This window comes from Lolium rigidum, chromosome 5 (genome assembly GCF_022539505.1).
Source record: "Lolium rigidum isolate FL_2022 chromosome 5, APGP_CSIRO_Lrig_0.1, whole genome shotgun sequence".
In the NCBI taxonomy this organism is placed as follows: Eukaryota; Viridiplantae; Streptophyta; class Magnoliopsida; order Poales; family Poaceae; genus Lolium; species Lolium rigidum.
Window position 1 is genome coordinate 258,816,242 of NC_061512.1, and position 71,871 is coordinate 258,888,112.

A 71,871-nucleotide genomic window follows, 5' to 3' on the forward strand; every position below is an offset into this window, starting at 1 on the left:
ACTGTCAAAGATGGCTAAGCAATCAAATACATTTTTTTCTTCCGGGCATTTTTCTTGGTAAACGTCACATGTCATAACTTCCTGAGTAGCCTGGCTTGTGAACTGGACCTTTAACACGCCTACGTAAGGCTTGTGAACTGGACCTTTAACACGCCTACGTAACATAAGATAGCTTAGTACTCAACTGTCATATGTTTTATCTATTATTGAAGAAACCAAATTAAGCCACTAATAATTTAGGAACTAGATGTATGACTTGTTTTCATTGTTTAGTACTCTGTAATAATCTTTTGATGCCAAAGCGGCGACGCTGGATCATGTCCTAGATTTGATCGTAGACACTTGGCGATCATGGATGGTAGCTCGTGGTAGACATGAGAGAGATATAACTTAGGCGTGAGTTTCTTCGACTAATGGTGTGCTTTGTATGTTGTAGGATGAAATATGCAGCTCATAGGACAGAGCAATGGAGAGAAGAAGAGTGCTCTTCTTTTGACAGTTGTTGAAGTGATTCTGATCAAGTTAGTTTCTCTAGTGTCGCCGTTTATCGTGTCCAGCGGCAAGGCCAAAGGTTCTTCTAGTGAGTCGAGCCATACTACCTATTTGGTTGTTTTTGAAGGCTGAGTTACTAGTTGGAAGGATCAATCAAGTTGCTGACTTGACAGAGTGTTTACATTCAGGTGCCTTCTTTTCTTAGTGCTAACACTAGTTATCTATCTATTCTATGTTCGAACTTACTTTTGATGTACTATGGATTAGAGTTCATTCACAGATGACTGGTGTGCTTGGTTGACACTGTTTAGTTGGAAAAAAGTTCTGAATTTAGCAACACCATGTATCTGCTGGAAAGGTAGCCTTAGAGTAATAATGTATCTTGTGTCCAGGCTGAATGAGGCATCATACGTAATGTGTAACTGTAGAGACAATTTTACATATAGTGTCTTGTCAGTAATACAACTCTACATGACTACATATGTAGCTTAAACCATGTCATATTTGGTTGCTGGTACTTCAATCCTCGATTTACATTATTTGGGACAAGTTTATTTAAATAGGTACTAGTTTTTTTTGTTTGGTTGCTGGTACTTCAATCCTCGATTTTCATCATCTGGGACAAGTTTATTTAAATAGGTACTAGTTCTTTTTGAATATAAATCCGACAATTTCTTGTCTGCAGCAGTTGAAAACATGTTACTGTCTTCTTTCTTACTAGCCTTTTATGTCTTATAGCATTGTTTTGCATGCTCTGCAGCTAGCCCTGATGTTGTTTTGTTTCTTGGATGTTCATCCTAACCAGGCAGCAGCATGTTTTGAAGGTGTCATTGGAGCTCGGCAACGTCCTATCCTTGCGCATGGTCTATTGTTGATGAGTGCTAGATGCTATGTGTACGATACTGTGCGTACGATAGTGCAGATCAAGCGTCCATGTATTAGACGGAAGCGGCAACAACCATTGGATTGCCTATTGTACACACATCGGAGAGAAACAGTCATCCGACAGGCTCTGGCGGTGCAGCTTGTCTCCGCTCGGTCGTGACTTTGGCATTCTCTGGCTCCGACGGTTGCTAGCGGCAGCCTATGTAGTAGTACTGTTCTACCTCTTGTAACTACTCAACAGTCAAATTGTGTCTCCAAATAAGTTGTAATTGTTTCCACGTGTTCTCTATTCTTAGTTTGCATTTATTGGCCTTTAGTTGAATCATCATATACTTGAAGAGATGTGGCTGATGCATTTACTAGTTCACTGTGTGCCGTGTGATCTGGATAAGAGGCATTGTCATGTCCAAATATATGGCACTTCTGCTAATGGATTTAGTTGATTGATTAGCATAAGTATTACTCTTTCCTTACCAGTTTAAAGGGCTAAATTAGCAAAAGTACTTCCATCTCCTCACCAGTTTAAAGGGCTAGATTAGCGGAAGTACTACTCTCTTTAGCAGTTTGAAGGGAAAATCTCTCAGAATCATGCTACCGCCATTAATTCTTAGTTAACCTTCGCGATAGGTAAGACTGGAAATGATCAAAGGAACCGGAAACTATCAAAGGAAATGTGGGAGAGAGATTTTAGCAGTCAAAGAGGCCCGGCTGCTAATTAAAACATCCTAATAAATGCTTAATTTGGCCCTTATTAGCCAATTAATCCGTAATATGTTTCCAATTCCACTATTAGCCTTTTAAACCAGTCTGAAAAGAACTCTAAAGAAAGAAAAAAAGGAGATCCATGCCATGATTTTAAAATCTTTTCTATTTAGTAGTCTAAATTTCTCAATGAGGATAATTAATTCGGTCGTTGTGGTTAAACTGTATTATGAATTTATGACCACATTCTCCATGGATCCCTCTTAGATCTTGTTTCTCTAATCTTGGATTAGGGAAGAAGTAGATATTCGCGACTACTGGCGTACTAGTACATTATTTTCTAAAATAATTTAATATTCTTAAATTTTGTTGGTATTTTCTTCTCGGTGTTGTACAATACTACAATACACGGGGAAATAAAGAAGTGAATCTATCAATCTGCTTCCCTAAAAGAAAAAGTAGAGATAGCTAGCCAAGCAGAGAAGAACAAAGCAGAGATAACTATTTTCGTAGTTGGAGCTGTGCTAAACAAATCAGAGAGATAGCTAGCCAAGCAGAGAAGACCAAGCTAGCAAGCTAATCTTCAAGCATCACGGCAAGTAGGCGTATACTATGAGCTGCAACTGACCGACGGAATTCGTATTCCGCACTCCATGCTACCCCTATGATCAACCGCCACAATTACGGGGCAATAATTTAGGATCGTAATCATGGCAGCTCAACCGATTGGCATTTGAACCGATCAGTTAGTTTGGTAGCTAGGCTCCTTGGGTTTCGGTGCGACGTGATTACTGGGCATGCATGCCGAATGCGACCTACCTTATTGTCACCGGTGACCACAAATTTTAGCTGTCAATCATGAAAACGAAAACACTAGCGGTAACCCAGTAGAAACCAAAAAATGGAGGCAAATTTTCGAGATTTGAACGAAAACATTGGCCTCATCCGGTCTATAAAGATGAGGAGAGGGTGTAGTCTACGCGTGCGTCGCGTGTGACTTAGACTTGGCCACGCGCTTGCCCTTCACCAGCGCAGCGGCGGCCGCGTCGTCCATGTTGGAGAGCTCCATGGAGTGGAGCACGCGCCCCCGGAACGCCTCTGGGCCGCCGTTGGCCGGGAACGACGACGGTATGTTGGGCACGCCGCTAACCCTGCCGATGCAGAGGATCAGAAAGTCGAACTCGTGCATCTCCATCTCCGGCTCCTTCTCGCTGGCGCCGTGTTGGCGCACGGTGAGGCGCCAGACGCCCGTGCCATCGCCGAACGCCTCGCCGTTGCCGGCCCACCGCTCCCACCCGTCCGCCGCGTCCTCCGGCTGGGCGCCGACGTACTCCGCGGAGACGACGGTGCTCCTGAACCTGACGCACTCGTCGATGCCGAAGCGGCGCGCGTAGGCGGCGAGGTAGTCAACAACCTGGTCGTGGCGCGGGAACACGTCGGCGGAGTCCGGCCACGGGAAGTCGGAGTAGCGGTACGCGACGGCGGGGGACTGGAGCCTGGTGGAGGCGAGCGTGCGCGTCCACAGCCCGCCCACGGACTCCCCGGCCTCGAACACCACCGGCCGGAAGCCGCGCGCCAGGAGGTGCTTGCACGCCGCCAGGCCGCTCGTGCCGGCGCCCACGACCGCCACCCGCTTCGCCCTGTGATCCATTGCTCAAATGATTATTTTCTGGCTGATTTGGAAATCTGTACACTGCTGTCTGCTAATGTAATGATTTTTATAATCTGACAGCTGGTAATACTGTATGCAATGGCGCGGAGCACGTGCAACATTTTATAATTGGAAATCAATTACAAGTGCAGTGCCGTTCGTTGGCTGCTTCTTGGTGACAAATGACTGATCAGAATGGAGACGGAGAGCTCTCCATGTTTTTCTGCTATAGTGCTTTATAAGTGTTAAAGTTTCTGTTAGAACGTCTTCAACCGGTGACGTAAAATACATCATCAAAACGTAGTTTTATATCACCTGCATTTATGTGTTTTTTTAGTTTTTACACCACCAAAACAAAAATTCAGCAACTCCAGGTGATATGCACTACCTGTGCAATTCTAGGTGATGCAAAATAATTTCATAAACAGTTATAATGTTTGGCACATTTGAGATGAAATCCAACGCCGGCCGGCACATAGTTTAACATTTCCATTTGGACATAGTACTACGACGCTTTCGTACATAGATAGTTCGATCTAGACAATACATAGATGCTTCGACACTAGATAGTCCTGCAACACGTCGCAACAATAGATATTTCAACTAACGTGACCTAGACGATCCGCACTGGCTAATTTGACCAACGCTACCTGCTTTGATGATTCTTTTCATATATCATACATAAATATATAAATTGACAACGAAATAAAGTAGCAAACATATGCCATTGCCCTTTAGGCATCGCCAACGAGTGGCAAGTTCCTTCCAAATATGCGAAATAAGACAATATCATACAATGTGTCCAAAAATTAGCTAGTTTCTCCCAGAAAGGTGGCAAGTTTTTTTTCCCAAATGGTAATCATCTATGCTATTTCCCTTCAAACATCGCAAGCTCGGATGATATTTTGGTTATTTTGGATCCAAACCCTTTGTTCGGGATCGGAAATGTTGTCCAAGTCGATAATCATGATCCGGTTCTCCTCGGCCATGACCTTGGCTTCAGCCTCTAATATCCTATACTTGGCATCAGCATCCATGAGCATAGCCTTGGCTTCACCTCGAGGAGCCTAAAACCTGGCATTGGCCTCTTCCACCTCAAGAGCTCTCATATGGAGATCAACAACTCTTTTGGTGGTGGCCTCTTTCACTTTACGCCACCTCTCTTCCCTCTCGGCAATGGCTTCTTCATTCTTGATCATCAACTTCCTCAAGGTGTCTTGGAACCACCGATGCAGCTTAGTTCAAGCTCTGAAGGATTCCTTTTTTGTGACAGCTTAGAAGAATTTTTTTGGTCTTTTGCCCTTCAAATACTCATATTTTGTATTTTGTCCCCCAATGTTTTCCCTCAAGCTCCGCCACTACTTGGAACACCAACGAGGAAGCTTGATGGTTGACGTTAGCCTTGGTGGCCTTGCCCCCTAACGTCCGGCGGGCACGGCCACCACCGTCTAGCTCGTCAGTTTGTACTGTCACCAAGGCATTGGCCATGGTAGTCAAGGTCTATGGCACCATCCGTTGACGCATTGACATTGCCCTTCTTCTTCCCATGCCCCCTAACCAATCAGCAGCTGATAAGTCTCGTGCACCTCAACTCCCATTTCCTACATCGCAAATTGTCCACGTGTTTAGTGACATGACATGCATTTGCCGGTATATATTTGCCAGCCAACAATCTCAATGGAACTACATTTCATAAGAGCACACATGCATTTTCCACTCTGCAATGCAGTCTGCAATCTAAGTAAGATGTGCCATTGTCATTTAGGTACATTGAAAAAGACGATAACATCTGCCCTTGATATACATTATCATCCTGCCTGCTGGCATCTCTTTGTTTTGCTACTCATTCACGCTCGGCCTGAAACTTCGCTGTGCTTGATTATGTTCATGGGCACTTTTGATCTGTTGGATTCAGAGCACAGTTATTGACAGTTAGAAAGACCTACAGATTACTGTGCAGATGCGATTGGCATTATCAGACATATTAGGTGTTTGCTGCTAAGCTGGGGAGTTGGCTTAGAAAAGTTATGTCAATTCTTTATGTTTCTTCTCGTGTATGTAGAAAACGTAAATAGAAAGCATTATCTGATTGCGTTCCTCATCTGCGCAGTACTGGTTATTAGGTGAATGATATGTCTGAGTTCTGTTTACTAATGAATAAAGAGAAATATGTTACGCTTCGGAATTCAACTGTCATGTGAGCATTTCTGGTGGGAAAAAATATATATAATCAAGCATAAAATTGCATATAGTTCAGAAAAGTTCTTTTTATTGGAATTGCTACATTGGATCCGAAATCTCTACTTTCCATATTGAGAAAACACGAACTACTCAAATTGCATCGTATGGTTAAACATTCTCGATTCTTTTTTCAGTCAATTACATCATTCTTCTCTTATATAAGATTAATGATGGGTGCTGCAGACGCACTTTCATGTCACACCAAAGTGATTTCATAATATTTTACAAACTCATTTACATAGACTAATTAAAAAAAATTGCGGCAGCCTCCATACAACCTTTTCACCTGCTGTAGTATATTTATGCAAAAGAAAAAGTAAGTGAAAACTTGATCGTACCAGAAAGTTTCAAATACCGCTAGCGTGTCAGGACCAACAGGAGCTACGTTGGCTCGTCTCTCTATTCCCAGTGGACGCACGCACAATTATCTCTGAATCGCTCCGGCGACAATGAGGTTTCAGGCAGAGAAAAAACGGAGGAGACACTGGGGTGGCCTTTCTTTTCCAGCCTAACTGAAGACTGCTACACAGCTACAGTTCTTGTTTTATAACACGGCCTCGACACAGCATCGTGCATCTCTACTGCCATGCCGCTACATGTTGCACGCGCGCACTCACACACTACCACAAAATCCAGTGCTCATACAGTTGCACCAGGGCTGGTCGACAGCTTGTAAAACACACATGAACACACGGCCGTCGTCAGTGTAGACTACAAGTGTAAGCGCAAGATAGCGCAGTAGCAGGTGGCGCGCGTGTTGTTGGTCGTCCGGTGGCGGCGGTCGAAGAAGGGGGAGCCTTGCTACTAGAATCACGCAGACGAGGACGACGGCGATGAGCAAAGAGACCGCCCCAACGACGGCCCAGAAGATGCTGTCGAATGTGGTGACGCGGGGGATGAGAACGGAGAAGACGAAGATGCCGAGGAAGCACGCCGCAAACCCAGCCGAAAGCCTGCCAACGCGCAAGTCGTCCTCCTCCACTACTTGCTCGGTCGTCGAGATCGTCGGCGACTCCATCTCTTCTTCGCCAAAATTGATCTGGAGGACTAGATAAACTTTGGAGCCGCCAGGCCATTTATCCATTAGACCGATCTGGATTATTATTATGGCGTATAAATTAAGCCCTAGCGGTTGGACGTACGCGGGCAGGCGCGGTAGTCGTTGGTGGTGGATGGATGAGTCCAGCCGGTCGTCCAACCAAAGACGCGGTCGCATCTACGCGCGCGGCGCGGGTAATCAGCCATGGCGCTAATCGAGCAGGCGCGGCTGTTGGACCAACAATGCTACACCTACGAGCTAGTTGTTACGGAATTTTACTTACGACGAGACGTGGAGAATCGTGGGAAAACTTCAGTTGCTAAAATTACGGGAGGGATAAAGATTGCACCAACCGGATTGCTCCAGCTCATCCCGTAAAACTTTTACGTAACAAAGTTCCCGTAAGAATAGTCACAATGGGAAGTATCATAGACTAGTATCATACATATGATACTAATTTATGATACAACATCTACAAGTCGAGTGCAAGATTTCCATCAGAACCAAATCTAAATCAAATAGTTAACGATATATGTATTACAAGAAACAAAATACTAAACAACTTTAGTCCCTCAATTGTGAAATTCGACCGTGGCCGCTTGCTCAAAATGCAACACCGAAAATGATCGGAAAGGGTCTAGCCTCTATCGTATTTCTAACACACTGGATGGTACAAAATCACAATAATGGCTAGACTTTTGATGGAAATTGGCCAAACATTAGGGGTGGGGGGGGGGGGCGGTGCCCCCCCTTGAATGCTCATAGTACTTGAACTCTCCCTTGCTCGTCCGTCAATACACACGGAAATTGGCTACCAAAATTTGGAATAAATATTTTTCGATATAGTTAATATGAATATTGAGTGACAATAGGTGTGTTGAGATGTTGTAGCAAGTACCAATATGAAGCTCAACGTCTCCATATTCGTTGCACGATATCGTGGGCAGTTACACAAGCGAATGTGAACAACTTTACATCTGGTTATGATTCATTTCCTCGATGTAACCTGTAAGTTTCCACTAGCACAAAACCCGTGCGTTGCTACGGAAATTCTCCAATGATGCAGTTGATGGCGGTGTGTATACGGTGTTTGCCCTGGTTGTGAGAGGACTCGCTGCGTGAGGTGGGACTATTTTCAATATTAAATTAAATCGATGTGTTTCTGCAGTCGTGGGTTTAATTCCGGTTCTTTTTATTCGTATGGTTTTGGTTAGTTTTATAGCCATGTTACTCGGACCATAAGAAAAGACATAGCCTCACGATTGAACGGACTGGAAACAACCCCAATCGTGATACGCAACAACACACATAACCGGTAGGGCTGGTATAGTGCGTTATATATCAACCTCCAAAACTATTTTATTAATTTCTTCAACTACAAAAAATCGGTATGTCTAGAAGATAAAAAAATCATTGATAATTCAAATATGTTGAATTTCTTCTTCTAGAGGTTGTAATCTTTAATATGTATTTTATTGTATTTCATATAATCAATTGTGATTTTGTTTTAATTAAATCTACTATTTTAGACTTGTTTGGAAAGATGTACTACTCTGTTTCGAGTACATCAATTTAAATCTACCCTTACATCTTTCAGCAAGGTCTTCTCCACTTATACTGGGGCTCATGTTTTATTTCGTCTTTCTTTTGGGGTCCTCTGATGTAATGTACACCTCCACTGTTTGGATTTTAATATAAGCTTCCAGGGCCTTCGGGGCTCTTCTTGTTCAATTTTTTTTTTAAAAAAATCTACCCCTATCTCCTGTTCTCACTCTGTATATCCCACTCACGTTATAGTTTTGCAGTCAAAAATATCTTTCTATCAAACGCAAACATCTGATAAGAGAAAAAACTCGATAGTTCATTTCAAAAACTTAGAACAGCACGCAATACCAAGAAAGCAACAGCTAAAAATGCCGTACCTGCTAGCAATTGGTAGCCATTTCAGCATCAGCATTCACAAATAGCACCTACCTCTGTATACGTATACCTCTGCTATGTCTGCTATCCAACGCCACGCAGTTAGTCGAAAAAAAAAACGAAGTAGCATGCATTTTTTTTTTCCCTCCTTCTTTTACTCGTCCAGAATTACTATGTCTACTATCTACAGCTAGCGATGAAACAAGCACACTCCGTCCCGGCCACAAAAACCATCCCCACTTTTGCCTCGTCCAGCACCGCCAGTCCAACTCCATCCCCCGCCGTCGCGGCGAGATATGTCACCGCGGACAAGGCTGGAACGCAAGTGCAGCTCGCCCTGAAGCCTCCATGCCACACGCGCACCTCGCTCGACCCCCGCCGCCGCCCATCCCGGCTCCAGCTCGCGTGCCTTGCCCACTCAACGCACGTCTCACGCGCGCGACCAAGCCGCAGAGCTCCTCTCGCGCCCCGACCCGCAGGTCAACGCCGCCGCATCCACTTGATCCGCAACACCAGCTCGCGGCTTGGCGAAGAACGTGGTCGGCTGTTCTCGATCCGCCCCACCAGCGCGCGGCTTGGCGACAAACGTGGTTCATTGGTAGCGGCTTCTCCACCGTTCGGCGAGGGCCTGGCCGGCGGCGGGAGACGCGCAGAAGAGTCGATGGCGCCTGGAGCCTGTCCAGAGGCGTTCTTCAAGGGCCTGGCCGGCGGCGGGAGTCGCGCAGCGGCGCAGGAGTAGAGCTAGCCGGCGGCGTGATGCACGCGGCGGGAGAGCAGTTCTTCTCTGCCTGGCTTCGGGCTTCGGCTAGACGAGTCAAAAGGGAAAAAATATCCAAAACGAACCGGTACCGTGGCACAGTGTGTTATATGTGATTTGGTGGGAGGGCAAAATCGTCCTAAAAAATGTTGAACGAAAAATCTGGCAGAAACCTTAGCTCCTTTATTATTAGGTATAGATTTAGCCCAACCAGGTAGACAAACTTTTGCCTCGGTTTAAAAAAAATGAAATACGTGATTAAATGTCAAAAGTTTCGATGGATAGGTAAGTAAGTGATGGTGTCAGCCAGACCACAGTTTCGTCCAGGCCATAAGTTCATGCTTGGTCGCGATAATGCATGACTGATCCTACGACATGGTCTACCAAGGAAGCCTTGTCCAAAGAAAGCAACGAAATCCAGCATCGGGAGCCAAACAAATAAATGACTAATCAAATATTGCAAATTTTCTACGGCTGTAGTATCTCAGCCATGAATTCAACCACGCATTAGAACGTAATATTCTACAGTTCTCATCTAAGCATATAGCAGTTGCACATTGCTCTTTAAAAAAAATGACCATATGCCTTTCCATCTTTGCCTCTTTGCCAGGCAAGAATTCCACTTTTTTTTTAGGGGGGGAAGATAAAGCATTCAGTTCGGAAATCCGTGAGCTGGCAGCAGCCAGCAGCAGCCAGCAGCCCAAATCCTTTGTTTCTGAGCCCAAAACGGCAAAGCCACAAGAAAAAGAGCCCACGTAGCAAAACAACCACGTATCCCAGCGAGTGTGTGCGCACAGCACCTCGCTGCACCTCGGCCAGAGTTAACGCCGAGCTCATTAGCAAGAGCTTGTAACCCGAGTGGGGGCATTATGGTGGTGTGGATGTTGCCTTGGCGCTTTGGACCCGGTCCGGGCAGTGCATCTGCTGGCCCGCCCGTTCCAAGTTGCGTAGTGGACCGCTGGGGCCTGTGCGAAAGCTTGGTCTCACGGCCCATAATGTGGCAAGCACAGCGTGAGGCTGGCTTCACAGAGCAGCGATTACTGTCCGCTTCCAACGGTGGAAGGATAACGGGCCGCTGCGCTACTGGGCCACTTGGGTCTCACAGCTCAGTCCAACGAACCATCACTTTTTTTTTACTTGCCCTCGAAAGAAAAAAAATCCCTTTTTAGAATTATAAAGATAGTTTTCTCTTTTCTGTCTACCTGTCTTTATGTACCCTTCTGGATTATATTTCCATTGTTCACTGATAAGTATATTTTGCAAAAAAATTACTTACATTTGAGAAAAGATTGATTTAATACATAAAAAAGTTTACTTAGGTCTATGGAAAATCTTGTTCCGTTTCCTAGCATACATCTTTGGAGGTTGGTATGTAGGAATGGGATGGGTGCACTATCCTAATAATTTCTATCGACGTGAGAGCTCCCCATTAGGGCTAGAATTAAAAACTTGAAATTCACAAGCTAAATACTACCTCCGGTCGATTTTAATCGACGCGGGAGTGTGCTACCAATATGCTATTGTTCCCTTTCCACTGCGTCAATTTTTGAGTCTAGCCAAACAAAATTATTTGCGCTTATTTATGGACAGAAAATCTTGTTAAACTTGTTCAAATTTGGATTCGGTAATTTTCCATAGATGACTCCTAAGCTATCAATATTTCTTGCACCCGTAGTGGCTACTATAGATCTTCTATCTTTTATGCACTCATTTACCCTCTTGAGTAGATGAAAAGAACATTATTATTCTAATTCTAAGTTATTACAAGAATTACTAGTTTTTCTTACATAGCTAATGTCACCACACATACAGAAGTTCATTTGTTCGATGAACATTTCTCTACTATATAAAAAGAAGGAACTGGTTCTGTTTCCTTCGGTCGAAATTTTCGTCCTACATATTTTTATCTGACTATTTTGCCCTCACTCAAATCACATAATGACATATCTTTCTGTTTCCATTTCCATGCATACAGTATCACGTAAGGAGAACCTTACCATATTCTTTCCAAATCTGTCCCTAATTATTTCGCTCCTTTCCTCCAATTAATTCTCCCATTGATAACCACCAGGCTCCTTGTTTCTAGCATCCCATGCACCCATGCACCGCAAATCTGAGAGAGCCTTTTGGGCAGGAGAATTGATTGCACGGTGGACTTAAAGGCCGAAGTTAAGGGGATGGAGGGGTGATTTTGGGAGAATATCAACAGAACTTAACCCCGCGCCTTCCTTTCGGGCTAAAAACCAGGAAAAAACCCGCGCCTTCCTTTCGGGCTAAAAACCAGGAAAAAAAATTACGCCTTAATTAAGGGAACGGAGGGAGTAATAGGCACAGATGCGTCGTGGAAATCGAGCAGACGAGCACAACACAAGCGCCTCCAGATTTTCACGCCCAGGGGAAGGGAGGGAGTCTAGGGGATTACCGATACCTCCAGGACGAGGCCACGCTGTGGTCTTCGATGAAGAGGTGCTCGACGCAGCGGGGGCGTAGCCGGCAGCGCTGGGAGCAACAGGTTTCCACTGGCCTCTGGTCTCCGCTCCCTCTAATGCCGCCTCCACCCACCACGCATGGAGGCACCCTCCTGGAGCAGCGACGTGACTTGCCGTCCGCCTCTGTCCCTCCAGCCCCGCCTCTCTAACGCCCCCTCCCCACACCTAATGGAGGCGAGGGCTTGGATGCCACCGAAGAAGAGGGATTTCCGCAAATTTCACTGCCCCCTCGATGACTTGGACCTACATGAGGGCACTCACCTCCATTACCAGGTAAAAATGGAAGGACTTCATATTCGAGTAGGCTCCTCACCATGCATTCTGTTTCCGTAGAAATTTTGTATCCAACTTCCCGGGATTAGTAGTATTTGTTGTTGGTTGAAGTTTTCTGGTATGACCGATCCATTAGAAAATCTACATCAGAATTCAAGCACTTACAGCTGAATGTGTGGTGCCTTAATTTGATCCCTTTTACAGTAATGAACTTTGATTTTGTTAAGAAACGGAAATGTTGGTGTGACTACTGAAGGTGTGGAGGTACCTTGCAGCCTTGTCGATGATGGATACAACTCAATATCGAGTTTCAAAATAGCTACACCTGAAGTACCAGGCTCCAAATGGTGGTATATGCAGAGGGTGGGACCTTGCCAGTTGAATAACCGCTTTAAGATTTGTCATTTCACATGATCCCTTCAATGTGATGTGGAGCTGAACGACTTGCACACATCACGCCATCTATGTTGTATTATCTGTAAATTTTGCGTAGGAGCTGAATTTGGAACTTGTTATTCCTGATGTATTATCGTAGTGTAAAGAAACATGGATTCCTGCGGTACATAAATGATTTCTGTAATTGAGGTCCACATACAATGCATGCACTTATAAAATTGATGTTTCATGCAGTTTATAAATTTCTCAGATGTTGGTTGTATCATACTTTCACGTTGTTGCTGAGATGGCTGCTGAGTGTAGTTCATTTGTGGAAGGATGAATTGATTTCGCGGTTGATCAGTTCAGAGCTATGCTCTGAGCATACCTCCATCTCGATTATGAGTTTCAGCTAATTAATGTTGACATCAACAGATTCATTCTCACATTGGATACTCATATGCCTCCAAATAGGCCAAGCCTCAGGCTGTATCACGCCAGGCATTAGAAATAATGTTGCAGCGGTAGAAATAATAATGGGGAAATTCACCATGCGCATGCTGCTCGTCGACCCGGACTTGCCCGAGCGTGTTGCCTATCACCTGCATCATCGCGCTGGTCCGGCGGTGCTCCACCTCTCTAGGTGTGGGTCCGCTAAGATGGCGGCGGTGACACCGACGATGAGCATGTCGACCAGGTGCTCATCGTGGGGATCAAGTTGCTGCACGGCCTTCTGGGGAAGCTGTTGGCCCCGGCGGCGGGGTGCTGGGTTTGACCCACTCCTCCAACTCCACCACTTTTTCGACGCCATCTGCTCCCTCGGCCCTCGTGGGATTATTGTGAGTATATGCTGATTTTGGCATAGTGGTAATCCAACAAGCAAGACGGGCAACTACTAGATCGATCGGAGGGAATTTCATCATAGAATTTGGAATTTTAGATCTCCAAATAAAAAAGGTTCTTTCCTATTCTTGCCAATCAAAATCTTATTCCTAGCAACAACGGTTTCACTTGTAGAGTCAATTTCTACCCCCTTCTCTTGTCACAGGATGGTAATGAAGAATCTTAGCAATTTTGCTTTCTTTTGAATTAACTTTTTTCTGGATAAACAAACGCTTTTTTTTTCAAGGATACACCCTGGAAGGTGTATCGGTTTCATAGAAGAAAGGCCAAAGACGGCCGGTACAACGCCAAGAAGGCTACAACTCCACGGCACAACACCAACCACGGCTACCACGATACAAACCCACACCCGGCTAACAACACAACCCAAAACCAGACACCGAAAGCACGCCTTGCATCGTCCCCTGCCAAGAATGGCGAGGAGGCGATACACCAAGCTCCCGAACCGTGTCACGCCCGATGGAGGAAACTTCGTTAAGGACCCCAACTCCGAGATGGCGTAGATCAACGCACCGCCCACCCTTGAGCGCCCAAGAGATGGCGAGTGGATGGCGGGATCGGAACCAAACCGGAGAATGCATCGGCGTAGATCAATCCCCTTTTGTATGTTTGACACAGAAGGCTACGATCTAGGGTTGTCTCGGATATTTCTGAATATTAAAGTGTTGTTTGGACTAATCGGAAAAGAAATACTCCTTCAGGTAAACTTGTGTTTGCAGCACCCACGTCTTGTGAGACAATAATATATCCAAAAGGAGAGGTTGTTGAGTTGACAGTTATGACAGCTCAGAACACAGGTGTGAGACTTAACGCGGAAGATTAACAAGAAGACCTAGAACTTGCAACCACGCAGAAGCACAACAATGATGTATTGTTATTGTGTTCGGTATTATGATGATGTAGTACATTATGATATCCTTAATTTGTTTTAAATTTTCATAATGAATAGTGAATTGTATATTTGCATTGATAAATTAAATTTAAGAACCCGTAGCAACGCACGGGCATTTATACTAGTTTTTTTAAAAAGAATCAAAATGAGCGCTGCCCCTTCAGCTCTCTCCCTCCCCTCTTTCCTGCGGCGTGAGATCCTAAACCGTCTGGTAGCCACTCCCATCGACATCATCCACCGCGCGCCTGGATCCCCCTCGTCGCCAGCCGGAGCCTCTGCATCCGCCCCCAACTACCGCTTGCGCTCCTCCGCAGCCCCTCTCCCTCCGCATGGGGATTCCTCGTGAGTGGTCAAGGACCTTCCAGTAAAGATTCCGCTTCTGCTCTGGATTCAATTCTCTGAATCAGTTGAGCACTGCTTGAGCAGACGGGCAGGCTGTTACTGTTCTTACTGGCGCCTTATGCACTACTTGTGCCGCCGCATTCTCAGTACCAGCACAACAAATGCACCCAGCCATTTTCAGTACCAATCCAGTTTGAGTCGGAGAGAGTCGAGATTCTTGAGTCAGGTGTCCTTGTTGAGGAGATTGTGCACCACTTGGAATTTGTTTCGTCCTCTCTGGATGCTGCTCTGCAAACAGCTTCTGAAGTTTCAGCTTCATCTGAATTCCAAGATGTGAAGTCATGCTCATTTGACAAAGAACTAAAGCAGGCAAAGCCATGTGAAAGCATGCTCATACTATGAGAATTCATCCCTTTTTTGGGTATGAGAATTCATCCCTTTTTTTGGGTATGAGAATTCATCCTTCACTAGATTGTGGTTGCAGTTGTTATTTTGTATAAGCATTTGTAGTTGGCTAGTTGCTGCAGATCGGGGTGATATATCTGGATCAATGTTTTTAGCTCTATGCCATTTGTAGTTGGCTAGTTGACTTTTAGCTTTTGAGAACTGAAAATAGTCAGGTGTAATTAATCAGTTGACACGCACAAGAACTATATTGTTTAACAAGATGGATTCTTATACCATTCCTGCCTTTCTTTGAGGTGGTTATACCATGCCCGGTAATAAATTTATGGGAAGCCTTGCTGCCACAATTTTTATTCTGCTTTTGTACATTCTTATAAGCATTGTCCTTTTTATGCTCACACATTATGTACTCTGCAAAATTGCAGAACAGGAAGTGCTAAGAGAGATGGACGCCAGACGGCCAGAGCCGTAGTACCGTAACAGAGAAGGTAGTCCCCTCCAAGCTTGTCATAGACTTCCTGGCTTCCTCGTTGTCAACGACTGAGGAGGCGGATCATAGGTGCACCACAATGTCCTCTCCTCCTATTCGGTTCTTCCTTATAGAAGTATGCCTTGGAATTGTACCCTGCTATGTAAATTTGATATGTATTTTAATTAAGTAGGAATGTTTTATCAATACACATAATTGATTAGTACGTGCACAAGTCTTATCACTTTTTTCCATCTTAAATAGTGGGATTAGTTGTGAGGTCGATCCTATGATTAAGTTGGCATACAAAAACAAAAAGACAAGAAATGAACAACTTGCTTCTTGGTCTTTGGCACGAAGCATGTGATCAGAAAGAGTTCCAAGGTGTCTTTGAGAAAGTTATCTATTATCAGCTTTCATAAACTGACTGGATTTGCACAAGCCCCTTCCGAGGCATCAACATCAGAAAGGAGCCAACTCCTGCCAAGTCTAGAGTATATGTTCATATCTAAATGTGAAAACTTAGTAGAGATTTTTAATGTCGCCGCGTCTCTCAAGACAATGATCATTGATATATGAAGTAAGGTTGAGTCCATATTTAGCAGGAGGTTGCAGCAGGGAAAGTCAGCATCATTGGTTCTTTAAGGGTCATCTGTATATTCAGAGGTGTCATCCTCATCAGCCCGATGTCCCATCATTATAATTTTGAACTTTCTACTAATGTTGGATCTGTATGGCTTATTTGCAGGATTATTCCAGCATGCACAGACGAAGACGATTTTTTGCCTTGTTAATTTGCGAGATCATTAATCAGAAAGTGCTCCTAACACTATTTGACATTTGCTTTGTCCCCAACAAGAGAATGGCAATATCAACTAACAGAAAGAGGGAGGTATAAACTTTCACAGCTATGCTGTAAAAATCGAACAGGTACGATTATAACAGGCTCCAAACAAAAATAATTATAGTGTTTGAATAACAAGTGCAGGTTCACTTCTGTAATATTTGACTAAATGGTTTTTTATACTCCACATGTTTCTATTGCTCGCATGTATGTACTGTATTGCATATTTTTACTGCATTGCGAACGTCTTTGAGGGTGGTTGCCAGTTAAGAAACTAGTAAACGTAACTAGAAATATTAGCCCATTATATAATATTCTACATTTTTGCCTAGGAAGACGAAAGCAATACCTTAGAACAGCTATGACATTGTACTGTACATTTTTCGTGAAGTTTTTGATCGATTAATTGTTTTTCAGTAGAGAATCCTGCGCTCAAAACTTAGAAATGCTGATGAGTAATGTCTTCAGATCCAAACAAATGAAAAACAACAAGGCTGCGCAGTATGAATTCAGATCTTTTGCTACTCTACTGTGACAAATATGTTGCTCTTTCAAGCAAGTGTAACCATCACAGATAGTCATCTAAAATGTTTTTTTTAGTGTTGGGTCGAAATGACTGTCCTAAAAATATTAGCCACACGATCAACGGCCTCTAGCTTCCTCCATTACGTGTTAACATCTGCATGTTCACTAACCATACTTACTTGTGTTACATGTCTGCAAACTGGCCAGGAAACTACCTTGGTACTGAAGGAACAGGGGTGTCAAGCTTGGCTGTCAGGCAAGTAGGAACATGAGCTGCAACGATGACATCACTGGTAAACCCAACCTATTCGCATCTCTACCATCGTTCCTTAAGCTCAGATGAGCACTTTATGGGTCTTGGGTGCCTCCCATGCTCTTCCTTTTTTTGGTCTTCCTTTTGGCTTGGTCAGATTCATTATTATCATGTAAACTAGCATATTGGCCCTCGCAAATGCGAGGGCATTATGTTATTTATTGATTGTTTGTCTTTTTTTATTTTCATACATATAGTCATGTTATGAAGGTCCAATAAGAGATTGTCGAGCCACCCCAAATATTGTGTCGAGTAGAATATCACCTGGACATAAAATACATTTAGACATCAGCAATGTATAGGTTTAGGATGATGCTATTTGCAAGACATCACACAAGTGCCTCTGTCTGCTGCATGTATGTTATTGAAAACAATTACAAATAATTAGATATTAATATTAGATATATACACCAAAGAATAAGTAATACTTTTGTTCGATTACTATTTAAGGTCCAAAATAAAAGTCTATCTATGATATTCTTTTGCATTCAAATATATAAGATCTTAGCACAGATGAATACTACAATATAAGTCATCCACGTGTATATTATTTCTTAACCTTTTCCAGATATTTCCTCTTCTCATTGTCCCAATTTGTTCCAAAATACATGTTTAATGCATGATTATAGTATGGAACATATATATTTTAAAAAAAAATCCACCTGAACATGCTGCTTAAAATTAAAATGTATAGAATCGAAATAATAAGTTATTGTGTTTAGTCTTGTTGGATCGACTGCACGCGTTCTACTTAAGATATATTTTCAAAAAAGTGTACTATTAACTTTATCTATTTTATCGTACCAGCATCTATCATGCCCCAGATGTACTATTTATTTTGTGTATTTTATGGTGTTAAAAAACAATTTTGTCTATTTATTGTACTCAGCCTCAACCATGCCCAGTCCGATGCTACACCCTTGATAACTTATGTCTCACTCGACAACAATAGACATGTGACCTGTATTGTCTTATTCTTTTGTATTTGCATAGACATAATCCAAAAATTTCTGGGTGATACGTGAAGAATTCCCAAATGACTATACATATCATGAGTACATATATGCAGTTAATGAAGAAAACAATATTTAATGAAAAGTAGTATTACATATATGCATGGATAAATAAAAATTCAATAGATCTTCTTCCACAGCCAATCGAGCTGCAATTAGCTACCTGTACCGGATGATCCTTGGGTATTGATCTCTCAACGTGGGCTTGTCGAGCTGGATCATGTACTTCATGTAGTAGATCTACATGTTTTCCGATGACCCTTTCAAGGTGTCGTGGGTGACCCACTCCAGCCAGCTGTAGGGGCACCACCTGAATCAGCACGACGCCGACGGAGAGGAGCACCATGTTGGTCAGCTCTGCGCCGGACGAACCCACAATCACGTCCACCGAGTTCACCAGCCGCGCAAAATTGGACATCCGTGATGATTGCTGGCTTCCCCACCCGCACATCGAACCCTAGGCTCATGGCCATGTCCTCCAATCGGGAGTTGCAGCCGGGGATGGATGTCCCACTTGCCGCTGCTCGGCTTGATCGTTGCCCGCTCGAACATGAACGTGCCCTGTAGCATCGCGTGGAAGTTCACCGTGGAATACCCGATGGCGTATTGGAATCGTCCTAGCCTAGATCCCTGTGAAACACCGGCCCCACGCGACGTTCTCACATCATCTAACCTCATCGTCATTGTCCATGTCGATCACACATAGTAATCAAGATCCCATGTTTTTATTAGGACTTCAGAGTTTAGTAAGCCAGTTGTTGGGCGTTTTTGCCGTTGTCGATACACTGTCACCAAGGTCGATGATGCTTTTCCAAACTCCGTTAACTAAACTATCATAGGGGACACCAATAACCTTCATGTTCGGGAATTCACATCGAGGAGATGTACCTCATCATGTCGCCTAAATTGCTCAGATGTCATGCTCGATCATTGTCTACGTATGGTAAGTCGGCCGATGTGGGTGCGAAACGTGAAGCCCTAGATGTGTGGCATGTCAAGGATTAGTATGTTCTTTTTACAGCTAGGGAGCATATTGCTATTTTTTAGATGAGATTTGAGAGATTGATCGAAAAATATAATTCCTGAGTTAGAGCCATGTGTTTACGTGAATTAGTGGCGCTACCTGCTCGAGGGTGCCATGTCTAAATTGTTTACTGATCTAAATCTGTGTAGACAATTTTGTTCTAATTTTTCTTTCACGTGACATGCATCTATGCCTAGACCAAACCAATATTTGTTTCACACCCGTATTAGTGACAGACTCTTCAGATTTTTTTCATTTACATGTCAAATCAAAAGGCAAGGTTCAATGTGTGCAACGCGTACATGCTTTTGGTCTAATTTTCCTGTCACGTGGCATTCATCCATGTCGACCAAACAATATTTGTTCCACACCCGTATTAGCAACAAACTCCAGATTTTGTTTTCGGCTTACGTGTCAACCATCCACACATCAAACGGCACGGTTGTTACGTGTCAAACGTGTACACATGAAACAATGTGTTACGTAATTTTTATTTTAATCATGGCCATCAACTAATTATCTAACCGTCTACATAATTAAGATGATGTGGATCAACGTAACGCCTCGAAAAACACATTTATTTTGCTTTTAGTATATAACTAGCATAGTGGCCCTCGCAAATGCGAGGGCATTTTGTTATTTATTGATTGTGTTTGTCTTTTTTTATTTTCATACATATAGTCATGTTATGAAGGTCCAATAAGAGATTGTCGAGCCACCCCAAATATTGTGTCGAGTAGAATATCACCTGGACATAAAATACATTTAGACATCAGCAATGTATAGGTTTAGGATGATGCTATTTGCAAGACATCACACAAGTGCCTCTGTCTGCTGCATGTATGTTATTGAAAACAATTACAAATAATTAGATATTAATATTAGATATATACACCAAAGAATAAGTAATACTTTTGTTCGATTACTATTTAAGGTCCAAAATAAAAGTCTATCTATGATATTCTTTTGCATTCAAATATATAAGATCTTAGCACAGATGAATACTACAATATAAGTCATCCACGTGTATATTATTTCTTAACCTTTTCCAGATATTTCCTCTTCTCATTGTCCCAATTTGTTCCAAAATACATGTTTAATGCATGATTATAGTATGGAACATATATATTTTAAAAAAATCCACCTGAACATGCTGCTTAAAATTAAAATGTATAGAATCGAAATAATAAGTTATTGTGTTTAGTCTTGTTGGATCGACTGCACGCGTTCTACTTAAGATATATTTTCAAAAAAGTGTACTATTAACTTTATCTATTTTATCGTACCAGCATCTATCATGCCCCAGATGTACTATTTATTTTGTGTATTTTATGGTGTTAAAAAACAATTTTGTCTATTTATTGTACTCAGCCTCAACCATGCCCAGTCCGATGCTACACCCTTGATAACTTATGTCTCACTCGACAACAATAGACATGTGACCTGTATTGTCTTATTCTTTTGTATTTGCATAGACATAATCCAAAAATCTCTGGGTGATACGTGAAGAATTCCCAAATGACTATACATATCATGAGTACATATATGCAGTTAATGAAGAAAACAATATTTAATGAAAAGTAGTATTACATATATGCATGGATGAATAAAAATTCAATAGATCTTCTTCCACAGCCAATCGAGCTGCAATTAGCTACCTGTACCGGATGATCCTTGGGTATTGATCTCTCAACGTGGGCTTGTCGAGCTGGATCATGTACTTCATGTAGTAGATCTACATGTTTTCCGATGACCCTTTCAAGGTGTCATGGGTGACCCACTCCAGCCAGCTGTAGGGGCACCACCTGAATCAGCACGACGCCGACGGAGAGGAGCACCATGTTGGTCAGCTCTGCGCCGGACGAACCCACAATCACGTCCACCGAGTTCACCAGCCGCGCAAAATTGGACATCCGTGATGATTACTGGCTTCCCCACCCGCACATCGAACCCTAGGCTCATGGCCATGTCCTCCAATCAGGAGTTGCAGCCGGGGATGGATGTCCCACTTGCCGCTGCTCGGCTTGATCGTTGCCCGCTCGAACATGAACGTGCCCTGTAGCATCGCGTGGAAGTTCACCGTGGAATACCCGATGGCGTATTGGAATCGTCCTAGCCTAGATCCCTGTGAAACACCGGCCCCACCGCGACGTTCTCACATCATCTAACCTCATCGTCATTGTCCATGTCGATCACACATAGTAATCAAGATCCCATGTTTTTATTAGGACTTCAGAGTTTAGTAAGCCAGTTGTTGGGCGTTTTTGCCGTTGTCGATACACTGTCACCAAGGTCGATGATGCTTTTCCAAACTCCGTTAACTAAATTATCATAGGGGACACCAATAACCTTCATGTTCGGGAATTCACATCGAGGAGATGTACCTCATCATGTCGCCTAAATTGCTCAGATGTCATGCTCGATCATTGTCTACGTATGGTAAGTCGGCCGATGTGGGTGCGAAACGTGAAGCCCTAGATGTGTGGCATGTCAAGGATTAGTATGTTCTTTTTACAGCTAGGGAGCATATTGCTATTTTTTAGATGAGATTTGAGAGATTGATCGAAAAAATATAATTCCTGAGTTAGAGCCATGTGTTTACGTGAATTAGTGGCGCTACCTGCTCGAGGGTGCCATGTCTAAATTGTTTACTGATCTAAATCTGTGTAGACACTTTTGTTCTAATTTTTCTTTCACGTGACATGCATCTATGCCTAGACCAAACCAATATTTGTTTCACACCCGTATTAGTGACAGACTCTTCAGATTTTTTTTCATTTACATGTCAAATCAAAAGGCAAGGTTCAATGTGTGCAACGCGTACATGCTTTTGGTCTAATTTTCCTGTCACGTGGCATTCATCCATGTCGACCAAACAATATTTGTTCCACACCCGTATTAGCAACAAACTCCAGATTTTGTTTTCGGCTTACGTGTCAACCATCCACACATCAAACGGCACGGTTGTTACGTGTCAAACGTGTACACATGAAACAATGTGTTACGTAATTTTTATTTTAATCATGGCCATCAACTAATTATCTAACCGTCTACATAATTAAGATGATGTGGATCAACGTAACGCCTCGAAAAACACATTTATTTTGCTTTTAGTATATAATAGATAGAATAGATAGATACCAGGACAATACAGTAGAACCTTTAACCACTTCCAAATCTTTGAGCCTGCTTCTGACGGCAGCAGGAGCAATGGCAATCGGGCGGTACTGGATAGTGGATTCCCTTGGAAAGCAGTCTCGGATAACGATCAAAAGTTCCAGCAGAGAGTCCCGGTTCTCTTCAGAAAGGACCGAAGCTGTCCACGCAGTCGAAATGACGGTCCTGATGATTCAGCAGCCCGCGCGCAATAGCAGCCTCCTTTTTCATGCCCAATAGTGAAGCGGAGACTTGATCGGCATACGGGTTGTAGGTGGTTAGGAGATCTAGGGCCGTCTGCCGGACCTTGTTGCCAAACTCAAACTTCAGTCTGCAAACCTCGGCCATCGACTTGTCCGCCTCCCCTTTGGCAATGCACCTTGCCAGCAGCTCGGACATCAGGCTGGCCTCTTCGGCGATGCACATCAAGGCCGCGGCCGGAATGGTGGCCGCGGAATAACAATTATGACCGATGACGCGGCGTGCTTCGTCCTTGATGATCTGGGCGCTCATCAAGGAATGATGGTGGCCAGCAATCATCGTTATCAGCCTGTTGTTGCCCAGCCCGCCATTGCTAGCGATGAGATGGCTCAGCGCGTCCTGTGTGTGGATGCACTTGGCAGCTGCATCATGCAAGGCAAGAACGTCGGCCTGGTTCTGGTGGAAGTACTCCCCGAGGTAACCGAAATAGTCCTCGAACAGAACGTAGCCGCTTACCCAAGGCAGCAGCCTGTCCCAGCCCCACGCGCGGCCGACGTCCAGCGGAGGCAGTATCTTGGCATCGTCGTCGGCGGACTCCCTCTGGTTTTCCAGTGACTGAACCACCTCCTCCATGGATTCACGGCTCTCTGTGTAGAACATGAATTGGGTACGGACCCTGTTGAATAGCACGAAATCCATCGTCTTCTTTGGGTCAAGGGCAGAGTCCATCGTGTTCTTCGGATCCAGGGCAGAGTCCATCGTCTTCTCCGGATCTTGGATGAGATTTTTGGTGAAGTGTTGGCAGCAGTGGATGGGGAAATGCGGCAGGATCTGTTGGGCCTCGAAGGGGGCGTGACTCGCTCGACCCGTTGGTAAATGTTGGGTACAGCGTGCGTGCGTGCGTGCTAGGTGAAAAATCTGTTTCCTAGTCAAACTGACCTACCTGCTGCCTCCCATAGCGTTTTGAGATCCTGGACCGCTGCTACTGCTCCACCAGCCATCGTCGACACGCCGGCGGAGATGGTGAGGGAAACCAGGGTCCACGACCTGGGCGGCCCCGAGGCGATGCAGTGGGGGAGCCCAAGAACGGCGAGATCCGGGTGAAGAACACCGTCGTCGCTGTCAATCAACACCAGTACACACAGGCAAAGGCAGACTTTTTTGCCTTGTCGAATTGCAAGATCAATAATAAGTAAGAGCTTATAACACTATTTGCCACAATTGCTGTACCCAAGAAGAGCATAACAACATCAATTACAGAACAGCAAGGTAGAACCTTGCACGTCTATGCTATAAAAATACAGCAGGTGTGATTATAGCCGGCTTCCAAACAACTTTGGTTAGTGTTTTGCTATTCACTTTCTAAGATTTTCTTAGATGGTTGTTTCTACTGCACATGCCACATGCTTCTATTGCCTCACATGTTTTGTACTGTATAACGTAATTTACTGCGTTGCAAACTTCTTAGATGGTGTTTACGATTTACGAAACTAGTAGTACACGCCTACAACAAAGTCAAGCCCTTTTTATAATATTCTACTGTCCTGCATAGGAAGACTAAAGCAATGTCTCATAGTATCAGCTTGAGCATTGTAGTTGCTATACACTCTCCTAAAGTTCTTGACCAATTCATCATGTTTTAGTAGAGAATCCTGCGTCCAAAACTCAGATTTTTGTCTGTGGCGATGAGTAGTGTATTCAGATCTATTCGAAATTAACAACTGAAAAAAAGGTTGCGCAGTATGAATTCAGATCTTTAGCTCTTCTGCTATGACAAATAAATTGTCTCTTTCAAGCAAGTGTAACCACCACCCAAGAATATGATAATCGTCTGCAAATATTTTTTGGTATTGGTTCCAAGTGACTGAAAAATATCAGCTGTCCAGCTAGTTGATGCTCACCCTGAAACAAAACCCACACATGTTTTTTGGTATCTTTCGTTGTGGGGTCATCAAAGTCGCAACAAATTATTGGCCAAAAATACAACAGGACATGGGGTCAGAGGGTGACAGGAATAAAACAACGAAATATACCATTCAAGTGGTGGCTGGGCCTCATCCAGCCACTTATTAGAAAAAATCTAACTCATCCAGAGAATCAAATCCAAGGTTTACATAATACACTCTCTCCTCCATCCCTCCAAGAACTCTGAAGAAGAAGAGCTCCGAAAAATGGACATGAAGAGGGTGGTGGGCATTGTGGGCGCCGGCGTGAGCGGCCTGGCAGCCTGCAAGCACGCCATCGATAGGGGGTTTAGCCCGGTGGTGTTCGAGACCGATGAAACCATCGGCGGAGTGTGGGCGCATACCTTGGAGTCGACGAGGCTCCAGGCGCCCACGACGTCGTTCCGGTTCTCGGACATGGCGTGGCCGGCGAACGTGACGGCGACGTACCCGGGCCACCGTGAGGTCATGGAGTACCTCAGGTCGTACGTGTGCGAGTTTGACCTCCTCAAGTGTATCAGGTTCAGTAGCCAGGTTCTCGGGGTTGAATACCTTGGTGTGGCGGAGGAGGAGATCATGGGGTGGGAGCAGTGGTCTGGTGGCGGGAAGGCGTTCGGAGCTGAGAAGGGTGGATGGTGGTGCCTCACTATCAAGGACTTGAAAACCGGTAACATCGAGGTATGTGTAACTTTACATACTGTTCATTCTATTAGAAACATCCTTCTGTGTTAGAAAAGTCTGAACTATGGCAGTCTGCTTAATGTACTAGTGCTTTATAACCTTATAATGGAATCAACCTGTGCACCATACTGCGACTATGTACTGTATAAGTAATCTCCTGTCACATATACCGGCACAGGTTTTTCAAGTGGATTTTCTCATCCTCTGCATCGGAAGGCACAGTGGGGCACCAAATATCCCAGAATTTCCAGCAAACAAAGGGCCTGAGTTGTTCAAGGGGAAAATATTGCACTCAATGGACTACTCTTACATGGATAATGTGTCTGAATTTGTCAAAGGGAAGAGTGTGACGGTAATTGGGTCTGGAAAATCAGCATTCGACATTGCTGCAGAGGTTGCCAAGGTGAATGGTGAGTCCAAGAGAACTAATACCTCATTAACTATCTGTAATATGTCAAAGGAGTATATGACTGAGACTAGTATTCCAATGCAGGTACAGCTCAGCCATGCACCATGATATATCGAACGAAGCACTGGCGGGTTCACAAATTTAGCATATGGGGATTTCAACTAAGTTACTTCTATCTTAACCGCATCTCCCAACTTCTACTTCATAAACCTGGTGAAGGATTTCTGCATTATATTTTGGCAAGTGCACTCTCTCCCTTGGTAAGTAATAATCACCCGAACTTAAATGGAGTTTCGAAAACAGTCAGTGGTCATTTTATTTTCAAATGAAGGAACTTGGTCCATATATAGAAACTAACAAATAAAGAAAACTGAAAAAGTCTTCATGTTCTTTCAGAGATGGGCAATTACAAAACTAATTGAAGCATACTTCAAGCGCAGCATTCCTCTACAGAAACATGGGATGGTACCTGACTACAGCTTCTCCTTCGCTATGTCATCTTGCTTGATCGCAATGCTGCCAGAAGGGTTCTATGACAGGGTTGATGAGGGCAGTATTGTTCTCAAGAATTCCAAGAGGTTCAGCTTCTATAACGATGGGATCATCTTGGAGGATGCAAATGAATTCATAAAGAGTGACATTGTAATTCTAGCTACAGGATTCAGAGGAGACCAGAAGCTTAGGGACATCTTCACAGCAAACTGGTGTAGAAATATAGTGGCAGGATCATCAGATACATCAGTTCCTCTGTACAGGTACAGTTGAACATTTGTTTCCTACAGACTACACCCATAACTTATATTTGTAACATAAAAAATGTTGGAAAAAGTGAACTAATAATGCGCTGAGGAAGTAAGAAACAACACCGCAAAGTTCTCTAAACGATGTCTAAATGCAAGTGGAAACATGATAGCATAGAAGGTATCTTATGCTTTGGCTCGATAAAAATAGAAAAGCTTTAATAAAATCTAAAATTTAATATAGGTGAAAGCAAATTTTAAATGTTAACTTTGTGCTGGGTTAAGAATCTAATTTATCCAAATGATTGAAATTCACAGAGAATGCATCCATCCTCGAATCCCTCAGTTGGCGATAGTTGGATACTCAGAGAGCCTCTCCGACATATATGCCTCGGAAAGGATGGCCAATTGGGTAACCCACTTCATGGCTGGTGGCTTCCAGTTGCCAAGCATAAGATGCATGGAAGAGAGCGTAGCAGAGTGGGCAAAGTACAAGAGTCGTTACAACGGGAAGTATTTACGCAGATCGTGTATAAGCACCGTGAACATCTGGTTTAACGATTTGTTGTGCAAAGATATGGGATGCAACCCTAGAAGGAAGAAAGGGTTCCTGGCTGAATGGTTCCAGCCATATGGACCCGCTGATTATGCAAACCTTTCCTTAAGACAATAGCAAATTTGTCACTAGTGTATTCATAGAAAAAGAAGAAGGTGCAAGATTTGGTACCTTGAGGGCTCTACAGATGATTTTAGCAAGTCTTTGCTTTTCCGAGAATAATTCTACAATTTTCTGCATAAATTTAATTAAAGCATCTCCTAAGATGATTTTTGCTCTTTCAGAGTTGTTAGGGCCAAGGGGGGAGGGGGGGGGGGGGAGGGCATAGTTGCTTTCTAGTTATTTTTCTTTTCCTTTTGAGCTCTTTGACTCTTATAAAATGCAAATTTATTTCTTTTATTATAATATATATATTCTCGGGTAGGGTCTTCCGTATTGTTCCCACAAAAAAAATGAGGCAGTGAAAGAAGAGAGAACTGAACTGTTATGAGCGTTAGTTCGTTTGGTAGTGTCGTTTTCTTGGTTAGTTCGTTTTGTTTTCTCGAAAAGGAGGTTGAGACCCCAGCTTTTGTATCAAAAAATGCATACAACCTTTTATTTATAGTTCCTCGTATCTATACATCTTGTATATGCTATAGAAAACCCTGTATAATGGTACAAGGCAAAAAAAAAAAACTCAGTGTAATGCTAAGAACAATGTTTAAGTACTCACCGGTATAGCCTAGCTCTTGACGACCCACAGTCCGATCCCCTCCCCTCTCCCTCAAAATATTGCATTGCTCATTTCTTTGTTCTTTCACAGTAAATTATTGAGTGCCTTGTTTGGTTTTGGATACAACCAATGTAGCATTTCTAAGCTACATAAAAATCAATAAAAGTTATCTAGCTAAATAACTATTGTATAAGGTGATACCAATAATTAAGGCGTAGCTTAGTTGAAGTATTTAGTTGTCCAGTTACTATTTATTAACTAAGCTGCAATAAACACCACAAAATAACACAATTCTCTGTATTTTGTTTCAATGCTATGGTTCCTCAAACAATACATTTGCCTTTCCTATCTCTTTCCACCATCCCATGCTCGTATCTTCCTCCTCAAAGGACACACTTGGTGCCGATTCAGAAACATTAATAATCACTTAGATCATCTTGTTCATAGACCGTTCGTTTAAGGTCCCTTCTTTCCAAAGTATTGAAGTTTTAGTTTTGTCCTAAATCAAACGTATTTACATTTGACCAAAATTAAATGAAAAGTGTCAATCTCTGCGATGTCAAATCTACACAATATTGAACTATATTGTATGATAAATGTAAGAGCATCTCCAGTCGCGTCCCCCAAACCGTCCCCCAAACCGCGCCGGATTGAGCGTTTGGGGGACGTGTTTCGTTCGTGCCGCGTTTGGGGGACGTCGCTCCCCGGTCGCGTCCCCCAAACAAAATTTCGCAAATTTTAAACTTAACTAGATTCGATTAGATTCGTCCAAATTTACATAGATTCGAACGAAATTTGACTAACTTTAAAACTAAACCTAATCTAGAACCGCTTGCGGCGGCCGGAGGCGTCGTAGTACTGCTCGGAAGTTGTACATCTCGTCGGTGATGACCTCCCGCTTGCCGCGCTCGTCGACGGGCTCGTCCACGGGCTCGTCCTTCACCAAGCCGCTTGGTCCTGCCTCGCCGTCGTCGGTGAGGTCCACCAGCGGCTTGCCGGAGTCGAGGATGGACATGGCGATCGCCGCGTCCAGGTCGCCCCTCCGAGCGTCCTTGTCGTCCATGGACGCCATGAACGCCGCCCGCAGCCCGGGCGGTCCTCGGGGTCGTCCACCGCCGGCGATGAGCCGCTGCTGCCGCTCGTACTCCGCCGGCGGCGCCGCCTGCGGCGCTTCCTCCGGCTCCTCCTTCACCTCCGGCTTCGGGATGAGGAGGGCGCCGCCGCGCCTCCCTGCTGCGCCGCCCGCCGCCGCTGCCGCCACGCCTTGTGTTGACGGGCGTCGCCGGCTCCTCCTTGACCTCCCGTTTGGGGACGGTGTAGGGCGCCGACCGGTACGACGAGGACGGCGTCGATCGCGCCGGTCCCGAGGAAGAAGAGTGCGAGGAGGACGAGTACGTCGTCCTCCTCGGCTGCCATTGAGGAGACGGCGGCGGCGACGACGGCATCTCCGGCCGCGGAGCGCCGTTGCGGATGCCGCAGATGACGTTCTCGAGGGTGCGCCCGGAACGCCCCGCAACGGGCGCGGCCGTCCTTGTTCCAGGCTGTTGGGGCCGCCGACAAGCCCGTCGGTCGTCGTGCATCTCGACGTCGTACTTGGCCTTGAAGTACGTCGTCCACCGGCGTCGTTGTTCTCGACCGCCCACGTCGGATCCCTCCGCTCCTCCGCGGTGAGTTGAGCCCGCCGGGCCATGAGCGGCGTCCCGCCATTGGTCCGTGCGCGGCTCGGCGGCGGCGGAACGCCAATACCGTTCACGGCCATCCTCCGGCCCGCCGCCGCTTGGCGACCGCATGTCCGGCGGGGATCGGATGCCGGCGCGGTACGGCGCCCACGCCTCCGCCACGGTGAGGCTGCCGCGTCCGGGCCGCTCGCCGCGGCGATCTTGCGGGAGGACGACATTTTTTGAGCGGCGAGGAGAGGATCTGGAAGGATGAGCGGCGCTAACTGCAGGGCGCCTTAAAACAGCGGCGGCAGCGGGTGGTTGCACGCAATAACTCCGGCGCGGACGGCCACGCGGCCATGCACGACGAGACGCGTCCCTGCGTCGCCCGGGAAAACGAGGGACGCCATTAACGTCGCTTGACCAAAGGTAGGCGACGGGGTTTTAGCCTTCCGTGCCGCCGACGCGCGTCGGCCCCGCCTCTCCCCGCCTCGCTTTTCGTTGTGTCCGGCGTCCCCGGAGCGTCCCCTGTGGGACGGGGACGGGCTCGGGGCGCCGGACACCGTATCGGGCCGCACCGGACAAAAAAGGGCTTTGGGGGACGCGGCTGGAACGCTTTTTTTGTCCGGCGCGCCCCAAATCGCTTTGGGGGACGGTTTGGGGGACGCGACTGGAGATGCTCTAATAGAACTATACTGGTGTGATACATGATGCATTTTTCTACAAACATGGTGGAATTTAAGATAGATTTAAGACAAACCTAGGACATCAATTATTTTGGAAGTGATGGAGTAATAGATGCTAAAACCAAGCACTGTAAATACCCTGCGAGCATTTGGCACCACCAATGTGTCATGATCTGATCTACATTCTAACAGAAAACAAGTGTTCCCCTAGTGTCTCCACTTGTAAATACAAACAAGCTACAAACTTAAGCCACACAGTCCCAACTCCCAAATCACTCACAAAACAGAACTACAAGCTACAAGTCCAGCTACTAAGAAAGCAAGAATCTGAATCGCTTCTGAATCAATCACGGTGCAGAAACGAGGCACAGCAGAACAATGTGGATGCCGACGACAAGCCCAGACCAACTCCACAGTGCCGGCAACCCCAATCCGGACGCCGATGAGTGGGACGGTTGTGCGGCCGGCGACAACCCAGCAGCTGCCACAACCAGCGAGAGATCAATCACTGATAATGCAAGGCCTTCGAACACAACAATGATAGTTTACAGCTATTTGCTGCTACTACTACTCACCGTCGCACATGGAGCTGGAGGTGAGGTTCGTAAGGATGGTAAACGAGGTGGTGTTGGTGTATCCCGCGTAGAGGCACGCCGTGCCCTCGCAGGGCGAGGCTGGGGAGGTCGTCACCGACGTGTTCCCTAGGAACAGGTCTCCGCATTTCGCCACCGGGCAGACGGCTGAAGTTAGCCCCTGTGTCGGCTGGCAGTCTAGCCTGAAATATTTCAAGGTTCAGATTCCATATATACGTTACACAGGATGAGGCCTCAGCAGCATGTATGAGTGACATGAGGATGAAGTAGCTGAGCAAGTAAGTACTCACTGCCAAGTGTTGGAGCTGCAGCCGCACATGATGCAGTTGTTGGCCGTGAGGATGTAGCTGGCGTTGGGGACGCGGAGGTTGCTGTCTATGGCAGTGTTGCTAATGGCAGACGAGCAAACTGCACAGGCGAAGGAACGTTATGTTAACTGTTAGTCTAAATAAAAGAGAACTCTGAATAAATGTACAGTTAGAACGCTATGGAATATGATGTGGAGCATTTGAACTTCCACGGTACTTGGAGCATTTTTAACTCAGTTAGCAGCAGTGTAATTCATTTGGTCCCAGACGCTCATGAGAGAGAATGAAGATGTGGTCCTTGTGAAATTCACCATATGACAAACTTGAAAGGGCCATAACTTGAGATCCAAATGTGAGCATACACATCCAATAGCTAACTCTGGACTGCGACTAACAAGCAACAAGAGCAGCGGTTTGAGAGTTGTAGTGGGAACTGGAGATGTGTTCCTCCCCTCTTAACAGTCTAGTCACTGGAATCCAGTAATTAAACCCTGGCCCGACCGACAGTAAACCAAAGTATACTAGTATGAACTTTGTTGCAGTTTGAAGGGAAGTAGTAAAAGCTAGGGCGGATATACTACAAGGTGAAAGGACAGAAACAGCTAGTAGCAGGCTCACACTTTGGCCTCCACAAGCACGACTTTTCAAGGTAGGCAACCAATCTGAAAAGCAACTTTTGAGAATATATTTTTGGTAGGATTAGAAAAGTAATGTTTCACCTGGAGAGGAGCAATTAAAGAGTACACTTTGTGTTGGCAAAGCATCACCTTTCAGATTTTAGCAGCAGATCGAGAGAAGCTACTGTAAAAGAGTTGAGAAAAAAATGTTTTGGAGAAGCTACTGTAAAAGGTTGAATCTTAGCGGCCGTTAGTAATCACCTCGTAGCGGCACGTCGAGGACCTGGCCTGCGAGTAGGCTCTTGGCGTCGGGCAAGCGGTTGAGCTGGAGCAGCGTCTGCTCGGTGGTGCCGTGCTCCTCGGCAATGCCCGCAATAGAGCTCCCGGCAGGCACGACGTAGGCGAGGTGCACCACCCCCACCCCACCGACGGGGTCGCAGCTGCAGGGGAGCGGCACGCGGAGGTCCTGGCCGACGGCGACGCGGTTGGGGTCTGACACGTTGTTGGCGGCGGCGATGTCGCGGTAGGTGAGGAGGCCCGCGAAGACGCCGCGCGCGACGGCGTCGAGCGTGTCCCCCGCGCGGACCGTGTAGGTGGGCCGCTGGAAGGTGGCGCCGGCGCCGCCGGAGCAGAGGCACGGGAGGCGCACGCGGATGGGGGAGGGGGAGGGCGCGGTCTGCGGGGTGGTGAGCGGGAGGGCGTTGGCGGCGAGGAGGGCTCGGTGGGAGCGGAGCTGGAAGAGGGTGCGGACGTCGCGGAGGGTGGTGGTGGCGTTGGGTGGCGGCGTGTAGGAGATGAGGGCCTGACAGGTGGTTGCACGGGATTTGGCGTTGCAGGTGAAGCGTGCGGCTGCTGGGGATGGGGTGAGGAGTAGGAGGAGGAGGGGGAGGAGGAGGAGGAGGGAGAGGGAGAGCGGCGCCATTGCCGGTGCCGGCTTGGTGGCCGGGGAGCTAGAGAGCAAGCTAGTAGCTCAGGTGGAGTGAGGGAGGTAGTGGGAGTGTGGGGCTTGCTGTGGGAGTGATGGTGGTACAGTGGAGAGTAGTACTAGTACAGTACGCTGGATTTGTTTGGTTTGGGTCCCGTGGGTGTTTAAATGTTGGGGAAGCGCGCGCGGCGGCAGAGGAGGGGTGGTGGTGGGGTGGGGCAGTGTGCCTGCAGGCGGCGAGGTGGGCGCTCGTCTCCACTCCATGGTCGCGCCTCGCTCGGCGGGGTCAATCCTGGCTGTCTTTGACGAGAGATCACAGCCGTCCGATTGCGGTTGTACGATGCAGATCACGGGACGGGGGCTCCGGTAGCTGTGCCAGCGCGTCCTCGTGAAGAGAGACTTGCTGACACGGAGAGAGCATGGGAGCTGGCTGGATCTTTTGTGCGCGTGCGGCGGCAATCCGCCACCATGGCTGAGAGCTCGACGACGTCCTCATGCCCTAGCCAGTTGGCGTCCATGTAGACCAATGACGCGGCAGTGGTTAGCGGCAGCCTTGATGGCAAACGCCGCCGCCCATCAGCCTTCTACCATCGGATCGCTTCCAAGCAAGCCTACAACACGCGCAGCCGGATGGATTGCGGCGGACGATTCAATCTGTTTGCAAATTTTTGTACAACCACGAAACAAATGGTCGACTGAAAGAACATTTCCCGCCCTCTTGGGTTTTGTGTATTGATGTAGACAGGTACATGGTTTCATTATATATACATGGCTGGTGGAATGGATTGACAAAACTGAAGTCACTGCTGCCTTTTTACTTCAGGTGGAAGTTCCGGCCCTGTCGGCGGAACTTCCGCCCAGATGCTCCATTCAGCAGGATCTCAGCAACTCTCACGCTGAAGTTCGGCGGAAGTAGGCCGGAAGTTCCGGTCAGCGGAACTTCCGCCCTACTTCCGGGCAAGTTTCGAAAATGGTGTTTTGACATACAGATTGTTCCACTATGGTTTTCGCGCAATTCCGGAAGTTGGCCGGAACTTCCGGTCACCGGAAGTTCCGCCCTAGTTCCGCCCGCTCTCAATCTGTCAGCTGCTCTGGTGCGAAAGCATCCAGCCGGAACTTTCGGCCCTTCTAGCCGGAACTTCCGACGGCTATGTGCTTTGGTTTTACATTTCTTTGAATTTTTTGAATTTTTATGCCCATTTGAATCTTGGTCAAATCCTAGGTTAATTTGACCAAGATTTAAACAAGTTAAAAACATGAAAATGAAAAGGTAAGCCTGGATCCTTCTTAGTCACTCTAAAATGAATCTTTTGGGAGGTTTTTGAAATTTCCATGTTTGAAACCCTAAACCACTTCAATTCATGCTTGACTTCATAAGACATAGTTTAGGGTTAGGGGGTAGATACATGCTTTTTCTTGTTTGAATATGTCTAGACCTTGTTTATCAACTTTAATGCTTACTATGTGACATAAGAAGGCGATGTGTTGTGGTTTTTCATTTCTTTGATTTTTTTTTTGAATATTTATGCCCATTTGAATCTTGGTCAAATCCTAGGTTTAACCAAGATCTGAACAAGTTTCAAACATGAAAATGAAAAAATAATCCTGGAGCCTTCTTAGTCACTCTAAAATGAAGCTTGATCTGTATTACTGGGCAAAACCCTAGTTTAACCTATTTAATCATATATTCGTAGGTCAATAATTTAACTGGATTTTATTATTAATATGCAGCACATGTGTGTTTGCCCGTCCAGTGAAACTCGGAGGATGAGGGATCACACGGAAGGAGACCAAGGGAGAGAAGTCACGGGGCCCCTCTTATTTATGGTGTGTGTCCTTTTTCGGGTGATGCTGACTATTGTGCAGGGTTTGTCAGTGCGCAGGAGGTGCGAGCGAGCGAGTCGAGCGAGCGAGGCCGAGAATGAGAGAGATGTTTTTTTTCGAGAGAGGGACAATCGATGGATCCTGAAGGACCCAAACTTCCAATACGCATCAGAGCACAGTTTACAGTAGGACACAAAATAAAACTGTGCTCACTGAAGTGTGGGACCTCACGCATGGGAACCACACGTAAGTGACAGACCTGTTGGTGTAATAACTCGGGTGCTTATTATATATACTGTATTAGTACAAAGTTTTCTATGGATCCTAGGGTAAGTTTGACCAAGATTTAAATAAGTTTAAAACATGAAAATGAAAAGGTAAGTCTGGATCCTACTTAGTCACTCTAAAATGAAGCTTTTGGGAGGTTTTTGAAATTTCCATGTTTGAAACCCAAAACCACTTCTCTTCATGCTTGACTTCATAAGAAAGAGTTTAGGGTTAGGGGTAGATACAAGATTTTTCTGGTTTGAATATGTCTAGACCTTGTTTATCAACTTGAATGCTTACTATATGACATAAAAAGTTGGTTTTTCATTTTTTGATTTTTTTCTGAATTTTTATTCCCATTTGAATCTTGGTCAAATCCTAGGTTAATTTGACCAAGATTTAAACAAGTTAAAAACATGAGAATGAAAAGGTAAGGCTGGATCCTTCTTAGTCACTCTAAAATGAAGCTTTTGGGAGGTTTTTTCAATTTCCATGCTTGAAACCCAAAAACACTTCTCTTCATGCTTGACTTCATAAGACAGAGTTTAGGGTTAGGGATAGATATACATGTTTTTTCTGGTTTGAATATGTCTAGGCCTTGTTTATCAACTTGAATGCTTACTATATGACATAAGAAGCCTCTATGTGCTTTGGTTTTTATTTTTTTAATTTTCTTATGAATTTGTATGCCCATTGAATCTTGGTCAAATCCTTGGTTTGACCAAGGTTTAAACAAGTTAAAAACGTGAAAATGAAAAGGTAAGCCTGGATCCTTATTTACTCTAAAATGAAGCTTTTGGGAGGTTTTTGAAATTTCCATGTTTGAAACCCAAAACCACTTCTCTTCATGCTTGACTTCATCAAACATAGTTTAGGGTTAGGGGGTAGATACATGCTTTTTCTTGTTTGAATATGTCTAGACATTGTTTATCAACTTTAATGCTTACTATATGACATAATAAGGCTATGTGCTTTTGTTTTTCACTTCTTTGATTTTTTTAAATTTTTATGCCCATTTGAATCTTGGTCAAATCCTAGGTTTGACCAAGTTTTTAACAAGTTAAAAACATGAAAATGAAAAGGTAAGCATGGATCCTTCTTAGTCACTCTAAAATGAAGATTTTGGGAGGTTTTTGAAATTTCCTTGTTTGAAACCCAAAACCACTTCTCTTCATGCTTGACTTCATAAGACAGAGTTCAAAATTAGGGGATACATGATTTTTTTGGTTTGAATATGTATAGACCTTGTTTACCAACTTGAATGCTTACTATATAACATAAAAAGGCTATGTGCTTTGGTTTTTCATTTTTTGATTTTTTTTCTGAATTTTTATGCCCATTTGAATCTTGGTCAAATCCTAGGTTAATTTGACCAACATTTAAACAAGTTAATTTAAAACATGAAAATAAAAAGGTAAACCTGGATCCTTCTTAGTCACCCTACGATTAAGATTTTGGTAAGTTTTTGAAATTTCCATGTTTGAAACCCAAAACCACTTCTCTTCATGAGATTCAAAGGTTTGCCATTGTTTTCTTCTAGTAGTACTTAATACAATATAATGCTCCCACACTTCTGGTAAGTGAGTGGAACGTCTACTCAAACACATGTGGTGCCAAAAACTGTGCAGGGTTCTTCTAAAAGAGCATATACAAGTGTATATATATATGCCATGTTCATTTGGTATTCTCATATATAGAGGTAGTATGTAAACCACAAATGATATGACTCGATATTCATGCTTTGTTTCAACCTTTTTCTATCGAGCCCCACAATAACTTTGGCATGTTCTGAAATTGATGTCGATCAATCTCACAACGCTCTCCCTTGTTTTGTGCTAGCTAGTTGGACGATGCGGCTCGTGTGTTTGGCCATTATATCTCTTGTACCATGGCTCCGCACATTCGGGTCACACACCCCTGTATTTTTTTCAGTTATTTGTTTGAAATGTAATTAATCTATCCATTGTTCAAATTTGCATTTAAGCAATTTATCCCCAAAAAATTTTTGGCCACTGTTCAGATTTTTGGCCTTTGTCTTTCGATCTCCTGCCGCCTTTAACACGTTGAGGACGCTGCTGGCTCAGGGTCCCACATGTCAGCCTCTATGAACAGTAAAAGTTTCCTTTGTTTGATTTATTTTTGACCCTAATTACTGGCTATTTGCCCTTTTTTATCCCCTGCCGCCTTTGAAACTAAGAGGACGCTGCTGCCCCATGGGTCCCACATCTCAGCCTCTCTGAACGATAAACCTTTCCTTTCCTTTTTTCGATCATGTGCCGCCTTGGAAACGGTGATACCGCTCCTGCAAAACGGGACCCATATGTCATCCTCTATGTACAATAAAAGTTTCTTTCCTTGGATTATTTTTGGCACCTGATATATGGTCACTTGACTTTTTTCCGATCCCCTGCCGCCTTTGAAACGTTGAGGACGCTGCTGGCTCCTGGGTCCCACATGTCAGCCTCTATGAACAATAAACATTTCATTTATTGGATTTATTTTTGACCGCTGATTTCTGGCAACTTTGCTTTTTCTTTCGATCCCCTGCCGCCTTTGTTAAAGTTGAGGACGCTGCTGCAAAATGCATCCCACATGTCAGCTTCTCTGTACGATAATTGTTTCCTTTCTTGGATTTTTTTTCCACTGCTGGCCGATGGGTCCCCGATGTCATGCTCTATGTACAAGAAATATGTGATTTCTCGATATATTTTAACCCGAGATATTTAGGATACTTGCTTTTTTTCGATCCTTAATCAACAGCAACAAGTATATGAGTATTACCTTGTAAAGAAGGGAAAGGACCCATGAAGTCAAATCCCCAACAATCAAATGGTTCAATAACAAGAGTATAATTCATAGGCATTTCATTGCGTCTAGAAATATTACCAACTCTTTGACATTCATCACAAGATAAGATAAACTTCCTTGCATCTTTAAAGAGAGTTGGCCAATAAAAACCTGACTGTAGAACCTTTTGTGCGGTTCTATCTCCGGCGTGATGTCCTCCATAAACACTACCATGACACTTACTCAATATCTCTTGTTGTTCATATTCGGGGACACGTCTTCGCATAATGCCATCCACTCCTTCTTTATATAAGTATGGATCATCCCAAAAATAATGCATCAAATCATAAAAGAATTTCCTCCTTTGCTGCGCTGAAAAGGTTGGAGGCAAGTACTTGGAAACAATAAAGTTAGCATAATCAGCATACCAAGGACTATCTCGCGAGCTCACCTTTATTACAGCCAATTGTTCATTTGGAAAACTATCATTAACAGGAACAGGATCATAAGCAATATTTTCCAATCTAGACAAATTATCAGCAACAGGATTATCAGCACCTTTCCTATCTACAATATGTAAATCAAATTCTTGCAAAAGAAGCATCCATCTAATAAGCCTTGGCTTAGCATCTTTCTTTTCCATAAGGTACCTAATTGCAGCATGATCAGTATGGATTGTGACTTTTGAATCAAAAATATAAGGTCTAAACTTGTCACAAGCAAAAACTACAACTAATAATTCTTTTTCAGTTGTAGCATAATTTCTCTGAGCAGCATCAAGAGTTTTACTAGCATAATGAATAACATTCAATTTTTTATCTACTCGCTGTCCAAGAACAGCACCAACAGCAAAATCACTAGCATCACACATAATTTCAAAAGGTAAATTCCAATCAGGAGGTTCAACTACTGGAGCGGTTGTTAAGGCTTTCTTTAGAGTTTCAAAAGCTTCCTTACAATCATCATCAAAAACAAAAGGTACATCTTTTTGGAGAAGATTAGTAAGAGGCTTTGAAATTTTAGAGAAATCTTTAATAAATCTCCTATAAAAACCAGCATGACCAAGAACACTGCGAATACCTTTAACATCCCTAGGATAGGGCATCTTCTCAATTGCTTCAACTTTAGCTCTATCAACTTCAATACCTCTCTCAGAAATTTTATGTCCCAATACAGTTCCTTCATTAACCATAAAGTGGCATTTCTCCCAATTAAGAACAAGGTTAGTTTCTTCACATCTCTGCAAAACTTTATCAAGATTTCGCAAACAATTATCAAAAGAATTCCCATAGACAGAAAAATCGTCCATGAATACCTCTACAATCTTTTCACAAAAGCCATGAAAAATAGCGAGACATGTATCTTTGAAAAGTAGCGAGGAGCATTACATAAACCAAAAGGCATACGCCTATAAGCATAAGTTCCATAGGGACAAGTGAAAGTGGTTTTCTCTTGATCTTTAGTTCTAACAGCAATTTGTGAAAACCCAGAATAACCATCAAGAAAGCAGAAATGAGTATTTTTAGATAACCTTTCTAGCATTTGATCAATAAAAGTTAAAGGTTAATGATCCTTCTTAGTAACTTTATTAAATTTTCGATAATCAATGCACATTCTATACTCTACAACTACTCTTTGAGGGATAAGCTCATCATTATCATTAGGTACAACAGTTATTCCTCCTTTCTTAGGAACACAATGCACAGGACTAACCCATCTACTATCAGCAATAGGATATATAATACCAGCTTCAAGAAGTTTTAATACCTCATTCCTTACCACATCCTTCATCTTAGGAATTAAACGACGCTGATGTTCGACAACAGGCTTGCATCATCTTCCATATTGATGGCATGTTGGCAAATAGCGGGAGAAATCCCCTTCAAGTCATCAAGAGTGTAGCCAATAGCTCCTCGGTGTTTCTTCAATATTTCCAATAATCTTTCTTCCTCAAAATCTGAAAGCTTAGCACTAATAATAACAGGATATGTTTTCTTATCATCAATATAAGCATACTTAAGATTGTCAAGCAACGGTTTCAAATCAAAAACAAGATCTTCCTTTGGTGGTGGTGTTGTACCTAGATCTTCAACCGATAAGTCATGTTTAAGAATAGATTGACGAAGGAAAATTTCATCAAGCTCATTCCTTTCTTCCCTAAAGACTTCACTCTCATGATCCTCCAAATGTTGCTGCAAAGGATTAGTAGGAGCAAGAGCAATAGATGCAATCTGTTCAACTCTAAAATCATTATTAGGCAATTCAGCTTTATAAGGAACTTTGGCAAATTTAGAGAAATTAAACTCATACAATTCACTAGCAAATTTAGTCACAATTTTATTTTTCTTGCAATCTATAATAGCTCCACAAGTATTTAGAAAAGGTCTACCAAAAATGATAGGACAAGTCTTACTAGCAACAGAACCAAGTACCAAAAAGTCAGCAGGATATTTAATCTTACCACATAGAACTTCCACATCTCGAACAATACCAATAGGAGAGATAGTTTCTCTATTAGCTAGCCGAATAACCACATCAATATCTTCAAGTTCACAAGAACCAATTTCATGCATGATTTCCTTGTAAATCTCATAAGGAATGGCACTAATACTTGCACCAATATCGCATAAACCATAATAACAATGATCACCAATTCTAACAGAGAGCATAGGAACACTAGCTTTCCTAGACTTACTAGGATGTGAAACAATATTAGAAGCATCTTCACAGAATATGATGTGACCGTCTTCTACATTTTCAGTCACAAGATCTTTAACTATTGCAATAGCAGGTTCAACATTTATTTGCTCCTCAGGTTCTATAGGTTTCCTTGCACTTTTATTAACCACACTAGTTATAACAGAATACTCCTTCATTTTAGCAAGGAAAGGAGTTTTTTCAATATAAGCTTAAGGAAGAATATGATCAACAGTTTTAATTTCAACACATTTACCTATAGGTGAATCAATTTTATCTTTATAAGGTTCATGATACTTATTAAATTTCTTCCTAGGCAATTCAAAATGAGAGGCAAAAGCTTTATAAAAATTTGCAACAACTTGAGAGTCAAGACCATAAGTAGCACTCATATTACGAAATTTATCAGTATCCATAAAAGTTTCAATGCATTCGTAATCATAATTTATACCGACTCTCTCGCCTTTGTCGTTCTCCCATCCTTCGATATTCTCCTGAATCCGATCAAGAAGGTCCCATTTAAAATCTTCTTTGTTGCGCGTGAATGATCCAGAACAAGCAGTATCCAGCAAGGTTTTATCTTGAAAAGAAAGTCTTGCATAGAAATTATCAATGATAATATTACCAGGAAGCTCATGAATGGGGCATTTGAGCATTAAAGACTTCAACCTCCCCCATGCTTGGGCAATACTCTCTCCATCATGAGGACAGAAATTATATATGCGGTTTCGGTCTTTGTAAATTTCACTTGGAGGATAAAATTTAGAATAAAACAGAGGCACAATATCCTTCCAATCAAGAGAATTCCCATTCTTCAGCAATTTATACCAACTAGTTGAATGCCCGTGCGTTGCCACGGGTTTCAAGTTTCTTTTCGCATTGCACATATATAAAAAAAGAACACGTAAATTTTCTAAAATTTCAACACACCACCATCCAACAGGGAAAAGAGCAATCTCGCTTTTTCATTTTCATTAATTTATGCAAGCGTGCAGATTACAATAGTAGCAAAAATGTCTTTCCTTTATTCTCCTATCAAATAATCATCGTATATATGTTTTCAAGTGTCTGTCACACACCTGACTGAATTAGTACAGACTGAATTGAATACTACACGAGAATCAAGATTTTTTTTTGCCATATTTTACATGTATAGAAATGGGAATACTCTAGAACCTTTTAAGTACCATGATCCACTGGATGTCATGATCTTACTGAACCCACCCTACAAAACAGGGAAAATAGATGAAACCTTTCTTTGTTGACTGAAAATTACCATACTTCTACTTAGTATGTTCCTACATATAATTCAAGAATACTACTGTACTCACCTCAGAGACCTGAATTTTATCCATTACTTCATTGACAAATCTGTTCATAGATAAAACCTTTCACAAACCGTGTGCATGAATAGCAAAAAACTAACGCATAGAAACTTAGCTAGAAAAATCACGAACATGTGATACATAGTTTTTAGAATTCAGATCACAAGCTTTACAATTAAGAACTTTGCTAATTTGCTACTCCAATCTATATGCTTTAAAATTTGTTTGATAAAAATACCAAATTCCAAATGTTAATATCTACATCCAAACGGGGTGTTACTATACAATGCAAAGGTGCAGAGAGTTATGTATCATGCATCAGCAAGCAACAAAAAAGGCCACAACTAAAAGGCATCTGTTTTGGTTATACAAGTCAAGGAATTTTTCATTTGTTGAGTACATGTAGTCACAGGAATAATCTCCAAGAGATGATTGCATGATTATGAAAATGTTCAAAACAAATCTGAAATAAACATTCACAATATTTTTTTTTTACATACAGAGCATCACATAGTTTTGAGTATTAGGCCACAAAAAACAACTGAATAATACATCCTCTAGTTGAACAATAAAGACCACATTATAACAAAAAACAAAGCATTAATAAAATCAAAATACAAGGTTGGTTGCCGGTAGTTCTGGCTACAGATTGTTAGTCAGATCCTAAATCAGTAGGGGAAATATTTCTCAAGCTGTCTATAAATTGAATTCTCAAAAAAGGTGGTTGCAATGGATCGAGCTGAAGCCGGAGTATCCCAGCCCATGTAGGGCGAGCTGATCGGTAAAATAAGACATGTCACCTCTTTATAAACTTGCATTTGTATCCAAGTTCATTGTGTTTGTTTTCAGGATGTAGTCTGAGATATATTATGGTCGACATTTGTTTTCTCGACTTCCCTGTGTATAGAAACATTGTGCAGCCGTGAATAAACAATAGGTTTTGCTGTAATTCACACATGCATACTAAAAAGTACTGCCAATACTTTCGTGTCATATTATTGAGGCCAATTCCTGTAACTACGTGGTCAGGTTGGTTCAGTTGGATAACACACGCCAAACCAATTGGCAAAATATGGTTATCAAAAGTAATCCTACTGTTCTGTCAAAAAATAATCCATACACTTTTGCCTTCTTGCTACACAACCAAGAAAAAGGATTTGTACTTTTATTATGTTGATATGAACCTGTAAAAAATAGCTAGTGAGCTGCTGACAATTAAATTCAATCTAGGAACCTATGGTGGCAATAAATCTCTCAACAATCCTAATAGATGATGGACTCCAAGATCTCACGGATGTTAGCAGATAAGAAATTTGGAATGCTAGCTCAAATGATGTGACAAAATTATTTGTCCAACATTCGGCAAGCATGGTTCACTAAAGTGAAACAAATATACAAGTCCCTATAGTGGATTGATAGAATATTTGAAGTTTGAACACGCCCACAACGATATCAGTAACATAGATTTAAGCTACTTAATTATGAAACCAAAACTGAAGCATCGCCAACCAGAAGTCCCAGATTAATTAGACAAAGATAAGCATGGCAAGCATGGTGCACTAAAATGAAACAAATACATAAGTCTCTACAGTGGCTTGTTGGCATACTTGAAGTTTGAACACAATCATAACAATATCAGTAGCATAGATTAGGCAACTTAGGAAACCAAAATTGGAGCATTGCAAACCACAAGTCCCATATTAGGAAAGCATAAGCCACTGCTATTTACCTACGTACATCATCTGGCAAGCATGGAAAATGATACAAATATACAAGTCTTTAGAGTGACATGCTGGCATATTTCAAGTTTGAACACAATCATAACAATATCAGTAACAGAGATTATATTTGCAACTTAAGAAACCAAAACTAAGATAAGGCACTACTGTTTACCTATGTACATCATGGCCTCGCTCCTGGGTGAGGAGAACCAGTGCCAGTAATCCCTCCACCTCGATCCAGACCCTCTCAGCAACCTGCATCACAAACAACGGTCCAGCATAAGCAGTAATAATAATAAGACATAGTGCACCATATACAAGAGAGAATGAGCATTGTACTGTGTATATCTGAATCACGACTTGATAAAATAACATATATAAATATGCTTGCCATGTCTAACTCTGCTCAAAGTCCATGCCAGCAACTCCACGTGGTGCCGCCTGATGTTGACCGCATCACAATGCACATCTGTGATGGCATAGTGTTCTTATACTCAAATTATACTCTGTGTCCCTGAAATTTATCAGAATATCATTGTTGTGGGTATACTTTATGGGTATATCAACGACATGGCCTGGATCCGGCAAGCCCGGGTGGCCCACAGACGGTGATGGTGGCATGTGGCCCATCGGGTGGCCCAGTTGCTGTCGATCATGAAGGATGAAGTCCAGCCCAGGAACGAGAAGCCGGATCTCAACCGACCTACGAAGGAGGCCGGATCGGTGGAGGCCCATAAAGTATCCGGATCCAGCACGGCCAAGATGGAAGGCGGATCCTTGACGTACACGGCAAGATATTGTACCGTAGTTAGACAACTTGTATTCCGGCTAGGACTCTCCATGTAAACCCTAGATTCGTGCGTCTATATAAGCCGGATCCTGGGAGCCCTAGAGGCACAACCAAAACCATTATAACAACGCGCAAGCGCCCAGATAATTCCAGACAAGCAGCAGTAGGCCCTGTCATCGTGCAGGTGTTCCGAAGCTGGGTAACTCGCGTACTACCGTCCCGAGGACACTCCGCCCTATGGCCCCTACTTCTTTTCCCCCTCGTGAGGATCCCTCCTCCGAGGTACCGTCTACTAAGCAACGACAGTTGGCGCCCACCGTGGGGCCTGAGGCGTCTGGAGGCCGGAACCGGGAGGGCTCCGCCATGGGAAGCTACGACGACTCGATCGCTGTGGGGCGTGTACTTTACGCCGGAAACTTTCCGATCGTCCCTCCGGACGAGTTCTGGATTCCGGCTAGGTCAAACCCCGTCAAGATCTCCATCGTCCCAATCGGCGGCATCCACATCTTCATCGGCGAAACCGTCGATTCCGACGGAAACGCTCTGGTAAGTAACGCTGACGCGACCGCCGCTGAGCTGGACACCGTCGCGAAGATCCGATCTGAGTCACAGGAGCTTCCTAAGGAAGATTCCGCCTTAGATCTGAAAAAATCAAAGCCCACCCAATCCGCCCACGAGCGGAGAAAACGGTGGAAGACCAATGCAGATCCGCCTGGGTCTCCCAGGTGTTAGAGAAGCAAAGGTGTCACTTCGTGCACTTCTTGGCCCATACCGCAGGCGACGCCCTCCATGAGGACGAAGCTGATCCCTTGCAGGTTGAGGCACCCGGAAACGACGCCGCTCCGGATCAGCAAGAGGCTGTCGGAGACAGTGACGCCCCGGGACAAGGGGATGTCGGAAACCCTGAGGAATCAATCATCGACAACTTGAGCCCAAATTACGACGATGCCTCCTCAATAGGCACAAAAGAATACAATCGCTTGACGAAGGAGCTCGAGATCGGGGAAGAAGCTGATGGTGCCTTGTCCATGAATACAGAAGAATTCAACCGCAAGCTCGAGGAACTCGGAGGCGTGAGCAAACTGACGCAGAATCCGCCCAGCCAATGCAGGTTCTAGCAACCGTAGCACCGCTGGATCAGCAGGAAACTGAAGATGAAGACTCCACCTCCGACCCAGGACCATCCAACCGAGGATCTCCCTTAGATCGGGAACGACCACGAAAGGATGTCTTGTCACCAGAAGAGATGGTCCAGCAGGCAGGCATGGATGCAATCGCACACTCGGCGATCCTCAATAAACCAATAACCCCCGAGGAAGCTGCAGATCCGGAGGCTTTAGAAGCCAAAAGGCAGGAGATGCTGGCAACAGCTCAGAAGTTTGCCAGAACCGCATCCGTAATGCTGGAAGAGAGAACAGAAGCTGCGAACTTTGTGGTCCACTTTCAGAAGAAGGATCGCGAAGTCGATGAATCTCTTGCAAAGGTTAGGCAACTCGAGAAGCACTGGGAGGCCAAGGTGAAATTTGTTCAGGAGGAAGAAGCTAGAATTAGGCGAGAAGCCATCCTTCCCCGCAAGATTACCTTTGCAACACCACAGAGCAGCAGCCGCTCACAACTCCAAAGGACAACTTGAAGAAGGCTGCGAGCTCCTGAAAAAGAAGGACGAGGAGATTGACATCAACTACGTCCGGAAGCTCGTTGCTTCAGCAATGCAGCAACAAAGCAAGGCAGATACTTCGCGCAGGTTAGAATCCAATCTGGATCATTGCATATCCACCGCGCAGAAGGACGCCCCAGCAAGTCAACATCGTGATGGAGAGTCGCGCACCGGATCCACGGAGTGCAAGAGGAGAGTCAGAGAACATCCGAATCCAATCCCGGTGCCCTCGGATTCAACCCCGAAAAACCCGGCAAAGGGAAAGGACCCGATGTATACTGGCAGAGACAAGTATCGTGTCCCATCACCACCACCCCGGATTTCGCATCCTCCGCTGCCTCCTCGATGTCGCAGTCCTGCCGGAAACACCAGACCCCATGGGCCAGGTGGAATCAACATCCGCGACAATATGCCACCGCCTAGGAACAGGAGTAGGGAGCGCACACCGGAGCCACGCAGAAGCCGGAACCAAGACCGCGAGCCTGAGCCTCGTCGGAACCAAGACCGCGAGCCTGAGCCTCGCTGAAGCCAAGGACGCGAGCCTGAACCCAGAAGGAGTCGGAACGAAGAGCGTGCGCCTGAGCCTCGCAGGAGCCGGAACGACGGAGACGACCACCACCAAGAGGAAGGAAGTCACCGAAGCCGGAGCCAGCCACGGGAGCAGCGCCGGGAGTCCAAAGGCGGAAGAACATCCTACAGGCCCGCTCGCAGATCTCCCTCGCCACCACCCAGTGGAGGCGGAGGTGGAGGCGGAGGCGGAGGCCGGAGATCCCGTTCCCGCTCAAAGTCACCTGGCGGCGGTCCCCGTGACGCTCGGGAACGCCTCAACGAGTACAGATCCGACTACATCGGTCCAAAGTGTTTTGGCCAGATGATCCGAGAGGAACCAAAGCCAAGAAGCTTGAACCTTAAGCTACCCGGAAACCTGAAGCATTATGATGGCAGCGAGAGGCCGGATACCTGGATTGAAGATTACTACAATGCAGTAACCTTTGCCGGAGGAACCCCGAATATAGCCTGCCGCATGCTTCAGCTGTACCTTATTGGTCCAGCTCGTGTTTGGCTCAGCGACCTCGAGGAAAACACCATCTTTTGCTGGTTTGAAATGAAGAATGCTTTCGAGAACCACTTCAGGGGCACCTACAAGAGACCGGCCACCACCAGCGACCTTCAAGCCTGCATCCAGAAGAAGGGTGAAACATCCAAAAGTTTCCTCACCCGATGGTTGGCGACCAGAAATGAGTGCGAGAACGTAGATAACCGCACAGCAATGCACGCCTTCATTGGTGGCCTGCAGCGTGGAGTTTGCTGCGCCACAAGCTTACCTGCCTGGTGAATGCGAATAAGCTCACCCTTGATGAGATGATAAACATCGCCAGCGATCACACTGCCGCCGCCGACGACGCAGGCGGAGATCTAGCAGCTACAGCCATACCCCTGCACCAACAAAAGAAAAACCGTGACAATGGCGTCAGCAACAGCAACAAGCGGAAGAACCCCCCTGAAGACCGAGAAGGCGGAGGATCCGACATGGTAGCCATGACGTTCCAACGCGGAGGTTCGAGGAGGAGGTAGAGGCCGCGGACGTGGAGGCGGAGCAGGCGGGGGCCGAGCAGCGCGCTGACGAGGTCACCGCAGCCGGATCCCGCACCCCCCAAACGTACGAAGAATACAGGGATATGCCGTGCCTGGCTCATCTAGATCCGGCTACGGGCAAATCCACTCACACCAATCGCAACTGCAAGTGGGTCAACGATCTCAAAAACGACCCGGAGGCAGGATACAAGCGAGCCCGGAAGCACCGCCCACGCGGAAAAGGAGGCAAGGGCAAGAACAAGGACAAAGAAGAGGACAGTTCCGAGGCAATGGACGAGGATGACGCTTCGCCGGAACCCAAGGAGGGTACCGCAGCCAACAAGTCCAACCCTTTTGGGAAAAAGAGTGTCGGAGCCTTCCACACTTTCCTTGGAACCCCAAAAGTCCGTGCCAAAAAATCGGCGCTCCGGCTCTTGAACGCCACAGTTCCGACTGTGCCGCAGTATGTCAAGTGGTCGGAAAAAGCCTGCACCTTTGACAGGTCGGATCATCTGGCTGTCATCCCTAAAGAATGCTACGCTCTGGTTATGAGTCCCCGTATTGACGGGTATGACTTCTCCAAGTGCCTTATGGATGGCGGCGCTAGCTTGAACATCATGTACCTGGAGACTCTGGAAAGGATTAACCTCACCAAGGAACAGCTCAAGCACAGCACCACTGAATTTCATGGTGTGGTTCCGGGTAAGAAGGCAAACTCCCTGGGCAGCATCAAACTTCCCGTGGCCTTCGGCGATGTTAACAATTACCGCGAAGAGATGATCACGTTTGAAGTAGTGCCCTTCAAGAGCTCCTACCATGTAATCTTCGGCAGGCCCACCTACCACAAGTTCCACGCCAGGGCATGCTACATCTAAAACAAGCTCAAGATTCCGGGTCCCAACGGTATGATCACCGTGTCCGGAGACTACAAGAAAGCTAGGGACTGCGAGGAGGGCGAGGCCGCCTTTGCAGAATCCGTCATATCTGAAGATGAGCTGCAAGGCTACAGAGCCGCGGTGGATCCGACTGAGATGCATACCACCAAGAAGCAGATCTCCGAACAGAAGACCTTGTTCAAGGCCGCGATAGAAACCAAGAAGCATGACCTCGTTGAAGGCGACAGCTCCAAGCAGGTTTCAGTCGGAACCAATATGGACCCCAAATAGGAAAGCGCGCTCGTCGAGTTCCTCCGAGCTAACATGGATATCTTCGCATGGCAACCTTCTGACATGTCCGGAGTACCAAGGGAACTCGCCGAGCACTACCTCAACATAAATCCGGGTGCAAAACCGGTGAAGCAAGCTATGCGACGCTTTGGAGATAAGAAGCGTCGCGCCATAGGAATGGAATTAGCAAAGTTACTAGAGGCAGGATTTGTAGTAGAAGTTATCCATACTGAGTGGGTCGCAAACCCCGTCCTTGTACCCAAAAAGAATTCTGAAATACTAAGAATGTGCATCGATTACTCCGGCTTGAATAAGCATTGTCCGAAGGATCCGTTCCCCTTGCCGCGCATTGACCAAGTCATTGATTCGACGGCAGGGGCGGAACTTCTGTGTTTTCTTGACGCATATTCCGGGTATCATCAGATCCGGATGAAGGAGTCTGACCAAAAGGCGACCTCTTTCATCACACCTTTCGGCATATACTGCTACGTTACCATGCCTTTTGGCTTGAAAAACGCAGGTGCCACATACCAACGTACGATGCAACGGTGCATGAAGGATCAAATTGGCCGAAACGTGCACGCCTACGTCGACGACATCGCGGTCATGACCCGAAAGGGATCCAATTTGATCAGCGACCTCAAGGAAACCTTCGATAATCTCCGACGGTACAAGATGATGTTAAATCCGCTGAAGTGCGTTTTTAGCGTACCAGCCGGAAAACTCCTTGGCTTCATCGTTTCCCACAGGGGCATTGAAGTTAACCCGGAAAAAATCAAGGCTATCCTAAACATCAAGCGGCCAAGTTGTCTCAAAGATGTGCAACGATTAACTGGTTGCGTTGCGGCAATCAGTAGATTTGTTAGCCGTCTTGGCGAGAAGGCCCTACCTCTATACAAGCTGCTGAAGAAAACGGAAAAATTTGTCTGGGACGAAGCAGTAGATGAAGCACTTCAGGGATTGAAGAACATACTCTCCTCTCCACCCATATTGGCAGCTCCAGTGGAATCAGAGCCTATGCTCCTCTACATGGCAGCCACCAACAAAGTCATCAGTCTCGTAATCGTGGTGGTGCGACAGGAAGAAGGAGCATGGAGTCCAAAGGCCAGTCTATTACATTAGCGAAGTCTTGACGGAATCCAAGCAGAGATACCCTCACTTTCAGAAGCTAGCCTACGGAGTATTCCTAGGTAGCCGGAAGCTGAGACACTACTTCCAGGAGCACCCAATGACAGTGGTGAGCAAGGCTCCCCTGGCAACTATCATCAACAACTCCGACGCAACAGGGCGTGTAGCAAAATGGGGCATTGAATTATCTGCCTTTGACATCAACTACGAAGCCAGAACTGCAATCAAGTCTCAAGTCCTAGTAGATTTCATCGCGGATTGGACTGAAGCACCGGAGGGCACACCTGTGCCGGAACCTGAAGCTTGGGTCATGCACTTTGACGGATCCAAGCAACATCAAGGCTCGGGGTCTGGAGTTACCCTGAAGTCACCTACCGGAGAAGAACTGCAGTACGTTTTGCAGATCCACTTCGAAGCTACCAACAACATGGCGGAATACGAGGCTGTACTACACGGTCTGCGCATCGCTAAGGAAATTGGGATCAAGCACATCATATGTTGCGGAGATTCCGACCTGGTGGCACAACAAGTAGCCGGAACCTGGAACGCCAGAAACTCCGTCATGGCGGCTTACAGAGACGAAGTTGACGAGATCGCCAAGTGCTTCCTCGGATACGAAGTCAAGTACGTCAGGAGAGACGATAATGCAGCGGCAGATATGCTGTCCAAGCTCGGATCCGGCAGGAAGCCAATTCCGCCTGGCATTTTCCTTGAGCATCTACGGATACCCTTAGTAAAGGGCGCAAACGCGGAAAATCCTGATCTGGCAGTTTCTCCGGCTCAGGAAGTGATGGCAATCATTCCGGCCTGGACTCAGCCGTTCCTGGATTACCTCATCGATCGAAAGTTGCCGGAGGACGAGGTCCACGCGCGACAGATCATCAGGCGAGCTAGATCCTACACAATTGTTGATGGACAGCTCTACAAACGAAGTGCAAACGAGGTATTTCTCAAATGCGTCTCTAGTCAAGATGGCATTGAAATCCTCCGAGAGATCCACGCAGGGGATTGCGGGCATCATGCCGCCCCCAGGTCCCTCGTTGCAAAAGATTTTCGGTTAGGATTTTACTGGCTAACAGCTAAAGAAGACGCTGAGAAGCTGGTGAAAACTTGCCGAGGTTGTCAGTACTACGCTACTCAACCAAACGCTCCAGCCCAAGAGCTGAGGACCATACCTATCACCTGGCCGTTTGCGGTATGGGGGCTTGATATGGTTGGTAAGTTAAAGAAATCATCTCCTCGTGGTCATGAATACCTCTTCGTCGCTACTGACAAGTTCAGTAAGTGGATCGAGGCAAAACCAGTGAGAAAAGCCGACGGTGCTACGGCACTAAAATTTGTTTGCAGCCTCGTAACAAGATTCGACATCCCACACAGCATAATCACAGATAATGGCACAAACTTTGCGCAAGGAGAACTCAAGGATTATTGCGACGAAGTTGGGATCCGGCTTGACCTTGCATCTGTGGCCCATCCACAATCCAATGGTCAGGTCGAACGAGCCAATGGCCTTATACTAGCCGGAATCAAACCTCGCCTTGAAGAACCGCTGCAACGCGCAGCCGGATCTTGGGCTGATGAACTAGACTCTGTTCTGTGGAGTTTGCGAACTACCCCTAATAGGTCAACCGGATTTACTCCGTTCTTCCTAGTATACGGATCCGAAGTCGTGCTCCCCACTGACATCATCCATGATTCACCGCGAGTTTCCGCCTACAACGAAGAAACTGCTGACGAGGCTCGACAGCTATCTATGGACCTGATCGAAGAAGCTCGGAATTTAGCTGACCAACGCTCCACCATTTATCAGCAGAAGCTCGACGCTATCACAGCCGTCGAGTTCGGAACCGCTCGTTCATGGTCGGAGACTTAGTCCTCCGCCTTCGCCAGGTGAAAGATCACAAGCTGCAATCTCCATGGGAGGGACCTTTTGTCATCAGCAAAGTGCTACACAACGGATCTTATTACCTTGTTGATTTCCGATAATTAAAAGACAGACCTGCCAACTGGCACCGGAAACGAAAACGAGAAGATCCGGGTGACATATATGATGAAACGGATCGTCCCTGGAATATAGCACAACTACGTCCTTTCCACACTTAGCATAGAATTATATACTTTTTAAACAGTTATACTTGATCAATGAAATAAAGCTTTTGGTTCACTCTTTGAGTCCTTTACCTCCTTTACTTGTTCATTTTCGATCGTGTATGTTTTCCGACTAAAACCGCAGAGCTGGATCTTTCCGCCTAGGCGTGTATGAAAGTTGTGATTTTCAAAATCGTCCTTTAGGACGTAAGCTTAAGTTTTCTGGTGAAAGTATCTTCTGTTGCAAACTCGTGGATTCCTGGTAGCGACTTCCGGCACTTGGGCTGGGGGCTTGTTTCCGCGGTTATTGACGGATTGCCATTGGGCTTCGTCACCGCTGGCGAGCGTTTCCGGCCACAGGTTTTCCGGCTCGTGGAAGGTCAAATGGGCAAGCCGGAAAATATAACATCAGCACTTGCTTTCAACAAACGAAACATGCAAATAATTTTAACGGATAGCAGGATAAGTATTTTCCGCCCATGCATAATTGTTTCATCCCTAGCTACTTAAGAATTTAAGTTATATTACAAACCCTCTCGGGGCCAAAATGATGCATTGTTTTTTCCTTCCCGCAGGAACAAGTCTTTCACTTCTCCTTCGTCGGAGAAGTTTCCGCGTCAACCTCAGTTGCAGGAGCATCTGCCTCTTCATCCTTAGCTGGAGAGGAGACGTCGTCATCATTTTCTTCCTCATCTGTGGCCGGAGTTGCTGCGCCACCTTGGTCCTTGGAGCTTGTCCAGGTATACTGGCTTCCGGATTGAGCAGGTTTGGCCTCCGCCTCTCGTTCCTTGAGAAGCTCAGCTTCGAGGGGCTCGTCGGCTGGAAGCACCACCTTGTCGTAAAATTCATTGTGGCGAATTCTCCCGGCGATGCGAGTATCGTAGCCGCTAACTGCATCAAGCAGCGCGCCAACGTCCGCATCCGCCGGTACGCCAGTAGTCACCCTGTCGACGTCCATATCCGGGTTGTGCCCCAAACACATGGCCAGGGACATAGCAGCTGCGCCTCGAGCTGAAGATGCTTGCAGATCCACCACCAGCTCCGGAAGCATGTCCATCCTGGTGATAAGATCGCGAACATCACAGCTTCGGCTTTTCTTGATATTCAGGTTATGGCAAATTTTCCGGGCAGCGGATATGAGATCCTGGCAGTCGTCGCCAGCCATCTGAATCAGATCGTCCCGGGGGAATTGGCTCCGACGCTCCTCGTCATATCCCAGAGGATCCGGGGACAACAATACCAAAATAAGTACAACATTTTGGGGTTTGGCATACGCTGCTTTATATTGGAATCTTACCAAGGACACCGGAGATCAGCCAGTCCCATGACGCCTCCGCAGTCTCCATATATTTCCGGAGCCCGCCAAGTTCTTTCTGTTGCTTCTTAATGGTGTCGCTATCAGTGTTTCTCTTCAGCTGAAACTCCCCCTCCTTTTGGATGAGCTCCGAGTTCTTCTCAGCCAGTTTCTTCTCCGCCTCTGCAAGCTTCATCTCAAGAGTTTTCTGGGAGGCACGCAGAGTTTCCAGTTCGGAGGAGGCTGCAGCGAGGGACGAGGATGCACCTACTCAAAGATACGTAAAACATCAAGTTTAAAAATGCGGAACATAATCCACAGGCATCAGATAGTCGGAAACCAACCTTGGGCTTCTGACAGCTGTTTCTTTAGCTCCGCGTTCTCCGTTTGGAAGTGTTGTATCCTTTCCGCCTGGCTGATAGTAACGCGACGCTGTAGAGAAATGTTTTTGTGCAACTCGTAATGCAGAGCTTTTTGTTCCTGAAAATACAGTCAGAGCCGGAGTGAGTTCCACAAGTTTTATATGGTTCAAGTCTCTCTAAAAGCATTGTTGCTGGAAATCTTTCCGCAATAATGCTTGGGGGCTACCACGACATTTAAATCTTCCTTCAGTTTGAATTTTTCTCTAAGTATTCAGACGCTAACTACGTTAGTTTTCCGCCTAAATACTTGGGGGCTGCTGGGGAGTTACCTTTTGCTTGCATACAAGTTTGTCGAAGAACTCGCCAACATCTTTTTTGAACTCCTGGATCTCCGACGTCTCGACGTCTGGTTTACCCTAGGCATTGTTCAGCATAGAGTTGAGCAGATCTTGCTCTAATTCCCACTTTTCCGCCTCAGTTAGTTTGTTAAAAAACTTGGTGGCATAGGCTTTTGGGACGGACGTAAGATCAGCCGGATCTCCAAAATTCTTGGGGAAAACGACCATGTCACCAGTGGCAGCTTCAGCTTTGCCGGAGGAATTGACTTCTACTTCTTCACGGCCTTGCCCTTCAGATTTGTCTTGAACGGGGCCCTTGCCGCCGGAACTTTCTCCGCCCGCTCTGTCGCTGCTAACCGGAATTATTTCCGGTGGAGTGGGAGCATCAGGAGCAGGAGATTGATCTGCAGGAGGAGGAGACGGCTGTGAGGTAGCTGGGGGAGCGCTTGGCGGAGCTGGCATCGAGGGACCAACAGCAGGGGACTTCGTATGCATAAACTTTGTTATAGGCTCCTGAACATTGGTCCGCGCGGTGGTTGGGGTCGGATTCCCGCAATCGAGCAAAGGAAAAGTATAAGTAACACATCTTACCAAGATAAAAGACGCATCATACTTGGAAACTTACGCTGCGCCCGGAATGATGGGACGCGAATTTCTTCCGGCTGTTGACAGCAGCTTGAGGCGCTCGCACTCCGCCTTCTTGGAGTTAAGCGGAGGCGGCTTGGTCACCTTGGGTTTCTTGGCGGAAGCCTCGCCGCTAGCTCCGGCTTCGGAGCCGGAAGCTTTGGCGCGGGGACGCTTCAAAGGTCGAGGGGCAGCCTTTCTAGGCACTCGCTCCTCTTCCTCCTCAGGGTCTTCCGGATCCTCCTCCGCCGATTCGCCGCTAACAGGGACTCGGAGTATGTTGCGCAGGTTCTCCTCCGCCATAGAATCGAGCTGCGAGCAGAACAAGTTAAACAACACTGAAGATATGAGAAGTTGAAAAACGGTGCAGGGGCATGTGCTTACCGAAGGACACTGGTCCTGCGTGTAAATGTCCTTGATCAGTTCCGGAATTGGTTGTCCCCGGCCTATCTTCACCAACGTCTTGAATCTCCTTTTGAGAGAGTCAGCCGGAAGATTGTGACGCGTTACCCGGAGAAGATCATCCGCCCCAGTATACGCACACATCAGGCGTGCGTTGTAGCGTAGAGGCTGGATTCTCCGGGAAAACCAGCTGAGTGTCAGCTGAGCTCCGGTTAGTCCATCGTGAACCAACCAAGAGATTATCCGAGCGGCCTTCTCCAGTATCGGAGTCTGGGCAAGCGAAGGGATGAAGCTCCAGCTAGCCAGTTCTTCCGGAGGATTGTTGTTGAAGGCAGGGAGCCCGTCATGGACGTTCGGAACTGATGAGTTCTTCACGTAGAACCATCCGGCATTCCAATACCGGACGGACTCGTGGGAATTGTGAGGCGGATACATGCGGCCGGAGCGCAGCATAAATGTCATACTCCCGCAATTCAGCATAGCTTTGTCTTTTGTCTCTTTCTTCACTCGGAAGAAAAACTGCCACAACGTGACGCTTGGTCGGATCCCTAGATGCCCTTCGCAGAGAGTTGCAAAGTTGGAGAGGAGGAGGTATGAGTTCGGGCATATGTTGTGGGGTTGAAGCCCGTACATGTCGAGGATGGAGAGGAAGAATTCCGAACAGGGGAGCGACATACCACGCTCAACCCCTGCCTTGGTCATGACTCGTTCGTCCGGTTCGGGTTTGGGGACGTCGGAGTCGCGCATGAAGCTCCAGTACTCGGAGATCATGCCCTCGTTCTGGAGCTCTCTAAGCTCCGCGTCAGTGGTTTCGCAAGGCCACCATTGGCCTCTCACGCCTTCGCGGATCCGGGCCTTGGACGCCCTCTTATCCTCCGACTCCTGAACCTTGGCTGCCATTCTAGCTTGGCTTTGGAGTTCTTCTTCGAGCTCTTGAGCGGTTGGAATCCGTCCTAGTTTGGTACTGGAAGAGGCGGAGAATGGTTGAGCAAGCCTAATGTCGGAAACGTATGGTGGTAGATATGAAATGGGATCCGGACAGATTGGTTCTACAGTGCTGGGTTCCGGGCTACTCGGAGAACTACTAGTACAGTGTGAATCATGCGGCATGCTTCCGGCTGCACCCATGCAAACTAAGTTGAGTAACCGGAAACTACGCTAGTCTACTTCTTCTTCTACAAGTCCGATGCACGTACCGTTAATGGCGCGGCGGTCCGGCGAGGCTCCGGTGGGGTGAAGGTCGCCAAACTTGAAGTAAACCTCGCACTTTGACCACCAATCGGCGGCGGGGAGAAATTCCCGATCAACCGTGGGGATCTTAGTGCGGAAGGAGGCTTGGAGCGACTGAGAGAGAAGCTTCCCGTGGAGAAAGCTCGCCGGAGTCGAGATCTGACGGGCGGCGCGACGCAAGGAGGAAGACAAAGTGGTGAGGAGGTGAAAAGAATGCGAAGTTACCGCGCTGTTACCTGCCAAAACCCACCGGCGGGCAATGGTTAAGCAACACGAAGAGCCGGGAGGCTCCCAAGGCCGCTTAGTGGACCCTGGCACCTCGCGTCGTCCCGCAAGTCTTCCAGCCACGTCCTGGCGGTTGCTAGGGCGTGCCACCCGACCTAGACCCGATCGGGAAGGTGTTAGATTGCTTCGATTGTTCTCGCATGGTAGACACGTAAACATTAAATACGAGCCCTATCGGCTCTCAGGTTGCCCTGTGGATCGGCTCTTTGAGCCGATCGCCCCATGGTTCACGTTGGATTTGCAATGACATGGGGATCCTGCTTGATCAAAACAAAGCTAAACCGATCTACGACAGTTTAGGGTTTTCACCGCATAACCGGAACGTCCTACGCGTAGTCGGGCCTAGCAGCATACGGAAGATGATGCAAACTACCCCTACAAGAGGCCTAAAAACCAACATAACGTTAATTCCCGGAACATCCCTTGTAGGAACGGTAAACAACACCTAACGTACTACCGGATCGTCCGACCCCGACATAAGGCCTAACTATGCAGATATTAAACTAATCCTTGCGGAGCAAGGAGCAACTATAACGAGATCGGATCTACTAAGTAACGAACAAGCAAGATGCTGCCCTTACACCCAGATAGGTGTAAGGGCAGCTAGGTGTCGAGGGACGGCATTGCCACGCAGATATGCACGAGAAAGCATCAATGCAAGCCCCTAAACACCTAATGATAAGTAGTGCTGCTCGCCATCAACAACGCTTCAGCACGAGCAGCACAAGGTAGACGAATAAACGTGTACTGCCTAGATCGCGAGATGCGATCTAGGCAGCATGATGCTTACCCGGAAGAAACCCTCGAAGGAAGGGGTGGCGATGCGCCTGATTTGTGTTTGTTGTGAACGTGATCTGTCCTCCTTTCTCGATAACCCTAGATACATATTTATAGTCCAAGGGACTTTCTAATTGAGGCGTGCACCTAACCGTGCACGGGCCGGACTCTATCTCGTTAATTCTAAACACGATACGATCTACTATATTACAGATACACGGGCAATTTAGCCCAAACTCTTAGCGCAAGGCCGCTTCGAAGATGCTCCACGTGTATGTCCTTCAAGCCCATCTTCACTTACGGCCCATCTCCTGATTTGGCCAAAATCTGGTGATAACACATGCCCCCTGGTTTTGGTAATGATAATTTCAAAACCATCTGTTTCTCCTTCGAGGGGTCATGTCGTGGCAGAGCGCAGAACCGTCGCAGTATTTTCTCATCATGACGACTTGCCTTCCAACTTCTCTGCACGATTTGACAGTTTTGGCACCATGTCCTCGAAAACTGCTCGACAATTAAATCTCCATCTCCTTTTATTTAACCGCATCGAACAGTTCTCCTCTTCATCCCCTCGCATCAGCACTTCCAAAAGCCCTCCTCTGCCACCATGTCTTCTTCTTCTTCCTCCTCATCGGGTCTTTCTGCGCAGTCCTCCCCCTTCTGCGAGCCGACGCCGGAGTGGAACCCGGAGGAGGCCCATGCAGCCAACATCCGCCGCGCCATCGAGGCCGGGGACGAGCCGAGCCACAACTTCTCCATCTGGTCAGAGGACGACAAGTCCCTGACCGATGGGGAGAGCGACCTCCGCTTCCTCGCTAATGGGGAAGCGGAGGAGGAAAGCGACGACGACCACTCTCCCTGGGACGGGGTCACCTCCTCCGAAGAGGTGAAGGAGGAGGAGGAGGAGGACGACAGTTCCTCCGACGAGCCGCCGGCCAAGCGCCACTGCCCCTGGCCCGGGAACCTCAGCGACTTCGACAGCGATGACGACAACGCTGACGAGGACGACGAGGACAACGAGGGTCCTGCTGGCGGCCGCTACAGCAGCGATGACGAGCCGGCCGGGAGCAGCGCCGATGACGGCGACGACGACGACGACGAGGGCAGCAATGGCCCCTAGATAGGATCTTAGCCTAGGGCCAGTAGTAGTGGACGAGGCAATGTACCCCCCTAGGGCTTCCTTTTGAGGGCAATCAGCTCCTTATGTAAGAAATCTCGTTTATCAATGAAGAACTTCCCCAATTCGATTTTGCCGATTTCCTTTATGATAATTTAGCCGATTGTCCTTCGTACTGATTCTGCCGATTGTCAATTCGGTCAATGCTCGACGAGCCGATTTCCGTGCATCGGTCCCCCATAATCCGCTCTTCCTTTCTTTGACATCGGAATGATCGTGAACTTGGTCAATGCTCAATAGATCAATGTCAACGTATCGATTCTTCATGATCTATCCTTCACCTTTTCGACCGATGACCTGGAGCCCTGATGGCCAATGAGGCAGACCAATGCCTTCAAAAGAGTCCTAAAACTGCCGCTGAACAACCTGCCGTTGAAACCAAGGCCCCGGTAGTACAGATATCCCCTGTTCTGTTCCTTTACAGCAACCAGATAGCCCAGAGTCAATTCTCCATCGGTGATGATGGATCCTTCTTTTGCAAGAACTCATCGCCTTCGAGAGGAATTGCGTTGCGGGACCGACCGAAGACTCTCCAATCGGCTTCTAAAAACAGAGCATCCACGAGGCCAGCTGCCCCCCAAGCCTCAGCCGGGGTGAAAACAGTGATGGGGACACGTGATTCAAACAACCAGCCGATCACCTTTCTTCCGTTGACAGCCGATACTGTAGATGATCACCCATAGTGCAATGAGCAAAAGGCTGCCCTATATGCCAACACTCCCCTGATAGCACTGCCAAACTGGCAACCTGGCACCCTTGCGCACTTGTACCAGAGTTGATGGCTGTGCATCGGCTTTGCATCATGAGACTCCTCAAAAGGGATCATAAAACCTGATTATGAAACTTACCAGCCAATCCAGCAGGCTGGTAACCTGGTTGTAGGCAGGTGTCTTCGATAGAGCTCTGGGCTTGTCGCTGAATCGACTCGCACTCTGAAACTGATAATTTTGCAGCATCAGCACCATTCCTCAGACAAGTTGTGACGCAGAGCCAGCCGATTCCGACAAGAATCGGCTTCCTATAGCAAAGGATCCCTCAGGGCAAACTGCCCCCCGAGCCTCAGTCAGGGTGAGGACCACAGTGGGCCAGCCAAATGGGCTTCCATCGGCCTCCAAGTTGTAGGGCAGAGTCAGCCGATCCCAACCAAATCGGCTCTCCAGAGCGAAGAAATTTCAGGGCGCGCTGTCCCCCGAGCTCTTTCAGTTCAGTTCTTACGCCTTGCTGATCAGATCACCTCATCTTCTTGGGAGGCTAATGCAACTGCTAGTGGGGATGTTTGATGAAGTCCTGACGCCCTTCCCAACTCTGGACGTAACATCCTCTGAAGGTAATATCTACCAAGTTGCCACCTTGGCCAAGCCCTCAGGCGGAAATGCCACAGCCGATTGCTTTATCATCGGCCGTCCTCATGGTCCTAGAGGAGGTATGCTCCCTTTGTTGGGCCCATCCTTAACCTGACTTGCTCTTGTCGTGAGTCGGGGTTACGATCCTCAATCTTGCAGACGAACATCAACGGCTTTTTATCCTTGAGTCGATGTCTGCGCATCGGCTGCTCTTAAATTTTTTGAAAATTTGAAGATCATATGTGAATTTTCATCATATGTGAATTTTCTACGGCCGATTTACTCATGTATCGGCCCCCACTTTATCAGAGAATATATCCTGAATTGCTTCAAACTCCGTATCCTCGTGTTCTATCCTTCTATGTGCCCCCCGAGCCGATTCTGTCAAGTCATTGATGGTATCGGCTCTTCAGGCATCTGTTGGATCAATGCTGAACACAGACAAAACGTATGTCGAGGATACTTTCGGTCGATTGCTGGAATCGGCCTCCCTTTTTATTGCACTGCTTCGTGAAGGTTTAGCACCTCTTGGTTTCCCACTGTAGCTACGTGACGTGCTGGAGATAAGATCCTTTGTTTTTCATTTTTTGGGGCCGATCGTAGGGATTGGCCTCGCCACATACGTCCATGGCCTTGGACGTTGCTACTCCGTTAGGCCGGTGGATAGAACCAGCCTTACCCCATTTTTCGAAGCTTCGATGCGCTCACAACCCTCTAAACTGATTCCAGAGAGCGGCTCTTGGTTATCTGCTTCCCACACACTCATGGCAGCTAACGATATCTCGATTGAGTCATCCGCCTGAACGACTTCCACTTCATCTCCATCCCACCGTATGATGCATTGGTGCATTGTAGATGGAATGCAACGAGTTAGCATGAATCCAATCCCTTCCTAATAGGACGGCGTAATTGCTTTTGCTTGTCGACGATGAAGAACGCGGTAGGTATGGTTTTCCGGCCTACGGTAAGCTCTACGAGTCGGAACACCTTTCGCTTCGACGCCTGGCCGTTGAAGTCGCTTAATGTGACGTTGGTCTTGATCAGATCATCACTGGAGTGCCCCAAATGTCGTAGCATGGAATACGGCATTATGTTGACTGCCGCTCCGGTGTCAACCAACATCTTGCTGACAGGCTGCCCATTGATGTAACCCCTCAAGTATAGGGCTTTCAAATGCCTATAGCTTCTATCTCGTGGCTTCTCGAAGATAACTGGTCGTGGACCGCAGTCGAATTGAGCCACTGATACCTCCTCGTCGTTTGGAGCGCGAAACTCCGACGGGAGTATGAACACCATGTTTGTGTCAGCCGATGTCTCTGCATCGGCATCAGCCGATGCCTGTGCATCGGCTTTCGTCTGTTTGGGGTGCCATACTTTCTTTGGCGGGAGCGCCTTTGTCTCCAATGTTTGCTGAATTTTCGCGGCCAGATCGGGCCGCGCTTTTCGCAACGTGTACAGGTACTGTGCCTCGGCTTCTTCCAAGTTTCGCAGCCGCTGCGCCCTACGCTTCTGAGAATGGCTGAGTCCATCAGGGCACCACCTTGGTCGGTGATACCTATCTTCTTCTCCATCTGACTCCTCAAAGTCTTCTTCTTGAGATGACTCGGCTTGTTTATTATGAGGTGGGAGAGGCCCTAGACGCTCGAACACTGAAACTTCATTTGCCCTCCTCCTTTGATGTTTGCAATCTGGGCAGTTCTCGATTGTTGGCAATCGGCTCATTCCGGAGTCCCAGCAATGTTTGAAGAAAGGACAGCTCCAGTGCTTATCCATGTTGTCTTGCTCCCTTGACCTCCCTCTAGCGCGACGCTCGTACCCGTCGTTGTTTCTGTCGTGCTGACGATACCTCCTGTCCGCTGCATCTGACCGATGATATCTTTCATCGTCTTCGTCGTGGCGCCGACGTCGGTCGTACTGCTGCTCATATTTGTTGAGGAGATGCACGGAGAGTGGGCGTTGATACCGTATGCTTCTCACCTCCTCCTCGGTTAGGTATCGTCTATCATCATCCTGGGGCCGGTCGCGTGGAACGGCCTCCTCTTTATCTTTGGCACGAGAGTGGCTGCTCTCTGATTTATCTTTGCCACGGGAGTGGATGCTCTCTGTTTTATCTTTGCCATGGCGGCCCACAAGCCCTTCCATATTGACATCAAAAGAGAACCCTGGTTCCCTTATGGAGTGGCTTAGGTCCACCATGTTGACGTCCGGAAACGGACGCATGTCTACCTTCATGGCAAACTGTCCGAAAGTTAATCGGCCTGATTCTATCGCCATCTGAATTTGTGCGCGCAATACTTTGCAGTCGTTGGTGGCGTGCGTGAACGTATGATGCCATTTGCTGTATGGCCTTTTGTTCATCTCTTGTACCGTAGGGATCTTGTGGCCTTCGGGTAGCTTCAAGCTGTTTCTCTTTCAGTAGCAGATCGAAGATCTGTTCAGCTTTGCTCACATCAAAGTCAAACCCTCTTGGAGGCCCTGGTGGGTTCACCCATTTGCAGGACACAGGTACTGCCGTCCGAGTCCATTCAGCTACTACGACTTCCTGATCTTCCGCAGAATCTTCATCCTCATCAGCATTGACCAAGCTTATCGCGCGCTTGAACTTGTCTTGGTACAGTTCACGGATGGCGCTGTTCATATAAGGTCGGTCTGCGGACCATGTGCGCCGGCGAGTTGTACTCCACTTGGAACGTCGGATCCTTGAATGACGCTGCAAGGCCTGCCACGGCCAGCTCGATCGCTTCTTTCTCGGATAAATGAACCGAATAACATCGGTTCTTGACAGCTCTGAAACACTCGAATGTATTCGGACATCTGTCTCTCCTCGCCTTTGCCGAACTCGTGCTAGTTCGGCAATGCCAGCTCGATAGCTTCGAATGATATTGTGTGTGAAAGCTGTTCCTCTAGCTGCTTCCATGATCGCACTGAATTTGGCTGCAACGAGGTGTACCATCCAAAAGCTGGACCGGTGAGGGATTGCGAAAAGAACCTCACCCGTAGCTGATCCGATGCTTGAAACCATGCCCAAGCTGGGCCAAGTATCGGCTCACGTGCTTGATTGAGCTAGATCCTTCGACCCACTGAATTTGGTGAAGTCGGGAGCCGGTACTTAGGTGGTAGTGGGATCAGGTCAAACTCATTGGGGTACGGCTTGGAATAGCCGATAATCTTCTTCTTCGGCGGGATGCCGAAGCTGGTCTCTCGGGACTGCACCGATCCGATCCGCGGTGGAGGAAGTAGCAGCTGAGCTTTCATGAATTGGTGCAGTGGCATACTTGGCTAGCCACGCCTGTTTCTCAGCGTCTGCCCCCAAACTCCCCGTTGCTGCAGCCGTTCCTCCTGCCGGCACAATTGCTCCTTCTCCGGCAATCCCTCCTGTCGGAGCCTGGATCGTCTGTGTCCATTTGTTGCAGTCCGGCACAAACGTGCACACGTATCCGTGCGGGATCTCCTTGGGCGGCTCATATAAGAACTGATAGTCGCCCGGATCACCTCCAACCTTGTAGACAACGTATGCCGGTGAACCTTGTTGTCTGTGGAGCTGCCATCGCGTACGGCAATGGTGGCCTGGTGTGGAGTTGCACCTCTCCCTGGTGAGTCCCTAGAGCAGGTCTGAAGGGGAGTGCGATGCTTCATGATCTCTTGCACCACCTGGAGCGCAACGCGCTCCAAAGTATTTACCGAGGCTCTCGGAATGCCGATGCGGCGAATGAGCCACCACGTAGTTGATTTCTGTCGCGGGGCTCTGGTACGTTCCTCTGAAGGGAGAGATAGATCCAACCCTTCGAGGACGCCTTGTGGCGTGAATCCTTTGAACCTGATGCCGTGCGAACGGGTCTTCTCAAAGGAGCCGATGAGTTCGGCTTCAACGATGGCCTTCAGCTCATCGTACTTCTTCTTGTGTTCCGCGAGGAGATCCTCGTATGTGATCTGTTCCTCTGCCATCTCGGATGTCGGTGTTGACGTGGATGTTGCGAGAAGATGGTCCCACCGGGCGTGCCAGAATGTGTTACCTGCCAAAACCCACCGGCGGGCAATGGTTAAGCAACACGAAGAGCCGGGAGGCTCCCAAGGCCGCTTAGTGGACCCTGGCACCTCGCGTCGTCCCGCAAGTCTTCCAGCCACGTCCTGGCGGTTGCTAGGGCGTGCCACCTGACCTAGACCCGATCAGGAAGGTGTTAGATTGCTTCGATTGTTCCTGCATGGTAGACACGTAAACATTAAATACGAGCCCTATCGGCTCTCAGGTTGCCCTGTGGATCGGCTCTTTGAGCCGATCGCCCCATGGTTCACGTTGGATTTGCAATGACATGGGGATCCTGCTTGATCAAAACAAAGCTAAACCGATCTACGACGGTTTAGGGTTTTCACCGCATAACCGGAACGTCCTACGCGTAGTCGGGCCTAGCGGATACGGAAGATGATGCAAACTACCCCTACAAGAGGCCTAAAAACCAACATAACGTTAATTCCCGGAACATCCCTTGTAGGAACGGTAAACAACACCTAACGCACTACCGGATCGTCCGACCCCGGCATAAGGCCTAACTATGCGAGATATTAAACTAATCCTTGCGGAGCAAGGAGCAACTATAACAGATCGGATCTACTAAGTAACGAACAAGCAAGATGCTGCCCTTACACCCGGATAGGTGTAAGGGCAGCTAGATGTCGAGGGACGGCATTGCCACGCGGATATGCACGAGAAAGCATCAATGCAAGCCCCTAAACACCTAATGATAAGTAGTGCTGCTCGCCATCAACAACGCTTCAGCACGAGCAGCACAAGGTAGACGAATAAACGTGTACTTGCCTAGATCGCGAGATGCGATCTAGGCGGCATGATGCTTACCGGAAGAAACCCTCGAAGGAAGGGGTGGCGATGCGCCTGATTTGTGTTTGTTGTGAACGTGATTGTCCTCCTTTCTCGATAACCCTAGATACATATTTATAGTCCAAGGGACTTTCTAATTGAGGCGTGCACCTAACCGTGCACGGGCCGGACTCTATCTGTTAATTCTAAACACGATATGATCTACTATATTACAGATACACGGGCAATTTAGCCCAAACTCTTAGCGCAAGGCCGCTTCGAAGATGCTCCACGTGTATGTCCTTCAAGCCCATCTTCACTTACGGCCCATCTCCTGATTTGGCCAAAATCTGGTGATAACACGCGCGTGGGGGTATTTATAGACCTTGCGCGGAGATTCGTGTTTCGGATCCAACGGTGGAAACTGAACGGTCTCACCGTTGGATGCATGACGCGTGTCTTAGGTTAAAACGGTAAAATAACATGGAGGTAACTTAACCGTGCGCTCCCGAAATTTCCGGCTGAAGATTCGCATCTTTGAAAATTTAGCGCCGGAAAGTAGGAGGTTGTGCGCGGGAAAGATGGAAACTCCGTTACATTATCGTTACTGAAGGACACATGATTTCCAAGAAGATGATGTCGGAAACAAGAAAGTTTGGAAGCTCTTCAAGATTCTCTTCGGTTCCGAGTTGATTGAGGTTGGAGGAATGATGAATCTCGAAGAACTTCGGGGGCTACTGTTGTGGGTATACTTTATGGGTATATCAACGACATGGCCTGGATCCGGCAAGCCCGGGTGGCCCACAGACGGTGATGGTGGCATGTGGCCCATCGGGCGGCCCAGTTGCTGTTGATCATGAAGGATGAAGTCCAGCCCAGGAACGAGAAGCCGGATCTCAACCGACCTACGAAGGAGGCCGGATCCGTGGAGGCCCATAAAGTATCCGGATCCAGCACGGCCAATATGGAAGGCGGATCCTTGACGTACACGGCAAGATATTGTACCGTAGTTAGGCAACTTGTATTCCGGCTAGGACTCTCCATGTAAACCCTAGATTCGTGCGTCTATATAAGCCGGATCCTGGGAGCCCTAGAGGCACAACCACAACCATTGTAACAACGCGCAAGCGCCCAGATAATTCCAGACAAGCAGCAGTAGGCCCTGTCATCGTGCATGTGTTCCGAAGCTGGGTAACTCGCGTACTACCGTCCCGAGGACACTCCGCCCTATGGCCCCTACTTCTTTTCCCCCTCGTGAGAATCCCTCCTCCGAGGTACCGTCTACTAAGCAACGACAATCATGGTCCTATAATGATAAGGGTAATCTACTCGTACATCCTCTACTCTCGATCTGTTTAGATATCCTTTACTGAAGGAAAGAAACTCTCACACCCTTGCCATTTTACAGATTTGCTAACATTGTGCATTCACTAACTAAACTAACTGCATACCGGGTATTATGTTCCGAGTTCGTCGGGTTCTCCGAGTCTTCACATGTATAAATGAACATATTTCGATACAATTATTTAATGAATTAAATCAAAAGAAATTTATAAATCTAAATCAAAAGATATGTCGAGTCTTCTATGAAATGTTCCAGTTCGATCTCCTCCATACCTCCATACCCTATGGCTCCCCTTTTGATACAAATTCAGTCAGACACAACAAATACCAAAAGGCACCACGTAGGTTTTCTAGCTACCAAAATCTGTATTTGTACATAACAGGAGCATTATGTATGAGTGTATGCTCTTGCTGCATTAGTAGAAGAAACAAAGTTTTAATTTCATAGCACCTCAATGTAACCGCGACCATGCAGGGTCTAGCTCTTCCATGACCAGTGAGGCATATGTTGTAGCATGTTTATTCAACTTGGCACGCTTGTCTCCAGAGGCGCTCAACACAATACTCTGTACATGGAAGGAAAAAGGAAAAAGTTCAAAATAAACCCTGAACTTGTAGGCAAAAGCTAAATCGAACCCCGAACTCCTAATCCCTGAAATTGGCACTCTGAACTTAGCAATCCCGGTCTATTTCGAACCCTGGATTTATTTGAGGTGGGATTTCGCTGGCGTGGCAGGTCAACCCAATAAAGAAAAAAATAAAATTGAACAAAATAATTCACTAGTCCCGCTGACATATATGGTCCACTTGTCATATTCATCTTCAATCTCTTCTCATACTCTGATGAACAGCGCCGCTGCATCCGGTGAACCAAATCAAGATTAAGCAGGGGACAGTGGAGGAGATCCAGGCGCTACTACCAGCGCGCTCGGCGGGGACAGTGGCACACAAACACATGAGAAGATCTAGGCGTTACTCAGCAAGCGCTCGCTAGGGACGGTGGCAGACGGTGACAGGAGGAGCTCCATGTCACGGAGGAAGGCAACGCAGGGGCCAGAAGTAGGCGGCGCCGACAAGGACTAGCGCGCACGGGGAACATCTCCAGTGCGCGGTCTGTTCTTGGCTTCATCCGGCCGGTATAGGTGTAGCCGCTCCAGACGGTGGCATCTGGTTGCTCCTGACGGTGGCCACTGGTAGCTCCCGACGGCGGTCTTGACCAGGGCAGCTCTAGGCGGAGGTCCTCAACGCCGGTCCGACCTGCACGTATCTAGGGACCGCCAGGCGGTGGGGGAGTGGATCTTGACAGGGAGCTCGTGGGAGTGGACGTTGAGGAAGATGGTTTTACAAGTGGGCTGCACAAGTCAGTGAGAGCGGACTGTAATCCCGACTGGGATTGTAAATTCCCGGTGCGCCAAACAGATCCAGGGTTCGAAATAGACCGGGATTGCTAAGTTTAGAGTGCCAATTTCAGGGATTATGAGTTGGGGGTTCGATTTAGCTTTTGCCTACAAGTTCAGGGTTTGTTTTGGACTTTTTCCAAGGAAAAAAACTGAACTTCCATATAAGCTTTGTGGAAAAGGGTTGGACGATTTAGAGACGGTACAGTACTGACCTATTTCACCTCATCTTACGTGAGCTTTCCATCACCGTTCTCGTCACACCTGTTTGCAATTTTGTCCCATCAAAATGAAACATCAGGTTTTGCCATTAAAGACAAGAAAGGTAGTGACAATGGATTAATTTGTCAATGCCTACAGATTGTAGACTAGAGTTTTGCTAGAAGTAGAGGGCAAGTAGTGACAAAGGATTAACTTGTCAATGCCTACATATTGTAGACTAGGGTTTTGCTAGAAGTAGAGGGCAAGTAGATCTCGAAGGTTCAGGCGAAGAGTACTCGACGATTATAAAAACTAGGATTATGTTGACAGTAGATTCGATCCTTTCTTCGTCCCTCGCCTCCCCCTTATATAGAGGTTGGAGCCGAGGGTTTCATCATACACAAGTTACAGAGTTCGGGAGGGTTTCGTACCCAAACCGTAAGATTACAAATCTCTATCTTTCCTAATACAAACTATCTTTCCTAATCATTAAATGGGCTTCCGAGTTTTCCTAATCTTCGAGTTACGGGCCTTCGATAAACCCGGGTACCATCTTTGGCAGGCCCATTGGGGATGCCTATGTCGGTAGCCCCGAGATTTTTCTTGAATCGAAGAATCGGGGAAAATCTCCAACTTTACTCATTACATAATCTTTCGATATGCAAATATTATTTTGTACGGGGATAACGGTAGTTGGGGCTAGTTCATCCGACGGATCAGGTACTAGTTAACTGCTCTAGTGGCAATCCGCAAAAACCTACTTCAAGATCACGTCCCTGGACATGATCTCGGGATACTGGGTGTAAACTTCGACGAGTGCCGCTTAAGGTCTTACCATTCTGTCGAGTCCCAGTCATATTTTATCGGGTACCTAACGCGTCCGTTAGGATTTTTCTTCGCATCTTTTGATACGGAAAAAAGTAGCAATCCGTCGTCAGAGACGGTGCCACGCCGCTCAGAACGGATCTGGGGTCTTACCTTCGCAAAGTTTTGCGGCATTCAGAGATTTTATCGCGACTTTTAGCGCTCTGAGAATATTTTGTCGAGTGCTTTTCGCCTGTTGGAATAGCACATTTTATCGAGTCATATTTGATGACTTGTTTTGTCTTCCCGATGGGAGTATATGCAGAGTTATTCGTGTAACTTGAAATATACTCCTATTTCTTTCTTTTGATAAAAATTCATCGGGCACGCGAACAGCGTTCCCGATGGGAGTAGCCCCCGAGGCTATAGCCAAGAACTTGTGCTTGGGTGTAGGCTCCACAGATTAGTATCCTCTGCCGCTATGTTTATAAATCTTCTCGATATTTTTATATCTATCGGGTGCGCGACCAGCGCTCCCGATGGGAGTAGCCCCCGAGGCTATGAACAAATGCTTGTATTTGATCATAGGCTCTCGTCATTTCTATCTTGTCATACTCAAGGTTTTCTTTATTTTTCCAAAGTAGCCCCCGAGCATTTGGGCAAAAACTTGTATTTGATCAAAGGCTCTCGAAATCATCTTGTATTGTCGATAATCTCTTCCAACTTTATAGTCGCGCTTTTCTTTTACCAAGATGATGTCATTGCTGACGATAGCCACGATTTCTGTATTGGAAACATGCGAAAACCGCTCCTCTCACTGCCTTGTAGGTCCAAATTCCCCATCTAATTGACACGTCGTGCAAGTGGGGGACACACGTCCTCCACTTTTCTGCGGCGCACGTACTGTGCCCTCTGTCATTTCTTTTCTTAGTAAAAAGTCATTTTTACCCCTTGTCCACGTGTAATCCATCTACGCCGTAGATTTTTCATCGACTGGCTGTGTCGATTCACCGCACCTCTATTTAATTCTATCTTCGTCTTCCTCTGCTACTTTCGCTCACTCCGCCCATCTGCACCTCTGCTAAAAAAATCCTCCATTGCACCCATTGCCTTGCGCGCTCCTCCAAGCTTGTGTTGTTCCGCTCCACGCGAGTGGGAATCATCTCCCCACGATACGCACACTCCAACGCCCCAACAATCTCCAATGGCCGCCGAAGATCTGGAGTGGGAGAGATCCAAGATCTCCAATCAAGATATGAACTTGCTAAAGAGGCTGGGATTCAACAAGGAGAAAGAAACCCTGCGCTTCCCCCACGAGGAAAGCTACCCAAAGCCTCCACTGGGGTACCGGGTTAGTTTTGTTGACCATCTTATCCGCGGTCTCTCCCCTCCTATCCATGAGTTTCTTCGGGGTCTTCTTTTTGTTTATGGGCTTCAGCTTCACCAGCTGACGCCCAATTCTATCTTGCACGTGTCGATTTTTATCACATTGTGTGAATGTTTCCTCGGAGTCCATCCTAACTGGGCTCTGTGGAAACGTATCTTCTGTCTCCGCCGTAATGGCTCCCACGGCGTCGCCTATAATATTGGCGGCGTCGTCATCTGTGTTCGTTCTGACGTCGATTATTTCGACGTCAAATTTCCTGACTCTGTCCAAGGCTGGCGCAAAAGGTGGCTGTATGTACTCGAGGAAAGCTCTGGCTCAATAGAGTACAACATCGCCCCCTTCGACGGAAAGGCCAAAATTCTTCGCCGCCGCTCCTGGGATGCTGAAGCTTCCGAAGATGAGAGATTGGCGACAGAGGCGCTGATGACTCGCATCCGTGAACTTCAGAGTACCCGTGGCAAGGAGCTTTCGGGTATCCAAATCACAGCCTACTTCCTTAGGATTAGAATGCAGCCTCTGCAAGCTCGAAAAAATCCCCTTTGGTTGTACGCTGGCGATGAAGATGTTGAGAGGCTCTCCACGGATCTTTCTGCGAAAGATTTGGAAAAGCTAATCCGAAGAATCTCCAAACTTAGCAAGAAGGACACTGTTCCAACTTCTTGCAAAGTTGCGCCATTTTGTCGCGCCAATCCTCTTCCCGAGGTATTTTGTTCTTCGCCGCTATTATACCTTCTTTCCGAATTATTTTTATGACGACTATATTTACTTTGTCATGAACCATAACTGTTGTCGATTTTTTTTTTATTTTTGACAGGGTCACCTTATTCGATCTTCTCTTCCTCCTCTTCCCGAAGGTGGGGAAGTCGAAGAACAGGCTGTTGTCACTGACGACAACCAGGGTGCTTCTCGCCCTGAAAGTGGAGTCGGCGATTCCCATAAATCCGCGGCTTCACTTGAAAAAGAGACTGAAGCAGAGGTTTCTTCGTCGACGCGTTCATCTCTTCCTGCTGCTTCTCCAAACGGCAAGAGGAAAAGGGGTGATGTCATCGACTCTGGCACCTCCAAAGTTAATACTTCCCGTGCCGGAAAAACTGCACTCGATGCCGAGGAAGAAACTTTGGATCTTTATGGTGCAGCACTCGTCAGCTCGTGAGTTTTTTCAAGATTGCTATATTTTTCTTTTGTCGATGTTTTCGAACTTGCTATTTTATCTTATCGCTATTTTTATGGCAGTGATGATGAAGAGGAGAATGCGCCTATTGACGAGACTGCTCGAACAAGCACGTCTCGCACTTTAGTTGTTTCAGAAGCTCGTCCTGATGGCGATGACACTTCTCCTCCGCCGCAAAACCTTGAACATCCAAAACCAACGCAAAGCCCCCAAGCTCCTTCCCCGAAGAGAGCTAGGGTAGAAATAACCAAGGAACCAACCATACTAACTGGTTGTTCCTCGACTTCTCTGATGGAAGAGGTAAATTATTCTGTGTTGACTTTCTGCTAGAATTTTTCCTCTTTTTGTCCTTGATATCAACTTTTCCTTCTTACTATATTGATCCTTTTTCCATTGTAATCTCTCCAGCCTTTTATGAAAGAGCTCGTCCGCTTTGGTACCCAATTTATCGGGTACCGTGATTATGCCCGCGAACTTGAAGGTATTTGCTCATTCTGTCCAACTTTCGTTGTCGAGTTTGTCCTGTCACTATCTGTGCTTATCTGTTTTTATGCTGGCAGAGAAACTGGCGGAAGCCAACAAACGTGCTGACGCTCTTGCTATTGAATTAGAACATAGCGAGAGTGCACACGCAAAAACTGTCGAAGATCTTGAAAAAAGACTCGACGATGCTAAAAGGGCCTTGGAGGAAAATGTAGCTCAGCATTCTGCTCGAGAAGGAGAGATCCTCAGTCGACTAGAAACTCAGAGTCGACGTTTTGTTAGTAAGTTCACACACCTTCGATGTTTTCTCACTTTGTGTTTTGATTTCCCTTCTTTTTTCTTTTCAATAACTTCCTCTGTTTTTATGCTTCAATCAGGGAGGACTCATCAAGAATATGAGCTGGAAAATCCTGAGGATGACGAGCTTCTCGATGCACTTTCTCTCCTCGAAATCCATGGGACGGAAGCTCGTAATGGATTAGATGAGGCTGAAGCTGGCCTGTCGCGGCTTTTCCCCTATTTTTTCCACAAAAAGGAGCGACCTGCAATTTTCATTGATCTTGCCCAGTGCTTCAATGGCGAAGAAGACCTTGGACTTCAACTTCGTCAAGAAGGATTGAAGGTTGGCGTCGAAGGTACAATGGCTTTGATCGCCGAGAGTCAGCAGCAAGTCGA

General features: G+C 46.4%; 3 protein-coding genes and 1 long non-coding RNA gene across 4 annotated transcripts; 2 read left to right on the forward strand and 2 right to left on the reverse strand.

Annotated features, from left to right (window-relative positions):
* Positions 1-3,055: 3,055 nt before the first annotated feature.
* On the reverse strand, positions 3,056-3,730 carry LOC124657523 (putative flavin-containing monooxygenase 2). Its single transcript, XM_047196061.1, has one exon. The coding sequence runs from the start codon at positions 3,728-3,730 to the stop codon at positions 3,056-3,058; it is 675 nt and encodes a 224-aa protein (XP_047052017.1).
* Positions 3,731-14,858: 11,128 nt separating this feature from the next.
* Positions 14,859-17,611, forward strand: LOC124658287. The gene is made up of 4 exons (XR_006989110.1): positions 14,859-15,382; positions 15,792-15,925; positions 16,584-16,765; positions 17,412-17,611. It is a non-coding gene; the product is annotated as an uncharacterized LOC124658287 (long non-coding RNA).
* A 7,173-nt stretch (positions 17,612-24,784) lies between these two features.
* Positions 24,785-27,519, forward strand: LOC124652164 (probable flavin-containing monooxygenase 1). Its single transcript, XM_047191186.1, has 5 exons — positions 24,785-25,532; positions 25,714-25,945; positions 26,029-26,204; positions 26,341-26,699; positions 27,003-27,519. Exons 1-5 carry the CDS (start codon positions 25,083-25,085, stop codon positions 27,355-27,357), a joined length of 1,572 nt encoding a protein of 523 aa, XP_047047142.1. The 5' UTR covers positions 24,785-25,082; the 3' UTR covers positions 27,358-27,519.
* Positions 27,520-30,643: 3,124 nt separating this feature from the next.
* On the reverse strand, positions 30,644-32,736 carry LOC124657524 (chitin elicitor-binding protein-like). Its single transcript, XM_047196062.1, has 4 exons — positions 32,076-32,736; positions 31,180-31,297; positions 30,872-31,071; positions 30,644-30,777 (listed from the first exon to the last, which is right to left on the reverse strand). Exons 1-4 carry the CDS (start codon positions 32,734-32,736, stop codon positions 30,644-30,646), a joined length of 1,113 nt encoding a protein of 370 aa, XP_047052018.1.
* Positions 32,737-71,871: the final 39,135 nt, after the last annotated feature.

Bases quoted from the DNA above. Each gene is read 5' to 3' on its own strand.
- LOC124657523 (XM_047196061.1), bottom strand. From the start codon at position 3,730: ATGGATCACAGGGCGAAGCGGGTGGCGGTCGTGGGCGCCGGCACGAGC.
- LOC124652164 (XM_047191186.1), top strand. From the start codon at position 25,083: ATGGACATGAAGAGGGTGGTGGGCATTGTGGGCGCCGGCGTGAGCGGC. The intron at 25,946-26,028 runs GTGAGTCCAAGA...ATTCCAATGCAG, and splicing joins AGAGGTTGCCAAGGTGAATG to GTACAGCTCAGCCATGCACC. The intron at 26,700-27,002 runs GTACAGTTGAAC...TGAAATTCACAG, and splicing joins ACATCAGTTCCTCTGTACAG to AGAATGCATCCATCCTCGAA.
- LOC124657524 (XM_047196062.1), bottom strand. From the start codon at position 32,736: ATGGCGCCGCTCTCCCTCTCCCTCCTCCTCCTCCTCCCCCTCCTCCTC. The intron at 31,072-31,179 runs GTGAGTACTTAC...GAAATATTTCAG, and splicing joins TGCAGCTCCAACACTTGGCA to GCTAGACTGCCAGCCGACAC. The intron at 30,778-30,871 runs GTGAGTAGTAGT...TGGTTGTGGCAG, and splicing joins CTCCAGCTCCATGTGCGACG to CTGCTGGGTTGTCGCCGGCC.